The following is a 72,089-nucleotide window of genomic DNA, read 5'->3' as shown; positions in this document are numbered from 1 at the left end:
TAATTCTAATTTTTCTAAGATTTCATTCACTTCTTTTACCTCTTTCTTATTTATTTTTTGATTTGATTTATCTAAATTTGATAATGGTTGGTTTAAGTCTCCCACTAATATGGTCTTACTGTCTATTTCTTCCTTCAATTCTCCTAGTTTCTCCATTAGAAAGTTGGGTGCTATATTATTAGGTGCATACATGTTGATTAATGATATTTCCTCATTGTCTAAAGTCCCTTTTAACAAAATATAATTACCTTCCCTATCCCTTTTGATCAGGTCTATTTTTGCTTTGGCTTTATCAGATATCATGATTACCACTCCTGCCTTCTTTCTGTCAGTTGAGGCCCAGAAGGTCTTATTCCATCCTTTAATTCTGACCTTGTGGGTGTCAACCCGCCTCATGTGTGTTTCTTGAAGACAACATATGATAGGGTTTTGGATTCTAATCCATTCTGCTATTCGTCTATGTTTTATGGGTTAGTTCATCCCATTCACGTTCAAAGTTATAATTGTCATTTGTGGACTCCCTGGCATTTTGATATCCTTCCCTAATTCTAACCTTTTCTTCTTCGGCTCTACCTTTTATTCCAGTGATTTACTTTGAATCAGTGCCCCTTGTCCCCTCCCTTGATGTTTCCCTTTTTAGTCCCTCCCTTTTTATTCCCTCCCCCTCCCTCCTCTCTTTCCCTCCCTTTTTGTTTTCCATCTCTCCCTCCCCCCCATTGGTTTTCCCTTCTCCCTACCCTTGTTGGGTAAGATAGAATTCAAGATCCCAATGGATCTGGAAGTTTTTCTCTCTCAGAGTTGATTTCCCTGAGATTAAGGTTTAAGTAAAAAACCCTCTCTTCCTCTCCTTCTTATAGGAGTTTTCTTCCCCTCCCCTTCCCATGTGAATCTTTGTGTGAGAAAGATTATTCTATTTGGTCTTTCTTTACCTCCTATTTATACATTACATTTTCCCCACATGTTAGTATACATAGATTGATATAAATGTAGTCCTTATAGAAGAGAGTTTGAATAAAAGAAGAAGATAACATTTTTCTCCTTTCCCCTTTCCTTAATATTTACCTTTTCAGGTATTCCATGCTCTTTGATTTTCGGTATCAAACTTTCCACAGAGCTCTGGTCTTTTCTTTGCAAAAAGTTGGAAATCTTCTATTTTGTTGAATGTCCATACTTTCCCTTGGAAGTATATAGTCAGTTTTGCTGGGTAGCTGATTCTTGGTTGAAGACCCAGCTCTCTTGCCTTTCTGAAGATCATGCTCCATGCCTTACAATCATTCAGAGTAGACCTTGCAAGGTCTTGTGTGACCCTGATTGGCATTCCTTTGTATCTAAATTGTCTTTTTCTGGCTTCCTGTAGGAATTTTCTTTTGATTGAGAGCTTTGGAATTTGGTAATTGAATTCCTGGGAGTTGTCTTTTGGGGGTTTAGTGTAGAAGGTATTCTGTAAGCTCTGTCAGTGGCTGTATTACCCCCTTGTTCTAGAATCTCTGGGCAATTTTCTTTGATTATATCTTGTGACAAGGAAATCACTTTAAAAGACTGATATATATTAATTTAAGGTCACCAAGGAATTCAGCTATGTAATTCCTAAATGAAAACTCAAGTCAGCCGTCAACCTTTTATAGAGTTTAATTACAAACAGGAAGAAGAAAGGAATTAGAGATAGAGAGAGAGAGGGGGAGAGAGAAAGGGGAGAGAAGGGAATAGGGCTTAAATACCCCTTCTGTTTAGGCTGGGCCAAAAGCCCCAAGCCCTTAGGTAGCTGGGGAAAAGAAAGGAGATCAATACCTATTACTCACGTGACCCAAATGGAGAAACAGTCTCAGGGGCCTCCACCTTCAGCTTCCTTCAGAGCAAGCTTCTCAGAGCACCTCTCCAACCACTCAGAGCCAAAACTCTCCCACCAACCCCCTCAGTCCTCAGACCCCTCTATCTTTAAGGAAACCATCGAAGTTCCCTCCCCTCAGTTCTCACATCTACCAATCACTGTCTATGTCTTCTCTGTGCCAATGGTGGCTCTAGCTTAACCCAGGACCGCCCAGAGGTCTGTGGCTTTGCACATGTCTGTTGAAGGTCATATTCTCAAATAATTAAATCTTTGATCCTTTGCTACAGCCCTTCATAAATTCTGTTACCCTGAATAGGATAGAGATTGGAATAATTAAATTTTGATCTTTGCTGCAGCCCTTCCTAAATCCTGTTAGGACTGAGTGGGGTCAAAATTGTATTTTCCAAGACCTGGTTCTGTCATTCCAAGTATCTGTATTGTATCATTTCTAAAATCAATCATGACTCAAAGAAATTCCTGTTCTGTGCTTAAGCATAGGTCAAAGCCCATTCCATTGTTCAGCAAAAGGTTTCTGTCCTAAAGTAATCTTAAGAAGGGAGGAGGGGGAAACTCTCATGCCAATGGGGTTCACATTCCAATAGCCAAGACCCACTATCAATAGGAAATTTTTCAAGTATGAAATTTCCCAATGGTGAAATTTCCAACATTTATAAGTCTAAGAAATTTTAAGGTTTATAATCTCCCTGATGATCATTGGGAGACTAGTCTCCCCATTGATCATTTAACATAATCATTTTGTAGTTCTAAATTCACTTCTAACTAAAGATATACACAATATTCAATTTTCTAAGAGAAATTAGAATAGTGAGAGAGGAAATAGAAAAGAAAAGAAAGCAAAACCAATGTTTTGCTAGGTTCATTGACAGAAAGCCAAATTAGGGGCAATCCCTTTTGGCATAAATGTGTACAGTTACAATAAATGTTCAATCAAAAGTTCAGTCCAATCAATCACATCCAAAGTTCATTCTTGATCTTCTTGATGAAGTGTAGGTTTTCAGCATCTTTCTGCAACAGTTTATTCTCTGGATATAAAAATGTCAAGCTTTTTTTCTTGAAGATCTTTTCTCGAACAGAATCAAAATCTTTGATTTTTATAACAGTAAAATCTTAAACAAAATTCAAAATTCTTGGGTTTTTATAAAAATACAATCTCAAACAAACAAAAAAATTCAAAAATAAAAAAAAAATTCCTAGATTTTAAATTAAAATACAATCCCCCCTGAAGTAAGTATTTAAAAAATATCAAGTTTAGCTCAGAATGCAATGTTCAGTTATGGGTGTGTGTGTGTCAATTATCAAAAGAATAGAAAAATAATCAAAAACATAAGAAAAATTCAAAATAGGCCTTGTATAGGTCCAGTTTAAAGTAATTTCGATCCCACAAGTATGTAGGACAGAATGCAGTAATATATCACTTAGCCATTTGTAGCCAAGACTACAAGAAGTTGCCATAATATAAGAAGAAAAGGATTAGAATTCTATTTTGATGGGGAAATGTCATTCTGTAGTCTGATTTTTTTTTTCCTCAGGGATATAGGGAGCCAGCATGATAGTCAAGCTTTGTACTTGTTTGATTACTTTGAAAAGAGTGAAGATACAAGGAAGTCCTACGACTTAAACATAAGTTAAGCGTCTCAACCTCGAGTCTCACTTTAATATTTCTTGTGTGCTCTATTGACACTATTCAGGTTTAGTCTGTGCTCCTTATTTTTATCCTTTTTCCTGGAATCAGACACAAACATTAATCACAGTCCTATAATATTTTATCAATAAATGGCAGATTCCCATAGTTTAAAGCTTTTAGGCATATATTGAAATTATAGCAAGAGTATATATATTAACTTGTATTACTGTAGGGAAAAATAATATTAATATTAATTATGTGTACCTTCAGTACAAAAAATGAGAAAAAAATCAAATATTCTGATCAAAAAATAAAAGAAAAGAAATAAGAAAAATAAGGGAAAAAATCAGTAATTCAATATATTCTTGAAAAAACAGCATCCATTTGTCTATGGATTATTATCTCCAATTCATATGATAAGATAGAGTCACAATTCATATGATAGGATAGAGTCAATCAGTCTCAGCAGAAGATGCTTTCTTCACATGTGAACAGTGAATCCAGGAGTCTTTTTCTTCAATCTTTATAGATGTTGGAGTAGTTAATAATATTTGGAATGGTCCTTCCCATGAATGTTGAGTTGCTCCAGTTTGCTTGAAATTCTTGATATAAACTTTATCTCCTGGGTTCAGGTCATGCAGAGAAAAATCTAATGGTCCAACTTGTACTGCAGCTCCGGATTCATGAAGTTCACGAAGTTTGTGCTGTAACTCCTGTATATAGGAAGCAATAGTAATATCTCCCCCTAATAGCGATGTATAAGCTGGGGAGAAAGGCTTAGCCTGTATAGGTGGATGTCCAAAAAGCATCTCAAATGGTGAGATGTGTAAATCTCCTCTAGGCCTGCTTCTAAGATAAAATAGGGCCAGAGGGAGAATTTCAGGCCATTTTAAATGGGTCTCAGTGCATAATTTGCCAATCATAGTCTTAAGTTCTTTATTCATCCTCTCCACTTGGCCTGAGCTCTGGGGGTGATATGGAACATGGAATTTTGGAGTTATCCCCAAGCAAGAATATATTTGGTTTAAGACAGAATCAGTAAAATGACTCCCTCTATCGGAGTCAATACGTGCTGTTTACAATCTTGTATCACGATGTCGAATTTGATGTTTATATCTGGCTTTTCTGGAAGTCCAATTATTCTTAAATTATCTCTTCTCCCTCTATTTTCCAGATCTGTCACCTTGTAGGTGAGACATTTTATGTTCTCTTCTAATTTCTTGGTATTTTGGCTTTGCTTTATTAATTCTTTCTCTTTTACACGATCGTTGTCTTCCAGTTGCCTGATTCTGACTTTTAAAGCCTGGTTTTCCTTTTCAGTTTGGTCACACTGGTTTTGTAGATTCGTGAATTTCTTTTGCATTATTTCCCACTTTTCCTCCCAGAAGGCTTCCATCTTTTTGGTCATTTCTGATTCAAATTCTTCATGGATTTGTGGAGAGTTTCCATTTCCTTTGGAAGGTTTCGAGCATTTTCTTGTGTATCGTCTTCTATCTCCTCTGTATTTTGTATTTTTGCTCCATAGAATGTGTCCAAAGTCGCCCCTTTCTTCTTATTTTTCTTGATATTTTGGGGCTTCTGTGCTTCTGTGGAGTTTGCCATCTCTGAATGGGGAGGATTAGCTTTTCTTATCTCTGTCTGGTGTTTAGAGGTTTTAGTCCTGGGCAGATTGTCCATTCTATGAGCTTTCCCTGGGTTGAACTGAGTATGCCCTAAGGCAGTGACTTTCACTGGAACTGGAATGGAAGGATCCAGCCAGGGGGTTACACTCTCCCCCGGCTCTCTCTGTTTCCCTTCTGTTTGGGTGCCCCCTCAACTGGGTCGGGTTGCTTTCTGGAAGTTACCTTCAGAATAGCTGGCTGTGAGGCTGTCTTGTTGGCCCTGAGGGTTACTGTTGTTTCAGACGACCCTGCTCTCTAAGGGGGGAGGGGCCGCGTCTTCCCGGAGCTCTGAGGGCAGTGACTTTCACTGGAACTCGGATGGAAGGATCCGGCCAGGGAGTTACAATCTCGGGTCTAAGTTTCCCTCTGTAGCCTTGGACTCGGCGCTCCTATCCCTTAGGTCTGAGTGATCTCGGGTTCTGGCTTTTGAGGGGGGCCGTACCTTTTGATCCAGGTCCAGGAGGAGGATTCCCATGGTCTATGCTGTTGATAGTTTTGAATTTAGGTGCCCTAGGAGCATATAGTTTGAGATCAGTAGGGAAGGGTTTTCCAGAGATCTGAACTTTAGCTTTCTCTAAACTGCCATCTTGACCAGAAGTCCCTCATAATATGTTTTTGTAATGTCAAAGTTGTTCTTTAATGGATATCTCCTGTACTCAATTATTTTTATATTAAGTTGAAGCACTTCCACTTTCAGTGAATAAGTACTTATGAATATCTGTTTTAATGTGATACTGAAAAACTGAGAAGTGACCTAAGTTAGCACATGCCAAAGAGGAAATGTTAGATCTAAAAGATTGATCTTGTCATCACCTTCTTGGAGAATCTCATGAAAATTACCTAACTCTTTGGGGCAGGGGTATACTAACAAATATGTAACAACAAGCTCCACTCCAATTAAAACGGCCACTTTCTACAATAGTGGACATGTAAACTACAATGAAAATGCCGATTTTTTTCTGTTCTCAACGAGCATCATTTTCAGTTTGTTGGTGATCAAATTCACAATAGAAAAGAAAATTTCTTTTTAAGAAAAAGGAGTACCTAGGTAACATGGCTGATTACACAAGATCTGGAAACAGGAGGACTGGGATTCAAATCTGCTCTCAGACACTTCCTAGCTGTGTGACCTGAGGTAAATCATCTAAACCCAATTGCATAACTCTTACCACTTTTCTGCCTTATAACAGATACTTATAATTAATTCTAAGACAGAAGGCAAGGATTTTTTTAGAAAAAGAAAAGAAAAAGATGAGTTACAAAAATGTGCTTACCAAATAGGGAGTAGTATGGTTCTAGCATTTACCACTTGGTTGTTGTAGACAGAACTTTGTGCTTGTAGTATGAAAATCTAGTAGATGGAATATGGAGTTTGTGATGAATAGTTAGCTATCTAATATAACTGAAATATTAGAGTGAGGAAGGGAAGAATTTGAAAGAATGTTGGATATGAATCCCACCTCTGAAGTTAGTGTTTGGATGCCCAGAGGTACATTCTTTAGCCTTTCTGGTTCTCAATTTCCTTATTTGAAAAAAAACTGGAAGTGACAAGATACAGCAGGAAATAAAATATATTGTAAGTCAGTCTGGACAGAGTTAGAATTTTTAATACACCAAGCATTATTCATGTAACCTGGAGCAAACACTTCATGTATTTGGATATTAGTTTCCCGTCTACAAAATTATAGGTCAGACTAGAAAATGTCTAAATTCTATAAACCTAGTAGCACAGCCAACCTCACTAGTTTCTAGTGAGGAAAGGACATTCAATACCATAGAAGTGGGAACTTTTATGACTTTTTTGAAAGGGTATATAAGTGCCAACTAATATCTTTTTTGAAACAATTAGGGAAAGGATGTGTGACCAGAGAGACCAAGGTCTCTAAGGAAGAAAATATGAATCAGTGGACCAAGTAAATTTCAGAAGTGACAGGCTAGTGTGTTGTGGTGAAAATCACCTTTAAAGGTTGTTAAAATAGTAATTTATGGTCGCCAGGGAAATCAGTTATGTAATTCCCTAAATGAAACACTCAAATCAGAATGGAGTTTATGGTAGTTTAATCACAACGGGAGTAAGAAAAGGGAGATGGAGAGAAGCAGAGAGGGGGAAAGGGAAAGAAGTTAACTCAACCTTCTGATATAGTCAGAGGGAGTTTTTAGGTTTGGAAGGCCAAGGTAAAGAAGGGAATCAGTCCTTGACTCACTTGACCGATCTGAAAGAAGCTGTCTGTGAGCCTCCTCTCTGCTCAAGCTCCTCATAGGAACTGCCCTCTCACCCTGTCCACAGGAAGTAAGCGAATTCCAGAGGCTCTTCCCTACCTCACTTCCTGTGCCTCACAAGTGCCAATGGTGGCTCTAGCTTGACCTAGGACTGCCCAGTGTAAGAATTAAAAGAGTAGGAGCCATAAACTGTAATAATTAAAATGGTTGAAGATATAAATTGTAGTAGATAAAAGAGTAGATGAGTAAATTGTGACCACAGAAAATATGTTTACAAGACAGTGTCTTGTTTTTAAATCAATATATAAGGTGGTTGCCAGGGAAATATTCCCAATTATGAAATATACCCAAGTCAACTGGGTTTTATAGAGATTTCAATTAATTAATACAATGAGGAATTTAAGAAAGAGAGAAAGGGAGAAAAAGAGGGAATAATGAGAAAGGGATAAACCGGCCCTGGCCAGTCCTGGCCAACCCAGGCCTAGGCCCTAAGAGAAAAGATCAGTCATTCCTTAATCACTCACCACAAGATCTGTCCAAGCAAGGATTCTAGTGACACCAGGCCAACTCCATCTCAGCTGCCTTCACCAGCTCAATCCTCCCTCTGAAATGTCCCCGAGAGAGTAGAAAGAGACCCTTCAAGGCAGCCCTTCCCAGCTGACTGTTCTAGAGAGCGCTTTTCATCTCCTTTTAAAGGGCATTTTCTCCTATGTCACCTCCCCTAAGTTCTTCCATCTACCAATCACAGTAGACGTTTTCCAAAGGACAGCCCATTCTGAATTCACACCTGAGTAGACTAAACTGTTGAGTAATCCACACCTGAGTAGACTAAAATCTCTGAGTGAGTCAGTTATCACCTCTTTGTTCCTTGTAAGTTCACAAGTTGCCTGACCTTTATAGGTACTTAGCACCTCTTTGTATTAGTCCTAAAAATAGGCATGGCTTAAGTATGGGTTTAAGTATTTTTCATTGTTCAGAAAAGAGTTTACAGCTTTATCTTCCCCTAGGGCAGACTTAAGTAGGTGAGTTCTCACAGAGTTCACTGCCCAAATGGGGAATGGTCTTAATCCAATCTTATGAAGTAGGGTCTGGGAATATTTAAGGTTCACAATCCCCCCGAATGATCATTGGGGGACTAGTCTCCACATTATACGGGTGGAGTAGAGGTCTTCACATTTCTGATCTAAGTAGAGGTCTCACATTTCTGATCTACTCTTTTATCTAATACAATTTATATATTCAACCATTTTAATTATTACAGTTTATGGCTCCTACTCTTTTAATTCTTACACCAGGAGTCTGTCCTTTTTTGCACATATCTGTTGAGGGCCATATTCTCAAATAATTACATCTTGAGCTTTTTGCTGCAGCTCGTCCTAATCTCTACCTGAGTAGGGTGGAGATTGCAGTTTCCAAGACCTGACTCTGTTACTCCAAGTATCTCCATTGTCATTGATCAGGAAATAGCTAAATCCCATCCTCCAAAGAATGGTCTGAACAGGGTGGAGTAGTTTTGAAATTCACAATCCCCCCTGATGATGATTAGGGTACTAGTCTCCCAAGTTGATCACTAAACATAAGTGTACTGTACCCCGAAAAATTCTAACTGCAAGCATATACAAAATTTTGCCCTCTAAGGGGAAAACTACAATAGTTGTAGATTAGGGGAAAAAGGAGAGAGAGAGACAGCAAACCAATGTTTTGCTGGGTGCATTGACAAAAGCCAATAAGGGGTCAGTCCCCTTTGGCATAAGAGTGTACATTCAAAATAAATGTTCAATCAACCACACCCCAAGGTTCATTCTGTATCTTCCTGTAGTGGAAAGGTTTAGATATCTTTCTGCAAACAGTTCATTCTCTGGATTCAGTTAGTTAGCAAGCTTCTTCTCTGAAGATCTATCTCGAACAAAAATTTAAATCTTGGATTTTATAAAAATACAATCCTGCCTGAAGAAAGTGTTGAAAAAAACACCGGGTCCAACTGAGGATGCAAGGTTTAGTTGGGGGGTGGGGGCTGAGTTGATTCCAAAGGAAAAACAAAAACAAAAATGAAAACAAAAGCAAAAAGGGAAAAATTTAAGGGAAAAATATAAACTCTTTATATATACATATATTTATATTAAAGAAGAATTCAAAATTATTATCAAAATATCAAAAAATCTATGTATACAAAATTTTCAGAAAGCAAGAATAAATTTTCTCACAGGCCCCTGTATTAGGGTCCAGTTAAATAATTTCTAATTCCACAAGTCTGTAGGAAAGAATGCAGCAAATTTTACTTACCCATTTGCAGCCAAGGCTACAGGAAGTTGCCATACTATAGGAGAGAAAAAAGGACCAGATTCTTATTTTTATAGGAAAGTGTCATTCCCTCATCTGATCTTACCTTCATTCTCAGGGATGGGCGGAGCCAGGATAGTAGGCAACCTTTGGTACTTGTCTGTAGGTATTTTCACGAAGAGTGGGGATACAAGGAAGGCCTACATCTTAACGTATGTCAAGTGTCACAACCCCGAGTCTCACACTAGGTTCAAGTCCTTAGTATTGGCTTAGAAGTGCACCAATCCTACCTGGATTGGTCTTTGATTTTTAGACCTTTGAGCTCTTTTGGCATTATCCAGGTTATCTCTGTGCTCCTTTTTTGATCCCATTCCTAGAATCAGACGCAACCATTAATCATAGTTCCACAACAAGTATCAATAAATGGCAGGTTCCCATAGCCTAAAGCTGTTTGGATACATATTAATAATAATGGCAAGTATATATTTAAACTAATATTATTGTAGAATAAAAAATTAATATTGATTGTATATACATTAAGTACATAGAAATGGGAAAAAGGGAAAAATAAAATATTTTAATAAAAGGATAATAATAATAAAAGTAAAAGAGAAAAAAGAGAAAAGAAAAAAATAAATTCAGCAATTCAATGTGTCAAAAGTAAAATAAAACAGTTCCACTTGTAGTTATCTCCAATGAATATATAGGATACAGTCAATCAGTCTCAATAGATGATGCTCTCTTTACATGTGAGCAGTGAATCCAAGAGTCCTTTTCTCCAACCTTTATAGATGTTGAAGTAGTCAACAATATTTGGAATGGTCCTTCCCAGGAAGGCTGGGTTGCTCCTGTACACTGGAAGTTCTTTATATATATGTTGTCTCCTGGGTTCAGGTCATGAAGTGAGAAGTCTAGTGGTCCAGCTTATACTGCAGCTCTGGATTCATGTAGTTCACGTAGTTTGTGCTGTAATTCCTGTATATAGGAAGCAATAGTAGTATCTCCCCCTAACAATGATGTATAAGCTGGGGAGAAAGGCTTAGCCTGTATTGGTGGATTTCCAAAAAGCATCTCAAATGGTGAGATGTGTAAGTCTCCTCTAGGACTGCTTCTAAGATAAAACAGGGCCAAAGGGAGAATTTCAGACCATTTTAAATGGGTCTCAGTGCATAATTTCCCAATTATAGTTTTAAGTTCTTTGTTCATCCTCTCAACTTGGCCTGAACTCTGGGGATGATATGGAACATGGAATTTTGGAGTTATCCCCAAGCAAGAATATATCTGATTTAGAACAGAATCAGTAAAATGACTCCCCCTATTAGAATCAATATGTGCTGACAGGTCAAAGCGAGGAATAATTTCTTCTAAAAGCACCTTATCAACAAAAGCCGCTATGGCTCGGGTCACAGGAAATGATTCTGGCCATCTGGTCAGTTGGTCTCCTATGACCAGACAAAATTTATATTGTCCAGCCTTTGGCATTGTTATAAAATGTATCTGCAGGTGCGCAAAAGGTGTATAAGCCAGAGTGCACCCACCAAAGGCTTTGCCACAAAAGGCATGTTGGTTATATGCCTGGCAGATAGAGCAGGCTGAACACAATTTAGGGGCTGTCCATACTCTCTTAACAGAGTCCACGATGACGTGGGTACCAAAGTGGCCATTATTATGAATAGATTGGCAAATTTGGTGATAGAAACTTCTAGGGAGCAGGGGTTTCCCTTCAGATGACACCCATACTCCATTAATCTGTTTTGCTTTAAATTTTTGCTTCCATTTTCCACTTCCTTTTCATTATAGGAAAGTGATATATGTAAATCATCAGTGGTTGTTAATGTTAAAATTAATTCAGGTCCTTCTATGGCTGCTAGCTTTGCAGCGGCATCTTCTTGGTCATTTCCCCTAGAGATAGGGTCAGAGCCACCTGTATGGGCAGAGCAATGAACTACAGCTAGGACTTCAGGCAGTTTGAGAGCAGAAAGAACTTCATTAATAATTCTAAATTAGTTATGGATTTTCCAGCTGAAGTTAAAAATCCTCTCTGGAGCCATAGCATCCCAACTGAGTGACAAATGCCAAAAGCATATCTAGAATCCGTATAAATTGTTGCCTTTTTACTCTTGGCAAGTATATAGGTGTGTTTGAGAGCTATGAGTTCTGCTCCTTGAGCGCTAATATTAGAGGGCAGCGAAGCTGACCCCTCAGTGGCAAATTCTGAGATTATGGCAGCTCTAGTGTAGCGTATGCCATCTCTCATAAAAGAAGAACCATCAGTAAATAAGACCAGGTCTGAGTTTTTTAAGGGAGTGTCCAAGAGATCATCTCGAGGCTTTTCTGCCATGGACACTAGTGTTTCACAACTATGTAATGGTTCTCCTGAAGTTGGTAAATGTGGCAGAGTTAAGGGTTGAACAGTGTTTCAGAGTAATATTTTCATTGTTTAGCAAGGTTATTTCATACCTTGTGATTCGCTGATCAGAAAATGCCTGTGTTCTGTGTCTTAGCAACAATGCTTCTACCTCATGTGGGAACATAATTGTTTTAATGGGCATCCCAATACTAGATCAACAGTTTTTGTCACTAGTAAGGCTGTAGCAGCTACTCCTCTGAGACATGGTGGTGATCCTGATGCTACTGGGTCCAGTTGAGCAGAATAATAAGCAATTGGGCATTGAGAAGGTCCCAAAGTCTATGTTAAAACACCTGAAGCTACCCCTCTTCGCTCATGTACATACAAAGTAAAAGGCTTGTTGTAATCTGGGATGCCTACAGCGGGGACAGACAGGATAGCCTTTTTTAGATCTGATAGAGCTGACAGGTGTTCTGGTTCTAATTTGAGGGGTTCATGGACCGAATCCCTTGTTAGTGTGATAAGGGGTTTTGTAATTTCCCCATAGCAAGGAATCCATTGTCTGCAAAACCCTGTTGCTCCCAAAATTGCTCTCAACTATTTCTTAGTGGTAGGAGCACTTAAATTTTGAATATTCTCAATTCATTTGGGAGAAATCAAGAGGGCACCTGCAGTCAAGATGAACCCCAAATATTCTACTTTAGGGAGGTACCACTGAACCTTATCCTTTGAGATCGTATGCCCTCTTTTGTGCAATTCCAAAAGAAGGTGTTTGCTATTTTCCTGACATATTTCCACATCCATTGAAGCCAAGAGTAGATCATCTATGTACTTGATTAATTTGCTGTTTTTAAATTTTATATTATCTGTATCTTGGCTCAAAATTTGTCCAAATATGGTTGGGCTTTCTATATAACCCTGGGTGAAATGACTCCATGAATATTTGGTGCCATTCCAGGTGAAAGCAAAAATATGCCTCGAGTTCTCATGTATGGGTATGGAAAAAAAGGTTGAGCACAAGTCTACTACTGTAAAGTATGTAGCTGTGCTAGGAATAGAAGAAATAATAGTATTGATATTGGGAACTACAGAGTGTCTTTTTATAATGTGATTGTCCACAGCCCTCAAATCCTGTACAAATCTGTAGAGGTGTTTGCCATCGGGCCCCCTTTGTGGTTCTTTAACGGGGAGGATGGATGTGTTGTATTCATATTTACAAGGGAAAATTATTCCTTGGTCAATTAATGAGTTTATTACTGGGGTAATTCCCTCTATTGCCTCTTTTGAGAGGGGATACTGAGGAATGGAAGGAGGTGGGCTAGAGTTAGTTTTTATCTGCACAGGAACAGCCGACTTAAGTAAGCCTACATTGGAAGAACATGTGGCCCAAAGAGACTCCAGTATATCTTCAGGTATTGCAAAGGTGGGATGCTCCTTTTTCTCCTGACTCTCTAAGAGAATTACAGGGAGTAAATTTAAAGATTCCTCCGGTACTTCGAATGATAAGGAACTATCTGGGGAACAAGTTATTGTGGCTCTGAGTTTGCATAGAAGGTCCCTCCCCAGCAAATTTAAAGGGGAATCAGGCATCAAAAGGAAGGGATGTTGCACCTCTAGGGGTCCTACAGACACCATTCTAGGGGGAAGTCTTTTAACTCTTTGGAGTATTTCTTATACTCCCATTACATTCTCTGAGCCAACAGAATAACATTGTAAATCAGGTGTTCTCTTTATTACAGACCAGGAAGCTCCAGTGTCTAAGAGACAATCATAATAAGTGTTACCCACTTTTAAGGTAACATGGAGTTCATTAGTATGGGGGGGCAGTGGATATGAACAATGGGTAGTAGGACATCAGGGTATGGAAAATAAAAGGTTGCATCCTCTGGTTCCTGTGCTCCAGCCCCCCCTGTACACCTTCATTGTGTTTGGAAAGTTCCTTGGGCACCCCTCTGAAAAGTGCCCCCCGAAAGACATTAGCATTAGCACCTCGTGTATTTTTTGGATGAGCACCATTTTTTATATATTGTTGTGGAGTCATTTATTAGTTATCATTTCTAAAGTTGTGGTTTTCATTGTCATAATTATATGTATTTCTATAATTATAATTTCTCTAGTTGTTATTAAACTGTGTATTCCTTCCTATAATCTTGAGAAAAGTTCTATATTGTACCATATTGTGGCCCTTTTTCCCACAGAAGTGGCAGGTAATGGATTGGTAATTAGATTTCTGGAGAGGGGCAAGTGTCGTTGGTTCATTATCATGCCCACTTTCTAATTTAGCTATCCTATCTATTACACATCTCATTTTTTTCATTTCCTCTATGTCATCATTATTTTCTTCCCCCTTTTCTTTGTTTCCCTTTAAAACATATATAGCTGTTTTTGCAATTCTTCAAGGTCCATCTCTGACCATCTTGGACATTGTATTCTAAAATAATTCTTAATCACTTTGCAAGAGTTATTTACAAAGATCCTTCTAACTTGTCTTAAGCTATTCTCTTTAGTTAGGTCCCAATCCAGGTATCTGTCCCCAAACTCGATTACTCTATCAGTGAATCTGGAGGGTGTTTCTTCCTTCTTTTGCTTAATTTTTTCAAGTTCCATCCACTTATCTGTACTGTCTGCACATTCCCTCATTGCCATAAGGATGGCCTCTCTACAATGCTATAGTTGTAGATAATCCTCAGGGTGGTTATAGTCTCATTCTGGATCCTGAGATGGCCAATGTGCTGCATTTAGCCCCTGGGTTTTGTTGACATGAGCAATTATTTTATTTTTCTCACATTTAGTTAAAAAAGCCTGTAGCAAGTTCTCAATGTCCTTGTAGGACAGATTATACTGAAAAAATGTCTCCTATCTTTTTTGTTACTAAAAAGGGATCTTGTTCACATGTGGGGATATTTCGTGTAAATTCATTTATTTCTTGGTGAGTAAACAGTATCCTGTGTCTTAAAGTCACCACATCCCCATTCCGTCCTATTTCAGGTACTTCTCTTACAGGAAACAGGCCAGTAGCTGAATTTTGTACCTGTGGGTCAATTTGACTAGGACAAGTTTCTCTAGGAGGGCAAGATTTCCTTTGGGCTGGAATTTGGTTTTCTATAGGAGAGGGAACATGAGAAACTGGAGTTGCAGGGGAAGGGTTTTAGGGATTAAATTCAGTTAAAATTTTCACTACACGAGAGAAGCAGTCTGTTAACTGAGCTATAGGGAAGGTGTTTTCCATCTCTATTTCAGGGAAGGAAATTTCCTCATTTAAAGGTTCTGAAACAGGTCTGTTTCTGGTATGGTGGATGTTTGCCAATTGATCCTGTAAGAAACATTTTAGATCTTCTAATTTGGCTTGCATTTTATCCTCAGTTTTTTGAGTATTTTTCTGAACTGCAGCTTCAATTAATTTTTGTATGTTAGCATCTCTAAATACAGTGCTGAGGAGTACAAAAATGACATTACCTATTAATATAAAAATTGGAGGTATCCTGTATTCCTCAATGCCCCTAATTCTTCAACCACCGTATAAATGTCAAAGAATGTAGTATTCAACGGGAGTAAGAAAAGGGAGATGGAGAGAAGGAGAGAGGAGGAAAGGAAAAGAGGTTAACTCAACCTTCTGATAGAGTCAGAGGGAGTTTTTAGGCCTGGAAGGCCAAGGTAAAGAAGGGAATCAGTCCTTGACTCACGTGACCAATCTGAAAGAAGCTGTCTATGGGCCTCCTCTCTGCTCAAGCTCCTCATAGGAACTGCCCTCTCACCCTGTCCACAGGAAGTAAGCAAATTCCAGAGGCTCTTCCCTACCTCACTTCCTGTGCCTCACAAGTGCCAATGGTGGCTCTAGCTTGACCTAGGACTGCCCAGGGGTCTGTCCTTTTTTGCACATGTCTGTTGAGGGCAATATTCTCAAATAATTAAATCTTGAGCTTTTTGCTGCAGCTCTTCCTAATCTCTACCTGAGTAGGATGGAGATTACCATTTCCAAGACCTGACTCTGTTACTCCAAGTATCTCCATTGTCATTGATCAGTAAATAGCTAAATCCCATCCTCCAAAGAATGGTCTGAACAGGGTGGAGTAGTTTTGAAATTCACAAGTGTAAAACAGGCTACACAGGTACCACACAGACACAAGTCTCAAAGGATGGTGTTTTAATTGCACAAATAGAATTGGAAAGAGCAGAACATTAACCAGTAATTTAAGAACTCCAGAAGAATATCCTCAAGAATATCCAGGAAGATCTTTGTTGCTCATTCATCTACAGGCTTACAGCACCTATATCCTATGTAATTCCTCTGACAACGGCCTTCCCGATATTGCTTTGGGCAGGTTTTTTTGCAAGGACAGTGTTTGTCGTTTACCTTTCCAGTCCCTGTGCAGAGAGAAAAATTGGAAGGTTTGTCTTTGTTACCTTGAAATATAGTTCAGCCATTCTAAATTAGCTCCATAAAACTGTGCTTGCTGACACAGGTAACTTATTCTAGAGCAGTGATGGCGAACCTATGAATGAGTGCCAAAGATGGCACACAGAGGGCTCTCTTCAGGCATGTAGCTGCCCTCTCTTCCTACCCCTCCCCTGTTGGTTACTAGAAAGGCAGAGGAACTCAGGTAGAGGTGCTCCCCTCCCCCTCTCCACTGTGTCTGATGACAGTTTTTCACATTCCCCACCCCTCTGCACAGAAGCCCAATGGGAGCACATAGCAGGTAAGATGGGCAACTCATCCTGTGACAGAGCTGGAGGGGAATAGAGCACTGCGGACACTCCCTTCCCCCCTCCATGCGCCTGCGGACATTCCTCACTTCACCACCCTTCTGCCCAGTAGCCCAATGGGAGTACTTTCTCCCTCCCCTGTGTGGGGTAAGGAGGAAAGTGGGGTGTGCCCAGAACTTGGGGGAGGGGCATGGCATGTGGTCTGGGGGGACAGGAATGACATTGGGTGTGGGGATGGAGTGGGGCCTGGTACGCCATCTCTAAAAGGTGGCCATCACTGTTCTAGAGCATGGCACACAGGAGCACTGGAGGATTTAAATGCACCTAAGATGTTAAATAGCTGCGTGATTTTGTTTCGAATCACTTAACCTTGGGGAACTTCAAGCTCCTCATCATCAAAATAAGTGGTTTGACCTAGATGACACTTAACACCCAGTCTGCATCAAAATCTGTCATCTATGATGAATAAATGTTTGTGGACTGATAATCCCAATAGCCTAGTCGCAATGTTACTGAAAGGCCCAGAGAGGAGCACTGACGACTCACACCTCAAACTTAATATTTTACAGGGCCCTTATCTCCCAGCATCCCTTCAATGAGCCCAGAAAAAATCCTGCCTCCCCAACCTGACCCCCATTCACTCTTATTCTTCCATAATTCTCTCTGGGAAATACAGAAAATGTCAGGCAGGCTTCTCTGAAGGACAACTTCAGAGTTAGAATATCAAAGTCTTATCAAATTCTTTGTTCTTCAGAGCATTAGGACAAGTTCCCCTGTTGCAATAGGATCCTTGTGGCAGACTCCTAGCTATAGGACTTAGAAGGCTCTCAGGAAGGAGTAGTCCCTCACTGCCCAAATTCTCCTAGCTTGCCTTGGCATGATGCCCTCTTACCTGAACTGAGATCTGTTTCTTCCACTGTACTCTCATCTGTGTCCTGGGCAGCCAAGAAGAGAAGGACAAAGAGAAGACAGAGGGACCTCATAGTGGCAACTTGGCTGATACCTCAGTGTCACTGAGCCAACAACAGGTATCCAAGTTCAAACTGGTGATGGAGAGTCGACATCTGTATTTATACAGGTCTGTTTAGGGCAGGGCAGCAGTTCAGGTGTTTATGTGTGGCGATGGCTGAGGCCTCTTCCCTTGATGTTCCTTTGATCTTTTGGTCCCCTTTGACCCTCTTACTCTAGCTGGACTCAATTCAGAATGAACTTGTAAAAAATCACTCATTCCCCATCTGCCTGACTCCTTATCTCCATAGAGAGTCACACTTATTTGACAAAAATTTATTAGCCGAGACACACACACACACAAAACCAACAAAAAGTCTTCAAGCCAAAAAGAAAATAGTTTTTTTTTTAAAGTGAAATAACTGATTTATTATCATTTACCCTTTACACTTTTCAAAATTTGAAAATTTTCTTCATTGAACAGGCATATAGCAAGCCTTCGCAAGTGTCAAAGGTAAAAGACAAATATTAGAATGGAAAATAAATGCTAAAAGATTTAGAGATATTCTGGTTATTTGTTGAAGGTGATTCATTATGAACTTAAGAATAGAATTCTCCACATTTTAATGACTAAAAGGACAATATTATTAAGTCTAAAAAGTGAGAACAATTAAAATACAGTAACAAAATTTTCACAAGGAAGTCTGAATTAAATAAATTTTTATAGGGAATAATTATTAGACTGTTCTAAAGTGCTTGGAGATCTTTTAAAAGGTGGTATTACAAATAAAAACATACTCAGGCAACTTATGGAAGAGATATTCAAGTGAAATGTGCTTTTAAATGGTAGTCAGGCTTCATTTGTAATCTTTAAACTTTTAGTTCAGTATATAATATCAGGAAAGTGGCTAATGAGATGGTGCCTTCCATTCGGCATCAAGAGCTAAGGTAGGGTCTCAACACTTCCATTGTAAAATTACCTTACTTTTATTCCCATTTTCCTATACAATTTTACTTTGTATTAAATGCATTCCTACTTGTACACTTTTGTCTCTAGAAAATTTATTACAAGATATGTTGATAACTTTGTGTTACTGATGTCAAAATATTTTACAATTCTCTTTGCATCTTTGTAGGCAAAAATAAAATACAATTTCCTACAGCAATATGGGCTGTTACTGTTGAAATATACAATGAGTGTGGTCACCCTGAATTTTTCATTTCCTGATATGGATGCTAAAAATTCAGCAAGGTACATTTTTGGAAGCATTGGTCTATGTGCCATTGCTTAGACAGCAAAATACCTTAAATAATCATTTTCTCTTGTAAGTTTTCAAAGTATTTTTAATATTACTTTAATATTTATTCCTCACAGTATGCCTGGAAGGCAAGGAAAAAGTTTTATCCACATATTAGAGGACAGTGAGGCATAGGTGACTTATTTGAAGTCACCCCCAAAAAATCAAATTAAATCAGTGGTAGGGCTAGAATTCAGGCATTTGATGCTCTGCAGCCAGGTCATAGTGCTTCTATACATACATGCATATTTGTCAGCCTATTGACTAACTGGCTTCTCCCTGAAGTACAGAACATTTGCATAAAATATACTGTTTTAGAAATGTTACATGCAGAAATTTTATTTAGGTAAGACTATAGCAGAAGATATTATATGTATATATTATAGTAATTGCTTATAATGAAAAAAAGTCTATTTGCAAGTTATTTGATCTAACAAGATAATTATTGTTATTTTTTAAATCCTTACCTTTCAATACTGTGTGTTGGTTCCAAGGCAGAAGTGGTAAGGGGTAGGCAATGGGGGTTAAGTGACTTGCCCAGGGTCACACAGTTAGGAAGTATCTAAGGCCACATTTGAACCCAAGACTTCATTTCATTAAACTGGCTCTAAATCCACTGAGCCATGTCACTGTTCCCCAAACATTACGAAGTTTTTGTTTTTTTAGTTAACCTTTTTGATATTTTTTAGGATTTACTACAAAGATCAATGAAAAGGAGAATTTAGACAAGTGGTATTTTTTTTTACAGACAGATTGCTTCATGGACAGGATCAAATATAAATGAAAGATAGTCTTTTAATATATTTTATCAAGACATAAATATAAATTATGTAAAAACATCAATTTCCATGTAGTCAGTCATATATTTGTGCTTAATGAAAGACCTGATTTTTAGAAGCAACAGACTTTTCACTGATAATGCTTTCTCATTTCCCTCCCTTTACTTCATTCTGTACCTCCTCCCTCCTAATTCAACTAGAGCATATTATATCCATATTTAAAAAACAAAACTCCTTCAAAAAGTAGAGCGAGCAAGACCCAAATCTCTACTTATGTGTGCTGTAAAAAGCATAGTTAGAGATATATGTTGATTTAATAACAAAAGTACTGCTGCGGTTAGGGGGATTATATTTACTGATCAGGGTTCTTAAAATGTATCTGTACAGGCAATTTTGATTCACCTTATATATAAAAAAAGGATAAAAAAAAAAGGAACTGAAGCAAAGGAATAAATCTTTTAAAGCTTCTGGAAATAGAACCAAATCTATACATGACTTCTTTAAATTGGTATTTTTTAAAAGCTTCCATTGAAATGTTATTTAAATGCCATCCATTATTCAATATAATTATTTTAATCACTCTGTAATACTTTAAAGTATAAATTAACTAATCTGTGCAAATTATTACAAGGTAATATGCAAAGCAGGAGAGATCTATTTCTAAATTTAAAAGAAAATTATCTTTTATGAATTTCTTAATTTTATATTTTATTTTGCTATTTTAAATCCAGCATGAGGTCTTTTTCAAAAGTCCTCCGATATGTAGATATATTTATTCCCATACCTTATCATCCATATTTATTCAAGGTTTTCCTCATCAGTCTTTATGTCTTTTGATTCTCCATGCTTCAAGATGAAAAAATCTTCATTGTTGATTCCATACCTCTCTAGAGATTCTTTTAATTTCATAGGAGGATCCAAGGAATACTCATTTGCTAAGGCAGGTCCCCAGTGAATAGCTACAGACTTCTTGGCTTGAGCATTAGTGTGAATCCTTACAGCCTCTTCAGAGTCTACATTTCAAAAACCACCTTGGTTCATAAACACCAATGGGAATAGCCGCAAGATCAAAAGATCCAAATGATTTTCCTATCTCTTCAAAAGTGGTACAATAATCAGTGTCTCCTGCAAAAAAAGATCTACCCTTTGATCCAGCCATAGCACTGCTGGGTCTGTACCCCAAAGAGATAATGGACAAAAAGACTTGTACAAGAATATTCATAGCTGCGCTCTTTGTGGTGGCCAAAAACTGGAAAACGAGGGGATGCCCTTCAATTGGGGAATGGCTGAACAAATTGTGGTATATGTTGGTGATGGAATACTATTGTGCTAAAAGGAATAATAAAGTGGAGGAATTCCATGGAGACTGGAACAACCTCCAGGAAGTGATGCAGAGCGAGAGGAGCAGAACCAGGAGAACATTGTACACAGAGACTAATACACTGTGGTGTAATCGAATGTAATGGACTTCTCCATTAGTGGCAGTGTAATGTCCCTGAACAATCTGCAGGGATCTAGGAGGAAAAAAAAAACTATGCATAAGCAAAGGATAAACTATGGGAGTGGAAACACCGAGGAAAAGCAACTGCCTGACTACAGCGGTTGAGGGGACATGACAGAGGAGAGACTCTAAACGAAACTCTAATGCAAATATGGACAACATAGAAATGGGTTCGAATCAAGAACACATGTGACATCCAGTGGAATCACGCGTCGGCTATGGGGGGAGGGGGGAGGAAAAGAAAATGATCTTTGTCTTTAATGAATAATGCTTGGAAATGATCAAATAAAATATTATTAAAAAAAAAAAAGATCTATTCCAAGGCCCTAAGACAGACCAGCTGCCCCACAAAAATTTATTGTCATCTATCAGAGTCCTTTTACACCAGTGTTGGGAAGGTGTAAAGACAAAGGTAACATCATCATGTCAAGGAATACAGTTCTCTTCCCACCAGTCCAGCTCAATCACATTCTCACAGCCACAATTCTGCATCCACTCTAAGAGACCCATAGATACCATCTCAGTTCACAGTCAAAGTGCTCGTTTAAACTAAGTACAATATTATAGTCCAAGTGGTCATAGTGGGTATAACTGATTAGAACTGCATCTATTTTGGGAAGCTGATTTACTTTATATGGTGGATGGCAAAAGCATTTTAGACCAATGAACTGTGTCAATGAAGCCCACATACTGAAAATAAGGTCAGTGAGAAATATGACTTCATCCATTTCCACCAAAACTGATGCATGTCCAAGTCATGTGACTCATAAACCACCTTTCTTCATTCCAACTTGTTCAGGTTTGTCAACAAAATAGGGCCTAAGCACTTGAAGTTCTTTGTCCAGTTCCTCTTTACAATGTGGAATTTTGCTGTTATCTTTTTCCATTATTATCTATTTCAGAACACTTGGAAGAGATGGATGTTTCCATGTTGGCCAAGGGTTGATCTATCTTCCATCCTTTCCTTTCTGTGACTTAGTTACAGTTTCCTCTAACCTATAATCTAGTCTGAAGCTTTTTCTGAATGATTTCTCAGCATCATTTCTGCTACATCTAGTTGATTCCTTACATGTTCCCACTTCTTCAGAGAGGCAGCTATTTACTTGTCTAAAATTCTGGCTTTATTTTGCTTTTCTTCTATATCGTTTGTTGAAGATCCTGGAGTCTTGGGGAATCAAGAACCACCCTGGGAAAGAGGGGAAACCCGAGGCATGGAGCAGAGAGCTCCCCTTCCCTCTCAGGCTCAGGATGCAGAGTGAAAGGAGTAGAACCAGGAGAACAATGTACACAGAGACTGATACTCTGTGATGCAATAGAATGTAATGGGCTTCTCCATTAGTGGCAATGCAGTGATCCTGAACAACCTGAAGGGATGTATGAGAAAGAACACTATCCACATTCAGAGGAAAAACTGTGGGAATAAAAACACCAAAGAAAAAAACAACTACTTGATTGCATGGGTCCAGGGGGATATGATTGGGGATGTAGACTCTGAATGAACATCCTAGTGCAAATACCAACAATATGGAAATGGATTCTAATCAAAGACACATGTAATACCCAGTGGAATTGTTCATTGGCTACAGGAGGGGAGGGGAGGAGAGGGAAGAGAGGAATAGAAAATGATTTCTATAACCAGGGAATAATGTTTGAAATTGACCAATTTTTTTTTAAATGAAGTTAGTTTATTGTGAGGAAAATCTGAGACCAAATCTAATAAATTTCTTTGTCTTTCCTTTTCTAGTGAATAAAGACACTTTCCAAGGGTTGTGGAATGAGAGCATCAGAAAAATTAAGAGTTGTTTTTGGACAGCTAGTTGGCTCAGTGGATTGAGAACCAGGTCTATAGATTAGAGGTCCTGGATTCATCTATGGCCTCAGATAGTTCCTTGCTGTGTGACTCTAGACAAGTCACTTTACCCCCATTTCCTAGCCTGAACACTCATCTTTTTTGGAACCAATACACAGTATCAAATCTCAAGATGGTTTAAAAAAATCGAGAGTTGGAAGGAACTTCCCTCTGTAGTCATTTGATTCAATCTACACACGAAAAGATCCCCATGAATAGAATACAGGACAAATAGCATCCATTCTCTTTTTTGAAGACCTCCTGTGAGGAGGAAGAATCCACTGACTCTTAAGAAAGTCTATGCTGTATTTCAGTATACATCCAGGAGCTATGTGAAAAAGTAGACAGAGCCCTTTGTTTGGAGTCAGAAAGACTCATCTTCTTGAATTAAAATACTGACTCGAACACTTAAAAGCTACGTGACCCTGGGAAGTTATTCAATTCATTGTGCCTCATTTTTCTCATCTGTGAAATGAGGTGGAGAATGAAATGGCAAACCATTCCAGTATCTTTACCAAAAAACCTCATATAGGGTCAAAAGCGTCAGATAAGACTGAACAACGACATTCCATATTTGGTCAATTCTAATTGTTAGGAATTTTTTTGTTTTCCAGATAAAAAGTCTAAATTTCATGGATCAGAAAAACTGCTTTTTGTTCCTGGTCCTGCCCACTATGGCCAAACAGATAATGTCTAATTCCTCCTTCATGTGATAACCTTTCCAATATGGAAGACAAGTAACAGCTTCTCCATGTGTCATTTCAAACCAAAATATCCATTTACCTGATTGAATTCTCTTTTAAAATAGATCCAAATGCTATTCCTTTGGCCATGAAATACTTTGGATTTTGTCATTCCCAACTTCCTTATATGGAGCAGGGAAATGGTCAACCACTAATAGGATACAACTGAAATGCCTGAATAACAACAAAAACCTCCTTATTTATACATATATAAAAGCAGGGAAAAGCTTTTGATCTATGAGTAGAGCTACTAAAAATGTGGAAACCCCACCCCAAATCCTTTAAAGTGAACAGACATTTATTAAGTAACCACTATGTGAACTTTGTGCTCCTCTTTTGAGATTACAAAGATTAAACAAAGACCTTGCTTTTAAGAAGCTTACAGTACACAAAGAAATAAGCCATGGAAATATGATAGGAATAATTTCTGTCTCTTCTTTGCACTTATCTCGAGGTGCTAACAGACATGTGAAAAGGATAACATCATCTATTCCTGGTATGACAAGGAAAATCAAGAAAGGCTTAAGGGAAGAAGTGACTTATTTAAATTTGAAGGAAGGGAGAGACTTCAACAGACCTACCTAGATATTTTACATATTTGCATAATTATATTATATATATATATATATACATTCATGTGTAAATGTGTACATAAATACATATGGATCAATGAGCTCTCTACATTCTTCATCTGTCTGCATAGCATATTCAGAATAACAGACATTCTTTATCCACTTATTTTATCCTGTGCTGTCTCCCCTATAAAGATTTGATTTCCTTTATTGTGGAGTCTTGATTTACTATTTGCATTTCCAATATTTTGCACAGTGTTTTGTGCATCATAAGTGCTGTTTTTATTGTTTCATTCATTTTTATGAGGATGTTAGTTCAACTTTTTATTTTGACTTTGGATCTCATACAGAAGAATATGTAATTTCATGAAGCTTGAGACAATCAACACAAAGGCATGCATAAGCACAAATAGCTAGAGGACTTCACCATCTTGATGGAAAAACTCTATTGGAATTTAGTGTTTTGGTTTTTCACAGTGGTTATTAACATGATTAGGAAAAACATTTCTCTCTTCTTTTTGCCTCATTTGATAGTATTCATCAGAAAGTCATTTAATAAATAAAACAATAATCATTTAAAAACTTATTATATTCTAGACACTGCTTTGTACTACAGATTTAAAGACAAAATTAAAACAATCTCTGCCCTCCAGGACCTTACATCCTATTTTTTAGTTGTTATTTTCCTGAAACATTTTGCTTTATTTTTAATTCCAAATTAAAAAAATAAAACAATCAATTCAATTTGCAAAGAAAAGAAGCTTGTAAATAAACAAAATCATGAATCTCTTATATGTTTAGCTAACTTTTCTTCATATGTACATAATTAATCCTATATGAAACTTTCAACTGTTTCCTACTTTTCTGTGACTCCTGGATAGCTTGTTCTCTTCAATCACTCTGTCTAGCTATCTAATTTATCTGCAAATGCCCCAGGACTTTCCCTCCCTCCTTGCATCACAGAAGATATTGTCCCAGAGACCAGCAGGTGCATATAAATTAAATATTCCATTTTTTTCTTTTTCAGTTCACTTTCTGGAGGTAGTATTCACAATTATTCTTCTACATAAGCTACAATATTCTTCTCGACACCCCTTTGGGGTTGGGAAAAGGACATCACAAAGAGCAAAATTTGAAGTACAGGGATTAAATCAAGACTTTTTCCTTGGAATCCTGAGTGAGTAGGTGGGAGGTTGGGCCCCAGATAAAAGAAGGGGAGGTGGCCAGCCATACTTAGTTGGTGTTTTCTCTCTCTTTATAGGCCATTTATATCATTTAATAAATAATTATGAATTAAGATATGATCTTCAGAGAATTTTAATTATTATAATAGCTAAATGTTCTCACAACTGTACAACTGCCAGTAGACACCTGCTTTGGATAAGTTGATGTACTCTATTCTTCTTTCATGTGTTTCTTCTGACCAGTAACACTTTGAGAAACAATATAAGCATATTGAGGACTGGAATATGAGAAGCAAAGGATCAGAGATCCATTACCCTTAGTGTTGATATGAATTACATATATACTATATATACATATATATCATATATATATATAAGAAAGATATATCTATATCTTTGTTTCTTCAATCTTTACTTTTCAATGTCTTCCATTTTTATTATTTTTCATGCATAGTATATTTCCTCGATTTGTTACACCTATTTATTTAATTTATGTTTAAACCTTTACATTCTGTCTTAGAATCAATTGATTCTAAAGCAGAAGAGCAGTAAGGGCTAGACCATAGGGAATAAGTGATTTACCCAGGCTCACATAGCAAGGAAGTATCTGAGACCAAATTTGAACATAGGACCTCTCTATAGGCCTGTCTCCAAAACCAATGAGCAACTTAGCACCCCACCTCCAGTTTTGTTTCTCATTCACTTTTTGAAAAACTGACTTTATCCACTGATGTATTTCATGAAAGGAAACTGCTTAAAATATTGTATCATACCTTATAAATTTTAATAAGTATAATGTTTTAACAAAATTTGCCTGTGGCTTCTATTGGAAACGCCAAAACTATAAGGATAATTTTAGTGTTTTGACTTAAATTCTAAATAAGTGGTCGCCATGGGAAATTCCCAAATATGAAAATACCAAAGTCAGCTGAGGATTTATGGAGATTTTAATTAATAAAGAGAGAAGGAATTTAAGGGAAGGAGAGAGAGAGATAGAAAGAGAGAGAGAATTAATTTAAAGTGCTCTGGCTCAGGCTGAGCCAAGCAGTAGAAAAAGGCTGAGCCTAAGGAAGAGTGAGTCAGTCTTTATCACTCACCACAAGACCATCTCCAAGCTGGGTTCTTCCGCTCCAAACTGAAATTACTCTCCAAACTGAATTTAATTGTCCCTGAACTGTTCCTTTGCCTCCTTTTAAAGAGATTTTTCTCTTATGTCACCTACCCTAAATTTTCACATCTACCAATCACAGTAGATCCTTTTTTTCCAGGACTGCCCATTCTTAGTTTTCACCTTCTTTGGTTTTCACCTTCTCTGGTTAGATTAAATCTTCTGAGTACTTCACACCTCTTTGTTAAGCTTGCCTTTTGTAAGTTACTTGACCTTTTTAGGTACTAATTTAAGCTTTACAGGTACTTAACACCTTTTTGTATTAGATCTAAAAATAGACCTATCTTAAGGTTCTAGCTTTACTATAAGGTATGAGTTAGGGACTTTCATTGTTCAATCAGGAGTTTACAACTTTATCTTTCCCTAAGACACTGTCTGAGTATGGTGGAGTAATTTTAAAAGTTCCCAATACATTGCTGATCAAGTATCTCCATTGTTACAATAGGGGAATAGCTAGATCAGATCTTCTAAAACACAGTCTGAGTAATTTTAAGATTCACACTATGCCTCCCTACACGGCATGTGGTTTTCAGGGAAGACTAGGAGCTCTGGTTTTAGGGCTTCCTGAGTCCTTTTAAGAATGATTTTTCTTGTTTGTGTCGATCTCTACCCAGTTCTAATTTGTAGCTGCAAGAATCTATAACATTTGTAGTGATTGTACTCTAGTAAAACATCTCAACAAGCAGGTTAAACTAGGTTGAGGTTAGCTCACAGACCTCAAAACTGTTGGCAACTTAGGAAGATGTCTATCTGAGGTACACAAAGATTTCTCTTAGCAAAAGGGGAAAATGATAACAATTTGTTGAAATGGTCACAAAGGTAGCTCTGTGGAATACTAAGAACTTGATTCTGCATCAAAGAAGCCAAGGTCATCCACTACATTCAAAGCCATCACCAGTCATCTCGACTTTTTTTCTTGCTGCAATAATTTGATGTCTCTGAAAGAGAGAGGCTGTGAACCTTGTTTAACTCTGTCTCATTGCAATCTAATTTAGGTGTGAGTCAAAAGATATTCCCAGTGATATCATTTTGGTCCCCTTCGAGTATGAAAGACAAAAACCAAACAACCAAAATTACAAGGAAGTCCAGTATTTGTAGACTCAGTATTATTTAGGTTGCTTAAATTAGAGATCACTTGATTTCTTTGCTCTGATAATTGACATATACTGATTAAACTGAGTGAATTATTGTAACCAGTATCATACAGCTTTCTTTCATCTCTATCCCATTTTTTCCTTAAATTATCAGGTAGTAGAAAATTTTATTTTTTAATTGAACATCTTAAGTTCTCATTTTAAACTTTTTCCCCTTTTTGTCTGGAACCTAAAAATATTCTCATAATTCTAAATTACCATAGATTGATGGCAAGGACAACAAATACAATGAAAAATATGAAACTTGCCTATACTTATGTAACCTATTCTACTGAAGATGGCATAAGCTTTATAGTTATCTTCCTCATATCCCATCATTCAAGTACCTTCTGCCACTGTCTCCTCCTTCACCTCTATTCCATTTAATCAAATAGTCTTACTCTTTACCATGTTAACCCCTCTACCTATTGTAAAGATTGGATTTAGCTATCTCCTGATTGTAACAATGAAGGTTCTTAGCTCTTCCTTTATTTGGAAGATTGAATTGTAATCTATGATCTATTTTTAGATTTTAATCCCCAAAAGGTGATAACTCAGTAATTTAAGTAGATCTATCATTTTTCTTTCTATTTTTGATTTTTGCAATAAGCTAAGATATCCATTTGGTTAGCATAAAAATGCATACCCAAAAAGCTTTAGACTATGGAAACCTGCCATCTATTGATAAATATTATGGGACTATGACTTATGATTTTGTGTGATTTTAGGGATCAAAAAAGGAGTACAGATTTAATCTGAAAAATGCCAAAAGAGAACACAGGTCAAAAGGAAATCAATCCAGGTGATGGATTTCTATGCCAATATGAAATGACTTGAACCTAGTATGAGACTCGAGGTTGCATAGCTTGACATATAGTAAGATTCAGGACACCTTAAACAACACTCATTGTAAAGTACTTTCCATGAAAGTACCTAAAAATTGGCTAGTTTGGCTCCCCTATCCCTGAGATATGTCAAAAGATCAGCCTAAGGAATGACACTTTCCTTTTTACACAAAAATCTGGTCTTGTATTTTCTCTCTTATATTATGGCAACTTCCTATTGACCTGACATAATGAGTAAATACAGCATTACTGCAATTTTTTCCTCTAAATATTTGTAGGATAGAAATTTACTTTAATTGGACCCCAATAACAAGGACCTGTTATGAATTTATTCTTTTTTTTTAATTCAGACATTTTATATGCATTGTTTTTGATATTTTGATTCTGATTTTGACTTTTTATTCTCTCAAAAGCTTAATTTTTTCCTCTATTTTTCTTTTATGTTTTTGGTATTTTTCTCTTAATAATTGACTCATACACCAATAACTCAACCACTTTGAGTTGATCTGGGTGTTGATAAACACCCTCTTTGGGGGATTGTAATGCATTTTTATTTAAAAATCTAATATTTAAAATTTTGTTTAAGAAGAATTTCAGGAAAAGAAGTTTGCTAACTCCTTGAATCCAGAGAATGAACTCTTCAAAGAAAAATGCTTGCAGAACCCTACACTGCATCTAGAAGATTGAGAATGCACTTTGGGGTGCAATCAATTGAACAAAAGGGGACTGAACATTTATTGTAAATGTATACTTTTATGCCAAAGAGGATTGCCCCATAATTTGGCTTTTTGTCAACGTGCCTAGCAAAACATTAGTTTTGCTTTCTCTCTTTTCTATTTCTCTCTAACTTGTAATTTCCTCTTAGAAACTGAAATATTGTATATATCTGTAGTTAGAAGTCTTTTAGGACTACAAGATGATTATGTTAATCAATGGGGAGACTAGTCTCCCAATGATCATCAGGGGTGATGGTGAAGATTGGATTTAGCTATCGCTGGATTGTAACAATGAAGGTACTTAGCTCTTCCTTTATTGGGAAGATTGAATTGTAATCTATGTTCTATTTTTAGATTTTAACCTCCAGAAGGTGATAACTCAGTATTTTAAGTAGATCTACACATTTTAACTACAAAAAGGTGTTAAGTTACTACAAAAAGTGAACTAACCAAAAAAAAAGTGTTAAGTAACCCAACAAGATATAGTCTAACTAAAAAAGGTGTGAACCAAATAGTGGGCAGTCCTGGAGAAAAGTGTCTGCTGTGATTGGTAGACATGAAATTTAGGGGAAGTGACACAAGAGAAAAAGATCTTTAAGAAGAGTACCAGAGACCAGAAGAAGATATTTGATTTGAGGAGATCGAAGAGCTCTCTCACTCTGAAGAGTAACTGAAAGACAGACACTTGAGGAGTGACTGGAAGACAGACCCTAGACTTCTTTCCATTTATATGGTCGCCGTTGATGAGTGAAAGACTGACTTAGTAACCCTGCCTTTCTTGGAGGTGTAAAAAGGCCCACTTTCTTGAGACTCTTTTCCCTGATTAGGGCCTTAGTATTTCTACCTGGCTCAGAGGAAGTCAGAATTTCCTCTCTCTCTCTCTCTCATTCTTTAATATCTTCCCTCTATTGTAAATAAACTACCATAAATTCCATTTACTTTAGTAATTCATTTTGGGATTTAGAAATTAAATCCCTGGTGACCACCTATATCAATATTCAGAGTCCAACCACAATTAAATTTAACAATTTTCACCTGATTATATTCCACACTATTTCCTCCAATAGACTGTTCCCTTTGTTATCTCACTGCTATCACTTATTTTCAGTCTTTCCCTATCAAAGTGGAGAACTGTTTTGTTCCCTGCTGCCTATAAACTTGAATATATCGTCCCTTTCCTGAAAAAGTCCTTCACTTAGTCCTTTGTTCCTAACCAATAACCCTGTTCTTTGCAGCTAAATTAATCCAAAAAATCCATCTACATGAGGATCCTTTACTTTCTCTTCTTCCATTCCCTTAAAAGTTATCTTCTAATTTTCCCCAAAAATTTCTTGCTCCAAATATACAACTGATCTATTAGTTTTCAAATACAGTCGTCTTTTCTCAATCCTCATTCTCTTTGACATCTCATCAGCCTTTGACACTGTTAATAATTCTCTCTTCTTTGATATTCTCTATCTAAAGGTTTTAGATACCATTTTACTACTGATAAATTAGGTTTTTTAGATACCATTTACTATGAAATACTCCTTGTATTTTACCTCTCTGACTTTCTCCTTTGTTGTATTCTCTTCTAGATCACACTCTCTAACCATGTCCCCTGTGGTCAGCACTTAGACCCTCCGTTTTCTTTAATGTTGATTCTGATAACATTAAGTTGCTATTCTCAGTAGCTCATTTAATGAAAAATCTCATCCTCACCCTCCCACTGGAACATAGTGTTGCTTGTCATACTAGACAAGTCATACAGTAATTTTTTAATTGAAAATTTTTATTTTATTAATTTAGAATATTTTTTCATGGTTATATTATTCATGTTCTTTCCCTCCCCTTCCACCCCCCACCTTAGATGTGTCATTGAACAAGACCTATTTCCATATTATTGATAATTGCACTAGGGTGATCTTTTAGAGTCTACATTCCCAATCATATTCCTATTGACTCTTGTGATCAAGCAGTTGTTTTTCTTCTGTGTTTCTAATCCTACAGTTGTCCCTCTGAATGTGGATAGTGTTTTTCTCATAAATCCCTCAGAATTATCCTGGATCATTGCATTGATGCTAATAGAGAAGTCCATTACATTCGATTGTACAACAGTGTAACAATCTATGTGTATAATGTTCTCCTGGTTCTACTCCTCACTCTGCATGAATTCCTGAAGGTCATTCCATTTTACAAGGGATTCCTCCATTTCATTATTTCTTTGAGCACAGTATTATTCCATCACTAACAGATACCACAATATTTTTAGCAATTCCCCAATTGAAGGGCATCCCTTCATTTTCCAATTTTTTGCCACTACAAAGATTGTGCATTAATTTCTTTGGATATGAGACTCACATGTTGCTACCCTATATATATATATATATATATATATATATATATATATATATATATATATATATGCCACAATTTCCCATCTACTTTTCTTAGAGTAAGAGGAGTCTAATGGAAGTACATTATCAATTGACATTCCCAAATTTATTATAATATAATTGCCAATATGTGGAGAAATGAAGGGAAAGTATATTTCCTGCCATCTTATTTCAGCAGGTTTTCCTGATGATTTCTAAGTTACTTTCTTATCTTTACAATGACACAGAATCCAATCCAGACCAGCCTTGCTCACAGGATCCTTCTAGCCAACTTCTGAGCTTAGGTGGAAAGTCTTATGAAAGGGAAGTGAGGAGAGGATGAATGTCAAAATCTCTCACCTGGAACAGGAGTGATGATGCCTTACAAAAGTTACAGCCTCATAAAGTCATTCTGAGAAATCATCTATTGCCTTTACAAAAGTCTCTCCTTTCATGCTTTGAGCTTTATTGCTATGTTTGTGCAGAAAATCTTTGTTCCCAGTATTGTCTAGGATGACAACAGTTATAATCAGTGGGGAGTACAACTGGAAAAAGAATTGACTAAGAAATTTGTATTTATCTTGGACTCCAAGGAATCTATAATTTCTTGTTATGCCTCTATTAATGGGCTGATTAGTTTTTATCAAGAATAAGTCACAAGGAAAATGCTGTGTCCCTGTGACCCAGTCTATTGTTTTGTGTCCAGATTTGTCTTTTAGTGATTACTTGGTTCCTTCTTACCCTATCAGCCCCACTTGTCATTCCTTAAGGCAAGGATGTACTTTGTGAATTGTCAGAATAACAAGTCTAGTGTTATAAACTAAAGCCAGTTTAGTCTGATGGGATTTTTATTTTTTTAGTCTTCTGTGTCACATATAAGGTCATGATCTCTCCTGTGCCCTGATAGAGCTAATCATGTAGAAAAATTAAGATGGCAGATGAGGAAAAATGTGTGTGTGTATTCATGTGTGTTCATATACAAATATTTCTTCACTCATTTTCTGAATCCTGGTGACACCATTTGAGTTGTCTTGAAAAAGATAGTAAAGTAATTCACTATTTTATTTACACCTCATTTTATAGATATGGAAAATGAGGCAAGCAAGGTTAATTGGTTTGTCTACAGTCAAACAGCTATTAATTATTTGAGAACTCAGGAAGATAAGACTTTTTCATTTTAAGCCCAACGTTCTAACTACTAAGCTGCCCATATACAAACATACATATTTACATACATATATACTCTATGGAGAGAGGGGGGGGAGGGAGATAGGGAGACAGAGAGGGAGAGAGGGAGAGGGAGAGTGAGAGAGAGAGAGAGAGAGAGAGAGAGAGAGAGAGAGAGAGAGAGAGAGAGAAAGGAAGAGGGAGAGTGAGAGGGACAGATTATTGAAGAACTAATAATTTAAAAGCTAAAACTTTTAATTGATATTCAGTAATGTGAAAGGAACTCCCTGAGTCATGTTTCCAAAGCTTGGCTTCTGTTCAGCCAAAAATCAATACCATTATAAATGCATTCATCAAAAGTAAATAAACCCATTTATATAAAACAGAAATAAATAACACGTACAAATGAAATTTTATACTATATAATACCCAGAGTGAATGATCCTTCTCTTCAGGAGTGCTGTAATTCAGTTTAGACATGAGAAAGTTTCAGATGTCAACCAAGGGGAAATTTCCTAGCATTTCTAATATATATGCTAGGAGTCAGGACATCAGCAAAGGTTTATGAGCCATTACTTTACTTATCAAATTATTTCACCTTTCAAGAACCTGAAGAGAATTAGGAATCTCAAGACTCCTCTCTTGTTTCTGGAAACCAAATTCTGTCATTTATATTACTCTTTCCAGCTCTCATCAAGACCATTCATGACTCATAGAGTAGAGGAGCATTGAATAACAAATTTCTAAAAGTAAGTAAGGAATCCCATATAATTTGCACTTTGATCCAAGGTTACTCTGTAGTTTCACTATTTGGAATGATGACAGGGCCTCTCTTCTAACTAAAACAAGTATCATTTGTGCAACATCCTTTACTTCTAATTATACTGTAATACTTTCAATAATTATGTAGCTTTGGAAATTTTTTTATTCTTTCTATAATTCAGTTTCCATACCTGTGAAATTGCAAACTTTTATTAAGTAATCTCTAATGCCTTTCCTGGATAATATACTTTAGTCAGCAGATAAAACAATGTGGAATTTTTTCCTGAAGTAACATATTATTCTTGTGGGGGTGGTAATGAAGTAATACTGATAAGATGTCTTTTGAAGGGAAGGCTCTAGAAGAGATAATGGTGAAAGAGAAGTCAATTCCTTTCCTCTAGATAATTTTCCAGGGTGCCCCACAAACACTGCAGACAGAAGTCCCAAAAGGACCTGTTTCTCTGTCTCTTTGCCCAGCTCTTGTCTACCCTATTAAAATAGTAAACAAACAACCCAATATCTGGGAAGTTAGTTGTGGGGGCTTTACCCTTCCCAACTAAACAGAAGAAATGAGGTGCCATAGTACATGATGACCAAATATCAGCACATCTAAGAGACCAAAATACATCCAGAACACATGTCCTATCTTGCCAACTCCTATCTTTGACTCTGATCAGTCTCTTTAATAAAAATCTTAGTACTCAATCATTACATCTGGGGTCAAACTTACTTAGGTTTCATGTCTCAGAATGACAGTTTTCAGAACTTCTATAACTTTTATGCCCACAGATTTCTTTGCCAAGACTCCACCTTCTGAAAATATAAGCCTTGTTCTGTGTGTGTCTTTCTGGGAAGGTTAGTGCTGTCCAATGATAGAGGACTAGGCATTCTGCTTACCATAGCTCCTCTGATCTGGTTGACAGAATTTTCTGGATTTCTGGTAAGGAATAGGTATCATTATTGGTTATTAATTGTAATTAATATTATTATTTATTGCAATCACAAATACTATGTCTTCTATGATTTCTCTTTTGGCCTTCATAATTAGTCTGAAATATAGTTTCAGCTGCAATATGATGGCCAGAGAGGAAACTCTGGGTTCTAGTGCTTCTTCTGACTGAAACTTTTGGGTGACATTAGTCAAGTCAATTATCTCTTAGTGCCTCATGCACTTCTATAAGATCTTTAGTTGTAAAATAGAAATCTTTTATGTTTTTGCATGAGGCCCATAATAATTACTATAGCCAGAAGATTTTCCATTATGACTGATCTCATTTTCTTCATTTTTTTAGAATTTTAATCATTTTTAAAAGAAATGTGGGAAAATAATAATAATAATAATATCAAGTCTTGGTGAGCTCTAAAATTATAAAATATTTATCAATTAAAATCATCAATATGAATAATCAATGTAAAAACTTTATGTAAATATATATTTTTTATTTTTCTAACTTTTATATTTATTCCATTATATATTACATGTAGCTATTTAGTAGGATATTGAAAGACTGGCATGACTACTAATTGTATGTCTGATGCATGAAGAATAACTTAGCTAAGTTCAGAGATTCTCTTCATGAGTCTACTCATAATGGAAAGTTTGACCCCAGATGTAATGATTGAGTACTAAGATTTTTATTAAAGAGACTGATCAGAGTCAAAGATAGGAGTTGGCAAGATAGGACATGTGTTCTGGTCATAATGGAAAGGCCATAGAAATTGTTATACACATTACACAAAATCATAAATGATTTCTACTCTTATTGGCAGAGGGAATTTCTTATCAATGAAAGTGATGACTTTGACATACAAAAATATCAATATTTGACTACAAGAGGCACCCTGAATAATGATGGATGAAATAGGTGCATCAAAATATTTATTGAGTGAATTTGAATTGAAGGCCTCCATTACCTGATACATACTTTTAATACGTCAATTCATTAGATTTCAACCTATCAACTAAAACATTGATGCAAAACAAATATGGTCACTTTTTACTTCATTTATTACAGTGAATCTTAATGATGGATATAGTAAATTATATTGTCTGGATTTGGTATTTTACTTTGTCTTCCTTTATTCCTGCTTATCTAAACTATAATATATTTGCTTATTTTAGCTTCAGTTGCTCTTTTTTTGTGTGGTTATGTCTCTATATCCAATTATTTTAAATTTTGGTGCCTTTTATGAAGTAACTCCAAATAACTCCCTTGACTTCTCTCATATCCACATACTCCAGACATCTTCCTCTGGTGTTCTCCCTGGCCTAGCATCCTACAATTCCCAAGCTTGTTTTAGTGGCATTACCAGACAGAAAGAAGTCTGTGTTGCTCACATAGACAAATATCTAAGGAACAATATTGATGAAGAATTCTTCCTAATGTAATTTTTTCACTGAATATATATATATACATATATAATATTTATTTGTATATATAATGGCAGATAGCATTGTACAAAATAGTATATAAATATTATATAGTAAGTCAAGGAAAGGTAAATGCATCTGAATTGGATGATGGGTTTTAATTCTGGCTCTTCTATTAACTATGTGGCTTTCAGGCAAATCACTTAGTAGCTCTGATTCTCAGTTTCCTTATGAATGAAATGAAGGCCTCTTTTGGTTCTAAGTATATCACATATACACACATTATGTTCTGAACTTTGTTTGAATTTTGTTTTCCTTCTTTTATGCATTTAACTGACATATGGTGAATTTTTGCATAGGTACCAAGAATCAATGAGAAAATGGTATTTTTTCTTATTCTGATTCAGTTATCTATGGATATCTCTCATACATAGCTTATCTAACATTCTATTAATTTCCTTAACTTTATTATGCTTTTCATTTCCACCTGTATGCAGTCAAAGAGATTAATATAATCTTAGATAATTCATCATATGTTACGTGTTAGTTTAGTTAAATGCATAAAAGCAGAAATACTTAATTCATCAAATTCAAATCATAATACAATAAATCATGTTTAATAAGGGACCATAGAAACACAAATTAACAATTGAAGAATAAGTAATCTAATCTTAAAGAATGAGTCAGTTAAAGAACAAGACCATTTAAACTATATGGAATTTTATTAAAGGGAATGATTAAGACAAAACATATGCAAAAATATGGAATTCTAAAAATCAGTAATTAGAGGAAGATTTATATCTCTAAATACTTCCTTACAGTCACCATACAAAAAGACCAGGTCAATGAATTTAGTATTCAATAAACAAATTAGGAAAAATAAAAGAAAAATCTCCAAAAAATACCAAATATATGTCATCTTAAAAATACATGGGAAATTAATAAAATTTATGTCAAAATATTGAATTAATAAACAAAAATAGGATTTAATTTAATGAAACATCCACAAAATAGATCAACTATAAAGGGGCATATACAATTAATGAATATAAAATGAAAGCAGTTATTAAGAACTATTTTGCCTAAGCACATGTCAACAAATTTAACATTGCAGGTAAAATGGAAGACTAAATACAAAAATATAAGCTCACTAGAGCAAGAATTTAATATTAATATAAACCCATCTTAGAAAAATTGAACTGATCATAAATAAACTTTTTAAACAAAAACCCACCAGGACCAGATGGATTTACAAGTGAATTATAAGAAACATTTAAATTAACTAATTCCAATATTATATAAATTAGTGGAAAATGGGTAAAGAAGGAGTCCAAGAAAACTCCAGTATTGACACATAAACCAAAAAGAGCAAAAACAGAGAAAAAATTATAATTAATATGATTAATGAGCATGGATATAAAACTTTAAAATTCCCTGGGTCACCTTTATAATAAAATGTACTAGCAGAGCCAAAATTGAAGAGAGATTGATAACTAAACCAGGTAGGAAAAAGCAGAGAGGATAAAGTATAAAGTTTGTCAACATCAATGCAAGATTTTTCAACATATGTAGATATGTAAAATTTATTCTCTATCTCCAAGATGTATTTACTAAATTTTAGTTCAACATTATGAAAGTAATTCATGTGATTTTAGTATTTTTAATTTATTTTTATTTATTTAGAATATTTTTCCATTGTTACATGATTTATGATTTTTCCAACTCCTCCCTCTTCCCAGAGCTGACAAGCAATTCCACCAGGTTATACATGTATTATTGTTCAAAACCCATTTACATATTATTCCTTTTTGCAAGATAGTGATCTTTTAATGCCAATTCCCCAATCGTATATATACCCATATAAACAAGTGATAGATCATATGTTTTTCTTCTGCATTTCTGCCCCCACAGTTCTTTCCCTGAATGTGTATAGCATTGTTTCTCATAAGTCCCTCATAATTGTCCTGGATCATTGCATTGCTGCTAGTAGAAAAGTCTGTTCCTTCTAATTGTACCACAATGTATCAGTCTCTGTGTACAATGTTCTCCTGGTTCTGCTCCTTTCACTCTGCATCTTGAAGTTCATTTCAGTTCACATAGAAATCCTCCAGTTCATTCCTGAGAAAAGATCTACTATTTTCCTTTTCACCAGACTTTCAAAATATTTCTTTCTGAACAGATGAGATTTTTGATGGACTGTCTAGGAACCATGGTTTAGAAATTATAAATGAACTGCCTCTGAAAGAAGCTGGGTTAGCTAAAATATTCAACTTGGTCCTCTGTAAACCATTCCATTTGTCACCAGAGATGGAGGGAATTGAGTCCAATTAATTTTGACTCTACTCAGATTAAAAAAATTATGGGATATTTAATGTGGGTTACTATAGAATTTCACAGTTTATTGCAACAATTGCATATTAAATTTTAATTTCCAGTAATGTTCAATAATTTCCAAGGCCAATAAATTTTGGAAAACTCCAAGTTCCTGGGAATGTTCCTTTAGCCAGTTTCAGCAATTTAAGAGGTAATATTAAAAGAACCAAGATAAACTGGCCATTATCTAGCCTGTTCTGGTCTTTTTTGTATTTTGTCCTATCTTCTGTTAAGTTACCCTCCCTTCATGTCTCCTAAGGTTCTACGTAATCACTCACCATGAGGACTCTCTACTTGATGTATATGGTGCTTTTTTTGGTATTTCCCTACACTGTCAAAGGTAAGATTCTGAATGATTAACAAAAAGGTTTAGGATATTAGCCCCCTGCTAAGTTGTTTGTACCTACAGGAAACTGAACTTATTACTGGAACCAGCCAAAAGAATACCAAGGGAAAATCCACTTTCACTTATTCTAAGGTGTTTATTAGAATAGTATTCATTTAGGTGCATAAAAGGGGCATTTTTCGTCAGAAGGAAGACAAACTAGAAGGATAAGAGACTCTGTGACAATGGGAGGTCACTCTTTATTTATTTTTATTTTTTATTTTTTTCTTTTTTCCTCAGAGGGTGAAATTTCTTTCTGAGGAAGGTCACTCATAGTTGTCACAATATAAAGCAGGAAATTTCTCCTCCCCTAATCCTGAGAATATAGAACTGGCAAAAGAAAACAAACAAACAAACAAACCACACCTGGTAAAGTTTAGCTCCAGCATCAAAATAAAAACAAAGCATTTACTATAATTCCTTTGGTTAGGGTTCTTCCCTTTAGGGTCAGTGCTAAAATGTTCTCTTTCAATTCACAATAACAATATGATAAAGCCAGAAAAAAATAATCCCTGCTGAAATTGAGGAGGCTGTTTCATTTCTTTGTTATCTTTTGTGCAGGTGGTCCTGGAGATCCCATTACTGGTAAGGATTTTTCTTCCCATGTTTTTAATTTAAGATAAAAAATAAGTTCTGATTTTCTCAAAAATCTTGGTAAGTTAATTGCTTGGATGTTTCTTTGGTGTTGGTAAAGTATTTAAGGTTTCTTTTTTTGGTGTTGTTTTAGCACGCCTGTAATGGGAAAGGTGCCTCTCAGAGCCAGACCTCACTCAGCACTGCTGGGCTGAGCAGTTGGAGCAGGGTTTTCAGTTGGTGCTTCAGCCAGCTCTTTGGCATCTAGGAAAGAGCATTTGGAGGGAGAGGTCCGTGCTGGCAGTTGTATGGGCACCGGTAACCCTGGCGAGCTAATGGCTGCTGTGGGCCACCAGCCCACTGCTGCTTCTCCTTGTCTTCTGCCTCTCTGACAGAAAGGCCAGGACTTGGTCGAGGAGGGCCCCTTCTATATCCTGGGTGATAGTCAGATATTTCCGTGGGTTATTTTCTTGATGGCCATTTGATGTACAAAAACATCTTTAGTATCATTTCAGTTGATAAAACCATGTCCATTTCTGAAGTTGAACTATATGTCAGTTCCAAGGACTTTCGTAGCCTGAACTTTCTTTTTCTGGTCTTCCCTCTATCAACTAGAAAAAGCGCAGAACTATTAAATAGTCAAAATCACTCTTTAATCAAGGAAAAAGGGGTTAGCGCTACTAAGTTGCGACAACAGAGCTGCTCCCCAAGACTACACAGAGTCCGGATTGAACTCTGGTCACTGACCCCTGGGAGTGGCACTGACTCAGGATGGACTCCGAGGAACAAAAGAATTTGGGGAACCTATATACCATTTGGGGAGTCCAGGGACAGGGAAAGATGATTGACATCCCTATAGCTACAAGGAAATGGGAGTGTTCAAACTACACTGACAAGCTACAATCAAGTTTGGGAAAGGAATCATAGCTAGAGGCTAGGGTGTAAGAGAAGGAGCTACAAAGGATACTAAAGGACCCTTAGTAGCATTTGCTCAGTCTCTCCCAACTAGGATTGTCATTCCCCTGAGGGTTCCCCACTCAGTCTAGTTTACTAGCCTGGGATTCCCTTCAGGGTAGATTCCATGGGAACAGGGAACAAGTACAAGCTTCGGGGTCTCCAATCTACAAGCTAGTCCTGAAAATTGGGGTTCATCACTTCTCACTAGGTAACACGTTTGGGATTCCTAAATTCCATGTTGACACCTCCTTGCAAATGCTGCGGGTGGCAGGGGGGGGGGAAGGGACTGCCTCATGGACACTGGGGTTGTTCCCCTGGACCACGACAGAAGCTTTGGTGGGGATTAGGGTTGGGGGGTAGGCTGACCTGCTCACTGGGCTCTTGGGCACGGAGTCCTGGGCCACCGCTGCCAGTCCTGGGGTTGGGGAGTGGTTTCTGCCACTTTTCTCACGCCACATCCGAGCTCGTTCAGTGCTCTCTCCAAGGCCACCCTCAGCAGCTGGTTGGTGGTTAGTGGTGGTGGCCAGGCCAGCACTGTGGTTGTTGCTGTAGGAGCCAGTAGAGGCAGCCTGGGGCTTGTGGTGGGGACCAGTATCACATCAGGGGTGGATGCCGGGATGTTTCCACAGGCGCTTTTTAGCTGTCTAGAAGGTGCACATACTCAATCTTACACCATTCCTTATTTAAAAGAACTCTTAAAGAACATGAGAAATCAGGTCAGGGATGAGCAGGACATTTCTAATATGCTGTAAGCATCACACAAAGAATGGAAGCATCAGCTCCTAACTGGAAGGAAGCTAAGAGAACTTCTGGTAAAACAATCCTTTATTTCATAGATGGAAAAAATAAATGAGACCAGAAAGTTTATGTGCCTCTCCTGAGTTCATACTGGTAGTATCAGGTATGAGATTTGGATACAAGTTAGAAAGAATACATGCAAGAATACCTTCCTATTGTGTTTTATTTTGATAGAGAGACAGAGAGGGAGTTATCTAACTCTCTACCTACCCAAAGATAGCCTGATGGAGTAATTGAACCTCTTACTTTGGAACAAGAGGATCTGGGTTCAAATCTCGACTTGCCACATTATAGCTCTCTAATTACTTTATAATGAATCTCAGGATGATCTTAAATAAGTTAATGAAACTCTCTGGCCTCCAATGTCTTACTGCACTGTGCAATTCCCAAGTCTGTTATGAAGATGATGTATTTAGGCCAGAGCTAGAGAAATGTTAGATATGTTTCATGTACAAGCATTATAATAGGTTCAGTTGGGGTTCCAGTAAGTGTTGTGCTTCACTTATGTCAGGTAAGGACACAATAATCTCCACTGTATAATCTTAGTCCTCCTCTATATCTGTGGATTCCAGTACTCTTAGAAGACACTTGGTCTGTACCATTTGCTCTTGAAATACAATATTCTGGATCTGAGTATTTTGCATGCTGTCATGGCCAAGCATTTGGAAGAAGGAAAGGAGAATGATAGAATCCCAGTAGTCAACTCTTAATGGTTATACTGATCTCTATTTCACTTGTGATTAGCATATGCTTCCATGCAGTTTTCACCTCTCAGTTCATGATCCTCAAATATACCTATTATGTCCTAAATTCTCTGATGATCTCATTTTTCCTTCACTAATTTCCTATTAATGACATCTTGAATTGAGTGTTCAATAGATAAGGTGAATTCAATTTTTCCCAAACTGTATTCCTCTTTCTCTCCAAAGCCTTTTCTCTTTCAAATATTCTTCCTAATCTCAAGGCTACTTTCTTTGAATTCATGTAGTATCAATATTTATTCTAACTACTACCATATTCTCTGCCTCTGAGGATAACTAACAGGGGTAACTTTCAAGTACTGATGTGCTCTCATCTCCCAAACTCAATCAGTTGCCAACATCTCTTGAGTTCATCTTTGAAACATTTCTTCAGTGAATACCTGAAGATAGTGGAGAAGGTCAAGGGACCTCTATGATTTCTACCAAATTACCTTCCCAAAAGCCTCAAAACAAATTCTGGAGCTGCATAACCCACAAAAATACAAGGTGAAGTGTGTTTTCAGCTCAAAACAATTCAGAAGGGCAATACAAGGGATTTAGAGTAACCAGGTGGAAATGGAGCCCAGAGCACTAGGATAGGTCCTACCATGGCAACAGACTGTGAGTGAAACCAGTGAAGCAATGAAGGCTTCTGGAGCTTTCATCCACAGATGGTAAAGGGGTTCAGATAACTTCTCAGAAGAAGATGACAAGGGTCATTTTGCTGGTCTGGGTGCAAGATTCTTATCACATTGTCCATATGTAAAACCAGGTCACATTCCTGGGGTACAGTTGCACCCCAGCAGAGTATGAACATATACCAATCCTTGCAACCACAGGGATTAGTGTTCCTTGGTCACAGTTCTAGAGCAGAAAAGGGTGATTGGGGTAATTCTCAGAAACCAACACAGGGCAAGATAATATTAAACACACCTCTCCTTACATCATACCCCCTTGAAAGAACTGAAAGCAGAAAGATCCCCACAACTAGCTCTGCACAAAGAATCTGAAACTTGGAACAGTGCTTCTTTCACCACAGTTACAGAGCCCAACTTTAATCATTTTTATAAAGAAAAGAACAAGGCCAGAAAATATGCAAACAACAACAAAAAAGAAACTCAACATGGAAAATTATTTTGGTGACAGGGTAGACTCAAACTCAGAAGACAACAAGTTCATCTTGCTGGACCCAATGCCTCCAAGAAAAATACTAACTTCTTTCAAACCCCATAAGATTTAGTGGAGGAGCTCAGAAACAATCTTAAAAATCAAATAAGAAAGGTAGAAGAAAAATTGGGAAATGAAATGAGAGTTATACAGGAAAAATCACAAAACAAAAGAGTCAACAACTTGGTAAAAGAGGTGTAAGAAAATACTTTAGTAATTAATAGTTTAAAAAATGGAATAAGCCAATTGGTAAAAGGGTTAAACAATCCAAAGAAGGGAAGGACTTCTCAAAAAGCAGAATTTGCCACATATAACAATATAAATTCAAAACTGGTATTTAATCTAGAAATAAAGGATGGTATTATAAGTGAATTAGATTGACACAGAAGAATTTACCTATATGATTTATGGATAAAGGAATAGAATTTATGACCAAACAGGAAATGGAGAACACTACAAAAAATGAAATAAACAATTCTGATTACATTAAATTAAAAGAAGTATAGGAAATACAGTGCAACAAAGATTAGAAGGGAAATGACAAATTGGGTGTAGGGAAATTATATCAAATATCTCTGACAAAAGTCCCATTTCTCAAAAACATAGAAAAATAACTGAAATTTATATGGATACAAGTATTCTCTGACATATACTCAAAGGCTATGAATAAGCACTTCTCACATGAAGAAGTTAAAGCTTTCTATGGTCATATGGAGAAATGTTTCAAATCAATATAGATTAAAAAAAAGGCAAATTAACCATGAGATATCACATCTCACCTCTCATACTGGTTAACATAACCAAAAAGGAAACTAATAAATGTTGGAGGGGATATAGAAAAAACTAGATTACTGATACATTATTGGTGGAAGTGTGAGGTGATACAAGCATTGTAAAGAGCAATATGGAACCAGGCTCAAAGGACCATAAAACTATGTGTAGTCTTTAAACCAGTTATATGTATATATATAATCTGTGGGTCTATATGCTAAAGAGATCAGATATCAGGGAAAAAAGACCAAAATGATGGACAGAATAAGTTCAGAAAAAGCTGGAAACTATTTTATGTATCAATACAAAATGAAGTGAGAAGGAATAGTAGAACATTGTATATGATAACAGAAATAACTGTATGGTTATCAACTTCAAAGTACTGAAGTATCAGGAAAGCACAGATCTATGATTATATCAAGGGATTCATGATGAAGAATGCTATCTATAACCAATGAAAGAAATGTTGCCATCTGAATGTGGATCAAATATGGCATTTTTCATTTAATTCTGTTAATTGGTTTTTTAATTGTACCAGTGAAATGTGTCTTCTTTCATGGCCACGGGCAAGGCCCAGCCTTGCTTATGACTCTAGGGTATCCCGACAGGTGGCGAACAATCAGTTAAAATAACAAATGGAAGACAGCTTAATCATTACAGCCATGGGACTGCTTTGCATCTGATAGCTGCTCCACCATATACATGCCTGGTTTTTATTTTTATGCCCATTTTCTTGGCACACAGATATATTACCTAACACACATGTTCAAAGAGAGATAATTGGAATACATGGAAATGGATACATTAACTTTTAATAAATCACTTGATTAACATTCTATATTCTTGTATTGTGATTACAGACAGCATACAAGATAAATGATTTTGTCACAGGTGGCTTAAATTTCTCATTTCCCTGTGAGAAGTTTTGAGCTTACAAACAATCAAGGAAAATTACTTATTACTTTTAATAAAATGGAATAATTAATCAACAGTTCTTAAAAGACAATTCAGGGGGCAACTGGGTAGCTCAGTGGATTGAGAGCCAGGCCTAGAGATGGGAGGTCCTAGGTTCAAATCTGGCCTCAGCCACTTCCCAGCTGTGTGACCCTGGACAAGTCACTCGACCCCCATTGCCTAGCCCTTACCACTCTTCTGCCTTGGAGCCAATACATAGTATTGACTCCAAGATGGAAGGTAAGGGTTTAAAAAAAAAAAGACAATTCAACAATCATACCATTGAGGTTAAGGGATACTGGGAACACAATTTAAATTTAGACTGGTCATTTCTCAGGGTTCTTTACTAGGGAGTTTCTGAGTTACTGATTTCTGTAATCGAGTCACTGAGGCATATTGAAGCTTGATGTACTTGTATTTATTGTATGGGCCTCTGATTTGTGTGTTGGCTTCATGAGAATAGGTTTCTGTGAGTGGGAACGTTTTGGACTTGGCCTGCAGCTGTGATTTCCCTGAGTATTATGTACCTAAGTAAAAGCTAACCCATGATAGTCTTTTGGGATAGGGTTTGAGGGTCTGATATTTTGGTGATGTTTTAGAGAATTGGGGTACAGGGATTTTGCTCTTGTATTATTCCTTTTGAGACTAGGGGGAGTAATAATCATGTCAATTCATAGGTAAGGGGCATTAATGAGAGAAGTCATGCAAGAGGGACTGAGTGGGCAATCACATCTTGCCAAGGGCCACTATGCAGCCTCCTTAGCTACCATGCATGACTCTGTCAAGGCACAATGACCTGATGGCTCCCAGCATTTCATGGCATGAGGAATATAGAAATATATATTGCATGACTAATGGTTTAATTTATATCAGACAATTTATTGCCTTTGGGAGTGGGGGAGTTCAGGAGAGAGAGAATCTGAATAGCAAGATGTCAGATAACCATTGTCAAAAACTTTCTACATGTAACTGAAAAATGTCTTTAGAGTTAAAAAAATCAAATTAATGAATTTAAGGTTTAGGGCTTAGTTCTCTCAATTCTGCTTTATAGTACAGTATAAATTCTCTGTGGCTATAAACAAAGGTTCTGAAACATTCATGTTTTTTCCACAGGGATAGAGGAACCTCAAGATTATTATATATGTCGGTTGAAGAGTGGCCGTTGTTGGTATGATTGTCCAAGAGATCACACTGAAAGTGGTTCCTGTTACCCAACATACAAAATATGCTGTATACCTAGGATGTCAGCAACATGAAAGAAGAGTGCATTCAGACTCTTTGGTATAGAAGAGTGAGAGTATAAAATAGGGGAGAAGTTGAAATATATGGAAGATGTTACACTTGTTTAAATAAAGGAAGATCCATTTGGACTTGGTTTTCTTTTCTTTTTTTAAACACTTACCTTCCATCTTAGAATCAATACTGGATATTGGTTCTAAGGCAGAAGAGTGGTAAGGGCTAGACAATGAGCATTAAGTAATTTGCCCAGGGTCACACATTTAGGATGTGTCTAAGGCCAGATTTGAACCTAAGACCTCCTGTCTCTGAGCCTGACTCTCAATTCATTGAGCAACCCAGCTGCCCCCAGGAAACTTGATTTTCTAAGGCAGAAATGTGTGATTTTTTTTATTTTGAAAAGATGAAATGTCTTATGATAAAACATATTCAGGAGTTTTGATAATTTTATATGGAGTATAGGCAGTGTTGAATGGTGGATTGAGGGGCCATACTGAAGCCATGGAAGATCTGAGTTCTATTTCCACCTCTGAAAGAAGGGAGGGAAACCCTAGGTTGATGATACAGATGAGTGATCATGTATTTTGAGCAACCTGACCTGTCAGGTTACCCCTTGCCCCAGACAGAGAAAAAAATGGCTACTCTTTGCCACAGGCCAGAGCACTGTAAAAATTAAAATTAATGCATAATAATAAAAATATTATATTTAAGAGATTTATTAATGATCATTAGAAATAAAGGAATAAAAAGGCAACAAAATAAAAAATCATGTGCCTATGGCTAATCAGCCTGTTCAAAATCCCCACTTACCATCATCATGCTCACAATAGGAAGCAAAGAAATCCAAAGAGCTCAAAGAGGCTGGGACCAGCCACCCCCTGCCTAATATCCCCTGTCTACAGGAAGTATGTAAAGACAGGAAGTCAGTGGGCTGCTGGGAAATGTAGTTTTTAGGGTAAACAGATTTCCAATTATATAAAACTTTGGTGGGCAAGCTATTGCAGTCTCTGCCAAGATAGAGAATACCTCATGAGAAGGGAATGATTGATTGGCTAGGAAGATTTCTGAACCTAGCTGTTCCCATGATATCCCTTTCTGAACAGACAGATATCAAGGGGACAGTGGCAGATTTTAATGGCCCATAGACAGTCTTGAGGGAACTGAAAAATTGTTTATAGTTTTTTGTGTCAGCAAAGCACTGGATTTCTTCTCCCTTTTTTTCCCACCATCGGTCTTTCATTTTCCTGATCTCACACTGTGCCGTGGCTTAGAGAGACTTGAATCTGTCCTTTTTAGGTGCAGAGTTTGGGTTATTTTGCCACTCCATAAAGGCTTTGTTCTTTTTGTTCAACAGGTCTTCAATAGCAGTGTTGTTCTTGTCGAACCAGTCCTAGTGGTTGTGTTGTTTAGGGCCTAGGACTGCCTTTGATGTTTCCATCACCACAACTCTGAACTTGTTCCATTTCTCGGTTGGGCTTCTAATGAGTGGTCCCTTGGCAGACAGTTTGTCATCCAGACAGTACTGGAATGTTTGCAGATAAAATGGATCTCTGAGACGACTCATGTTGCAAGATGTGCGAACTGTCTGGGCGCATTTTGGATGGAGAGGCGCAATGTGCATTTGAAGAGTAGCCCAAAGCCATTGGTGGTCTGTCCAGCATTCAGCTCCTCTCATGGCTCTGGTGATCTGTACATCCTGGATGTCTTGCTGGTGTACATTGATGTAATCAATGAGATGCCACTGCTTTGATCATGGATGAATCCACATTGTTTTATATTTGTTCGCCATTCTGAACACAGTGTTCGTGATGGTGAGTTCAAACTCTGAGCATTTGCTGAGTAGCAGTAGGCCGTTGATGTTCATTTTGCCCACGCTGTGTTTGCCGAGCACTCCTTTCCATCTTTCATGGTCTTGGCCAATGCGGACTTTGAAGTCTCCCAGTAGTATCAGCTTGTCATTGGTGGGCACTGAGTGCAGGACGGCACTCAGGTCAGAGTAGAACTGCTCGATGGTCTCCTCTGTGCTGGTCAGTGTAGGGGCATATGCGCTGATGATTGTGGCATACCGGTCTTTGCTGAGAGGCAAACGGATCTTCATGAGCCTCTTGCTGATGTCCACAGGCAAGTCTGGCAGCTGTTTGAGCAAACTGGTCTGGATAGCCAGGCCAACACCATGGATTCTGTCTTCATTTGAGGCTCTGCCTTTCCAGAAGAAGGTGTATCCAGTGGTGGGTTCGCTGAGTGATCCCTCTTCTGGTAAGCGTGTTTCTCTTAGGGCTGCGATGTCGATGTTATATCGCGCCAGTTCTTTACCGATTAGAGCTGCTCTTCTCTCAGGTCTTGGGGTATTCTCTCTATCAAGTAATGACCTGATGTTCCATGCTCCTAGTAGGAGTTTCTTTGTGTTTTGTTTTCTTTGGTTTCCACCACTTAAAGGGATGACCCGCCAGCTGCGATGTGCTGACTGAGTGTTTGTAGGGCAGGCAATGTTTGGGACACCTTTTCTAGTCCCCTCCCTTAGTTAGGGTGAGCAGTGCTGTCCTAGAGAGGGCTGCTCAGTCGCCCAGGATGCTGCCGAATGTCCCTGCTGCCCACAGGGCTGAGCGACCACTGGTCCGTGGGCCGCCTACGTGCAGGATCGTGACTACAACTGCCAGTGGTCACCTCCACCAGTTGCATCGTCACTCCCCCATCGCCGCAGGTCTTGAAGAGGGTAGAAGGGGTTAGGATAGATGAGTGTGCACAAAGATACTTGTGTGTGAAAGAGATTTAAGTGGAAAAGTCGATGCACAGAGCCAGTCCCACTCTCTCGGCGTTGGAAGCCTGGGTCCAGTGGCACAAAAAATCGTTACACCTGGAGACTTCCTCAGCTGCATTGGATGGCCTTGTTGTCTTTTGTGCTCCAACATGCCCTAAACACTCCACAGTGCTTTGCTGTGTAGCCATCTCAGCCACTGAACCTTCTTATTGGTTTCTTCCGTCTGTTCCGCCGAAGCAGTCTTCACATGCTGGGTGAGCAAAGCCCTGGTTCACCAGGGGTCGATGACCCGATGGCTACCCTCACAAGGTTTAGCCGGCCTGTCGAAGCCATTGCCTGGGGTGTGGCCGCTGCCGCATGCTAGCAGCTACTGGGAGCCACAAGTGAGAGCTGGATGTCAGGTGGGGGTCAGAGGCTGGAGAGCTGCCCTAGGAGGGCACGACAGGCCCTCCATACCAGAGATACTACCCCTCCCTGAACACCCCATACACCCCAATTCTTTAGTAGTGATCCTCTTATCCCTAAGCATGACTGATTCATAAGAGTATAAGCAAAATTCATTATAGGGACTCTACAGAAATTCTCATTGTCTTGGTAGGATTTTCCAGACTTCACTCATAAAACCTACAAATATGTAGGGTTGCCACTGTACAAAATTGAGGCATTATCACAGATATCTAATATCTAATCTAGGTTCTTTTTTGTCCTTTGTTTTCTCTGAAGATCAATAGCATCAAGAGATGGTATGAAACTTGTAGGATTTAGATTTAAATGATGTCAATTTACATAAAATCTTCAGCCTCACTGTCTCTTTATGAATTAGAGTCCAGAGGCAAGACAAATGTCAAAAAGATTGATCAGATGGCCTAGGATGTTTTTGCTGTCTCTATTCTATGCTTTCTACACTGGCTTCTACAGTTCATTTCATATGGCCTTTAGAAAAACAATATTCTTTTCTGCCCATTCTTCCAGGGAAAGTATTATTATATTTTGGGGAGACATCCTTCAGAATCACGGAAGGATTTGAGGCCTGTGAGTTACGATCACTGGATTTCGACCCATCTCCTGAGATAATTTTACCAGAATGTAGCTGATATACTTGCCACAGGGACAGTTGGGTGAAAGGTGGGTGTTGAAAGTGTATGAGCATCCTGAAAAAACACTTGAGAAGTCCTTCCCATAAGTGCCAGTCTTGTGTGAATATTCTGTACACTTATATAACCAGGTAGGAAAAAAAAGAAAACTATAAAACAAAAAATCAATTATGAATATCTACACAAATATTTTAATAAAAACTTGGTAAGTAGAATATTAAAAATGTTTTTCAAATAGACTTTAATTGCCATGGCCAACTAGGTAGGACTAACTCAATTTAGAAGAAGAGTTTAACATTATGAAAGCAATGATCATATTTTGAATATTTATTAATATAACAATATTAATTAATATCTATAATTGATAATATCAATAATGATAAAACAATTCAAAACACCTCACTATATGAATATATATTAAAAAGTCTTTGAAAAAATTGGAATTGATAAATTCTTAAAAGAATAAGCATAGGAAGACATTTTTGTAATACAAAATAAGTATATGCCTATAAATAAAAGCTGGTATTATCTGAATTAACAAAATACATTAAACATTTCCTCTAAGTACAGAGTTAAAATATGAATGTCCTCTTCCTTCTACATGCAGTATGGGTCAGAACTCTAGGAGAGCTAGCTGAAGCAATAAAAGAACAAAGATAAATAAAATATTTAAAACATTGGCAGAGATTTCAGAATTATCATCATATGCAGATTATGTGGTGATTAACTCAGAAAACTTCTTTTAAGTAGTAAAGGAACTAGTTAACGCAATGATGACAACAACAATAAAAATAATAGCATTTTTCCAAGTACCTGCTATATACTATGGACTGTGTTACATATCTTATTAATCATCTCAGCATTTATTCAAGTGGTTTTATGACTGTTGTACTTTTGAGGAAACAGAGAGAGTGTCTATAAGATTTCAATTATCACACAATTAGCAAGTATTTAAGGCCAGATGTGAATATAGATTTTCTTGATGACAGCCATAGCACTCTACCCACAGGGTCACGCAACTGCCTCCATTTCACAATTTAAAAAAATTAATATATTTTTTCAGAATTACATGATTCATTTTCTCTCCTTCACTTCCTTTCTCCATCCAAGAGCTGACAAGCAATTCCACTGAGTTATAATATATATGTTATCACTTGATACCTATTTCCATAGTATTCATTTTTGTAACAAGGTAATTTTTAAAAACCAAAATCCCAATTCATATACTCATACAAAGAAGTGATAAATTATATGTTTTTACTTCTGTGTTTCTACTACTACAATTTTTTCTCTTGATGTGGACAACATTTTTTCTCATATGTCACTCAGGATTGTTCTGGATTGTCACATTGCTACTAATACCAAAATCGATTACATTTGATTGCTCTGCAATGTTTACCTTCCTGTATACAATGTTTTCTTGTTTCTGCTCATTTCACTCTGTGTCCAGTCCATGAAGGTCTTTCTATTTCATATAGAATTCAAGCAGTTCGTCATTCCTTATAGCACCCTCATATACCACAGATTTTAAAGCCCTTTGTGCATAATCCCACATTGTCTTGAAAATGGTTGGGTCAATTCACAACTCCATCAGCAATGCATTAGTGTCCTAATTTTGCCACATTGCCTCCAACATTTTTTACTTTCCTTTGCTTCCATATTGGCCAGTCTGCTAGGTATAAGATGGTACCACAGTGTTGTTTTGATTTGGATTCCTCAAATCAGGAAGAATTTAGTACGCTTTTTCATGTGATTTTGATAGTTTTGATTTCTTCCTCTGAGAATATTCTACTCATGTCCTTTGGCCATTTTTCAATTGGGGACTGGATTTTTTTGTATATTTGACTTATTTTCTAATAAATTTGAGAAACTAGACCTTTGTGAGAGATTTTTTTTAATTTAGAATATTTTTCCATGGTTATATAATTTATTATTTTCCCACCCTTTTTTGATTCCTGTTCCTGAAGCTGACAAGCAATTCCATTGGGTTATACATGTATAATTGTCCAGAACCTATTTCCATGTTATTCATATTTGCAATATAGTTATCTTTTAACATCAAAACCCTAATCCTATCTTGTTTCTACTCCCACAGATCTTTCTCTAGATGTGGAGAGCATTCTTTCTGATAAGTTTCTCAGGATTGTTCTGAATCATTGGATTGCTGCTAGTAGAAAAGTCTATTACATTTGATTGTAACAAAATGTATCAGTCTTTGTGTCCAATGTTCTCCTGGTTCTGCTCCTTTTGGTCTGCATTAATTCCTAGAGTTTTTTCCAGTTCACATAGAAGTCTTCATTCCTTTAAGCACAGTTGTATTCCATCACCATCAGATACCACAATTTCTTTAACCATTCCCTAATCAATGGACATACTCTCATTTTCCAATTTTTTGCCAGCACAAAGAGTGAGGCTATAAATATTTTTGTACTAATATTTTCCCAGTTATTACTTTGGGGTACAAACTGAGTAGTGTTATGGCTGAATCAAAGGGTAGGCATTCTTTTAAAATCTTTGTGCATAGTTCTAAATTGTCCTCGAGAATAATTGGACCAATTCACAACTCCACCAGCAGTGTATTGATGCCAGAATTTTGTTACATCCCATCCAACATTTGTCACTTTCCTTTGCTGCCATATTGGCCAGTCTGCTAAGTATAAGATGGTATCTCAGAGTTGTTTTTATTTGCATTTCGCTAATTGAGAGGGTTTTAGAACACTTTATCATATGTTTATTGATAATTTTGATTTCTTCATGTGAAAACTACTTATTCATGCACCTGGAATATTCTTCTATTGGGAGATGGCTTGATATTTTTTTCTAAATTTGACTTAGTTTCTTATATTTGAGAAATTAAACCTTTGTCAGAGAGTTTTGTTATAAAATTTTTGTTTCCAGTTTGTTGCTTCCCTTCTAATTTTGGTTGCATTAGTTTTGTTTGTACAAAATCTTTTAAATTTAATGAGAACAAAAAGATTCCTTCTACATTTTGCAATGTTCTCTATCTTTTGCTTGGTCTTAAATTTTTTCCTTTCCAATAGATCTAACAGGTGTACTATTCAATGTTCATCCAATTATTTATAATTTCCCTCTTTATATTTAAGTCTTTTATCCATTTTGAATTTATCTTGATAAAGGTTGTGAGAGATTGGTCTAAATTAATTTTTCACATACTGTTTTCCAATTTTCCCAGCAATTTTTGTCAAATAGTGGGTTATTGTCCCCCAAACTTGGATTTGGGGGTTTATCAAACACCAGCTTGTTAAGGTAATTTACCCAAAGTCTATTTCATTGATCCACTTTCTATCTTTTAGGTACTACCATATTTTTTTGATGATCTCAGCTTTGTAATACAGTTTAAGTTTTGGTACTTCTAGACCTCCATACTACATTTTTTCTATTCATTCCCTTAATATTCTTGATATTTCTCATCCCAAATAAACTTTGTTATTTTTTCTAATTCTATAAAAATGTTTTTGGCAATTTGATATGTATAGCATTGAATAAGTGAATTAATTTAGGAAGAATTGTAATTTATATTATATTAGCTCATCCTACCAATGAGAAATTAATGTTATTCCAGTTATTTAGATCTACTTTTATTTGTGTAAAAAGTTTTTTGTAGCTTTGTTCATATAATTTCTGAGTTTGTTTTGGTAAATAGATTACTGGATACTTCATATTGTATAGAGTGATTTTATTAAATTTTTTAAAATGAATTTATTTAGTGAATTTAGAACATTATTCCTTGGTAACAAGAATCACATTATTTCCCTCCCTCCCCTCCCCATGCTTTCCACATCCAATGTGCAATTTCACTGGGTATTACATGTGTCTGTGATCAGAACCTATTTCCATGTTGTTGGTGTTTGCATTAGGATGTTCATTTAGTCTACATCCCCAACCATATCCCATTGACCCATGCATTCAAGCAGTTGTTTTTCTTCTATGTTTCTACTCCCACAGTTTTTCCTTGTAATATGGATAATGATTTTTCTCCTGGATCCCTCCAAGTTGTTCAGGATCACTGCATTGCCACTAATGGTGAAGTCTGTTATATTCGATTGTATCACAATGTATTGGTCTCTGTGTACAATGCTCTCCTGGTTCTGCTCTGTAAGATTTAAAATGGTTGAGGTTGTAAACTGTGGCAGTTAAAAGAGTTGGGGTCATAAACTGTAGAGAGTAAATTAGTGGAAGATATAAATTATGCTAGATATAAGAGTGGGTGAGTAGATTTGACCGCAGAAAATATGTTTCACTACAGTGTCTTGGTTTTTAAATCAAATATAAGGTAGTCGCCAGGGAAATATTCCCAATTATTCAAATACCCAAGTCAACTGGGTTTTATAGAGAATTTAATTAATACAAATGTGGAATTAAAGAAAAGCGAGAAAGAGAGAAAAAGGAAATAAGTATGAAGGGACTTAAGCCAACATGGCCTAGACCTGAGTCTTAAGAGAGAGAGTTTAGTCAGTCAGTCTTTTACCACTCACCACAAGGTCTGTCTAATCAAGGACTCTAGTGACACCAGGCCAGCTCCATCTCAGCTGACTTCACCAGAGAGAGTTCCAGCCAGAGTCCTCCTCAAAGAGAGATCCAGCCAGAGACTGTTTCAAAGGGCCTCTCTCCAGAGCCTCCAGAGGGACAGAGTCCCCTCAGAGGAGCTCCAGAGAGACCTCCTTAGAGATTGTCCTCCAAGAGCTTCCCTTCTCCAGAGCCTCTCTCAAGAGATTCTTCCCAAGAGATCCTCATAAGAGCTTTCTGCAAAAGGATTGTCCCCTCAAGAGATTCTGCTTTTTCTTAAATAGGGGTTTTTCTCCTATGTCACCTCCCCTAAGTCCTTACATCTACCAATCACTGTAGATGTTTTCCAAAGGACAACCCATTCTAAAAACACTGCTGGGTCGACTTAATCCCTTTAGTAAGTTTGAATCAGAAAAAACACTGCTGGGTCGATGAATCCCCTCAGTAAGTCTGAACCAGAGAAAACACAGCTGAGTCGACTAATCCCCTCAAGAGAAAACCTCTAAGTAAATTTTCACCTCTTTGTTCCTGGCAAGTTTACAAGTTGCCCGACCTTTATAGGCACCTAGCATCCCATTGTATCAATTCTAAAAACAGGCATGGCTCAAAGAACTCCCTGCCTCATCATAAGCAGGGGTCCAAGTACTTTCATTGTTTAGCAAGGAGTTTTTGCCCCTAAAGCAGTCTTAAGTATGGGTGGAGTAGAGGTCCTCCCATTTCTGATCCTGGCAAGTTCTCACAGTCAAAATGGGGAATGTTCCCAGTAGGGAATTGTTCCAATTGAGAATTCCCCATTGGGGAAAATTTTTAACATTCACAAGTCTGAGAAATTTCAAGATTTATAGCTCCTTTCACAATGCATAAATTCCTGGAGGTCATTCCAGTTCACATAGAATTCTTCAACATTATTATTTCTTTGAGCAGAGTAGTTTTCCATCAACAACATATACCACAATTTGTTCAGCCATTCCCCAATTGAAGGGCATCTCCTCATTTTCCAATTTTTGGCCACCACAAAGAGCACAGTTATGAATATTTTTGCACAGGTCTATCTCCTTATTATCTCTTTGGGGTACAAACCCAGCAGTGGTATGGCTGGATAAAAGGGCAGACAGTCTTTTAGCACCCTTTGAGCATAGTTTCAAATTGCCCTTCAGAATGGTTGGATCAATTTGCAACTCCATCAACAGTGCATTAATATCCCAATTTTGCCACATCCCCTCCAGCATTCATTACTTTCCTTTGCTGTCATGTTAGCTAATCTGCTAGGTATGAGGTCATACCTCAGAGTTGTTTTGACTTGCATCTCTCTGATTATCAGAGATTTAGAGCACTTTTTCATGTGCTTATTAATAGTTTTGATTTCTTTAACTGAAAATTGCCTATTCATGTCTCTTGCCCATTTATCAATTGGAGAATGGCTTAATTTTTGTACAATTGGTTTAGCTCTTTATAAATTGTAGTAATTAGACCTTTGTCAGAGGATTTTGTTATGAAGATTGTTTCCCAATGTGTTTCTTCCCTTCTAATTTTGGTTGCATTAGTTTTGTTTGTACAAAAACTTTTTTAATTTGATGTAATCAAAATTATTGATTTCATATTTTGTGATTTTATCTAGCTCTTCCTTGGTTTTAAAGTTTTTCCTTTCCCAAAGATCTGACATGAATGCTATTCTGTGTTCACCTAATTTATTTTGTAGTTTCCTTCTGTATATTCAAATCATTCACCCATTCTGAGTTTATCTTGGTGTAGGGTGAGAGATGTTAATCCAAACCTAATCTCTCCCATACTGTCTTCCAATTTTCCCAGCAGTTTTTATCAAATAGTGGGATTTTGGTCCCAAAAGCTGGGATCTTTGGGCTTAAAATAGACTGTCTTGCTGTGGTCACTTACCCCAAGTCTGTTCCACTGATTCTATTTTCTATCTCTTAGCCAGTACTGTATTGTTTTGATGACCATTACTTTATAGAATAGTTTGAGATCTGGAACTGCAAGTCCTCCTTCCTTTGCATTTCTTTTTTTCATAATTTCCCTGGATATCCTTGATCTTTTGTTCTTCCAAATGAACTTTGTTGTATTTTTTTCTAATTCAGTAAAAAAATATTTTTGGTAGTTCAATGGGTATTGCACCCAAAAACAAAAATAATTTCGTTAGGATTGTCATTTTTATTATGTTAGCTCATCCTACCCATGAGTAGTCGATTTTTTCCAATTGTTTAGATCTAGTTTTAATTGTGTGGAGAGTATTTTGTATTTGTGTTTATATAGTTCCTGTGTTTGTCTCAACAGATAGATTCCTAAATATTTTATATTGTCTAAGTATTTTATATTGTCTAAGGTTATTTTAAATGGAATTTCTCCTTCTAATTCTAGCTGTTACGATGTGTTGGAGATATATAGAAATACTGATGACATATGTCGGCTTTTTTTATATCCTGCAACTTTGCTAAAGTTGTTGATTATTTAAACTAGCTTTTTGGTTGATTTTCTGGGGTCATTTAAGTAGACCATCATAGCATCAGCAAAGAGGATATAAAATATTCCCTAACTACTACTTTGGCTGTAGCCCACAAATTTTATTATGATGTCTTCTCATTGACATTCTCTTCAAAGAAGTCAGTAATTGTTCTAATAAGTTGTTCTTTAACTTACCAGTTTTGGAGAATTAGATTATTTAACATCCAAAGAATTTTTAATTTGTCTCTCCATGCTTCTTTGCTAATTTTAATTTCATTGAATTTTGATCTGAAATGGGTACATTTGTTATTTCTACATTTCTGCATTTCTTTGCCATGTTTTTAAGACCAAGATTAGTCAATCATTTTTATACTTACCATGTGATGCTGAAAAGAAGGTATATACCTTTTTATCCCTATTCACTTTTCTTCAGATATCTATTAACTCCAATTTTTCTAAAATTTCATTCATTTCACTTACTTCCTCCTTATTTATTTTTTTGGTTGCATTTATCTAGATCTGTTAAGGGAAGTTTGAGGTTCCCCACTAGGATTGTTTTACTATCTATTTCTTCCTTAAGCTCTATTAGTTTCTCTTTTTAAAATCTTGATGGTATACCATTTGGTGCATATATATTTAGTACTGATATTTCTTCACTGTTTATAATGCCTTTTATCAGGATGTAAATATATTCCTTATCTCTTTTAATCAGATCTCTTTTCACTTTAGCTTTCTCAGAAATCATGATTGCTACTTCTGCCTTCTTTTTCTCAGTTGAGGTCCAATAAATTCCTCTCCAGCCTCTTACCTTTACCTTATATGTGTCTTCCTGCCTCATATGTGTTTATTGTAAACAACATATGATTGGACTTTGGTTTGTAATCCAGTCTGCTATCTGCTTCTATTTATGGGTGAGTTCATCACATTCACATCATTCACATTCACAGTGATGATTAGCATCTGTGTATTCCTCATCATTTTGATTTCCTCTTTTAAACTTGACTTTTTCCCTTTACTCTTTCTTTCCATACAAGTGTTTTACTTCTAATCAGTCACCTTTTCCCCTTCCCTTATTTTACTCCTCTTCCCAACATATCCCTTCTCATTCCCCTCCTAATTGTATTAAGGGTCTTTTAATTTCCCTCCCTTTTATTACTCCCCTCCCCATACCCCTTTTACTAATATCCCTTCTACATCTCTATACATTGAGAGTATTTTATACTCCTATAAATCTGGCTGTTGTTCCATCTCCAAACAGATTCCAATAAGAGTGACTTTTAAGTATTTCCTGTCAACCCCTTCATCCTCCCCTTCTTTTAATAGTATTCAACCCACCCCCAGCCCCTCTTTATGTGATATAATTTATTTCATTTTACCTCTTCCTTTGTATTTTTCTTGGTACAATCCTCTCCTTCCTCCTATTTTTTACATAACATTTTAAACAGCTTAATGCCATACTCCCTGCCCATGTATATTTCTTCTATCTACTCTGATAATGAAAATACCTTTTTTTTATTTGGCTTTTAAACATTATTTTTATTGGTCAATTTCAAACATTATTCATTGCATACATGAATCATTTTCTTTTCCTCCCTCCCCTCCTGCCACCCCTTCCATATAAATATGCACGATTCCACTGGGTATCACATGTGTCCTTGATCCAAACCTATTTGCACTAGGATATATATTTAGAGTCTACATCCCGAATCATATCCCCTCGGCCCCTGTAGTCAAGTAGTTGCCTTTACTCAGTGTTTTTACTTCAACAGTTTGTCCTCTACTTGTGAATACTGTTTTTTCTCATAAATCCCTGCAGGCTGTTAAGGGACATTGCATTGGCACTAATGGAGAAGTCTATTATGTTCTATTGTACCACAGTGTGTCAGTCTCTGTATACAATGTTCTCCTGGTTCTGTTCCTTTCACTCTGCTTCACTTCCTGGAAGTTGTTCCAGTCCCCATGTAATTCCTCCACTTTATTATTCCTTTGAGCAAAATAGTATTCCATCACTAACATATACCACAATTTGTTCAGCCATTCCCCAATTGAAGGGCATCCCCTCATTTTGCAATTTTTGGCCACCACAAAGAGCTCAGCTTTGAATATTATTGTACAAGTCTTTTTCCTTATTATCCCTGTTGGGGTACAAACCCAGCAGTGCTATGGCTGGATCAAAGGGCAGACAGTCTTTTATTGCCCTTTGTTTCAAATTGCCCTCCAGAATGGTTGGATCAATTCACAACTCCACCAGCAATGAATTAATGTCCCAACTTTGCCACATCCTCTCCAGCATTCATTACTTTCCTTTGCTGTCATGTTAACCAATCTGCTATGTGTGAGGTGATACCTCAGAGTTGTTTTGATTTACATTTCTCTGATTATCAGAGATTTAGAACACTCTTTCATGTGCTTATTAATAGTTTTGATTTCTTTCACTGAAAATTGCCTATTCATGTCCTTTACCCATTTAACAATTGGAGAATGAATTAATCAATTTATCAATTGGTGTGAATGGCTTGATTTTTTTATACAATTGATTTAGCTCTTTGTAAATTTGAGTAATTAAACCTTTGTCAGAGGTTTTTGTTATGAAGATTATTTCCCAATTTGTTGTTTCCCTTCTGATTTTAGTTATAATGGTTTTGTTTGTACAAATTTTTTTAATTTGATGTTGTCAAAATTATTTATTTTACATTTTGTGACTCTTTCTAAGTCTTGCGTAGTTTTAAAATCTTTCCCTTCCCAAAGGTCTGATATGTATACTATTCTATGATCACATAATTTACTTATTGTTTCCTTCTTTACATCCCTGTCATTCATCCATTCTGAGTTTATCTTTATGTAGGGTGTGAGGAATTGATCCAAACCTAATTTCTCCTTCTAATTATCCCAGTAGTTTTTATCAAATAGTGGATTTTTGTTCCAAAAGTTTTGGTCTTTGGGTTTATCATAGACTGTCTTGCTGAGGTCATTTACCCCAAGTCTATTCCACTGATCCTCCTTTCTGTCTCTTAGCCAGTACCAAATTGTTTTGATGACCACTGTTTTATAGTATAGTTTTGAGACCTGGGACTGCAAGGTCAGCTTCCTTTGTATTTTTTTTTTCATTACTTCTCTGGATATCCTTGATCTTTTGTTATTCCAAATGAATTTTGATATAGCTTTTTCTAATTCACTAAAATAAGTTTTTTGGTATATCAATGGGTATGGCACTAAATAGATAGATAAGTTGGGGTAGGATAGTCATTTTTATTACATTAGCTCATCCTATGCATGAGCAGTTAATATTTCTTCACTTGCTCAAATCTAGTTTTAGTTGTATGGAAAGTGTTTTGTAGTTGTAGTTGTGTTCATATAGTTCCTTTGATTGTCTCAGCAGATAGATTCCTAAGTATTTTATATTGTCTAAGGTGATTTTGAATGGAATTTTTCTTTCTAATTCCTGCTGCTGAGATGTGTTAGAGATATGTAGAAATGCTGATGAGTTATGTGGGTTTATTTTGTATACTGCAAATTTGCTAAAGTTGTTGATTTTTTCAACTAGCGTTTTGGTTGATTCTCTAGGATATTTTAAGTAGACAATCATGTCATCCTCAAAGAGTGATAGCTTGGTCACCTCATTGCCCATAGAGTTTGAAAGGATGTCTCATCATTATCATTTTCTTCAATGAAATTATTTGTTTCTTTAATTTATTCTCTGACTACTAGGTTTTGGAGAATCATATTATTTAATTTCCAATTAATTTTTGATTTGGCTCTCCATGTACCCTTACTGATAATTATTTTTATTGCTTTATGATCTGAAAAGGTTACATTTATTATTTCTGCTTTTTTGCAGTTGTATGCCATATTTTTGTGACCTATAATATGGTCAATCTTTGTGAATGTGACATGTGCTGCTGAAAGAAGGTGTATTCCTTTTTGTCCCTATTTATTTTTCTCCATATATCTACTAACTATTTTTTTCTAAGATTTCATTCATCACTTTTACTTCTTTCTTATTCATTTTTATTTGATTTATCTAAATTTGATTGTGGTAGGTTCAGGTCACCCACTAGTATAGGTTTACTATCTATTTTCTCCATCAATTCTACTAGTTTCTCCATTAGAAATTTGGGTGCTATACCATTTGGTGCATACATGTTGATTAGCATTATTTCCTCATTATCTATACTCCCTTTTATGAGGATGTATTTATCTTTCCTATCCCTTATAATCAGGTCTATTTTTATTTTGGCTTTGTCAGATATCATGATTGCAACTCCTGCCTTCTTTCTGTCAGTTGAAGCCCAATAGGTCTTGCTCTACCCTTTAATTCTGACCTTGTGTGTATCTACTCACCTCATATGTGTTTCTTGTAGACAACATATGCTAGGGGTTTGAATTCTAATCCACTCTGCTATTTGTCTACATTTTATGGGTGAGTTCATCCCATTCACATTCAAAGTTATGTTTGTCACTTTTGATTTCCCTAGCATTTTGATATCCTCTCCAAGTTCTGTCCTTTCTTCTTTTGCTATATCCTTTTAAACCAGTGGTTTATTTTTAGTCAATCCCCCTCTTCCCCTCCTGTGATATGCTTCCCTTTCTGGCCCTTCCCTTTTTGTTCCCTTCTTGTTTTTGTAGGGTCTGTTAATTTCCCTCCCCCATCTCCTTCCCTCCCCTTTTTTTGGACTCCCTCCCTCTTAGCCCCCTTAGTTTTCCCTTCTTCTTTACCCTGTAGGATAAGATAGACTTTAAGATCCCAATGGATCTAGATGCTCTTCCCTCTCAGAATTGATTTCACTGAGAGTAATATTCGAGTATTACCTATTAGCACTTTCTTCCTCTCCCTCTTATAAGAGTATTTTCCCCTCCCCTTCCCATGTGTATCTTTGTGTGACAAAGATTATTCTATTTTTTTTCTTCAAGTATCTCTTAGTACCATCATCAATTCCCCCACCCCTTTTTTGCATATCATTTTATAGCCATTGATGCCCCAGTCTTTTCCTATGAATGATTCTTCTATTTACTATAATAATGAAAACATTTTTGAGAGTTACAAATTAAATTTCCCCCATATGTTAATATATATAATTTGATCGAATTGTAGCCCTTAAAGAAGAGATTTTGAATTAAAAAGAAACATTTTTCTCCTTTTCCCTCTCTTTCACATTTATTTTTTCATGTTTCTCTTGATCTTTGTGTTTGGATATTAAACTTTCTATTTAATTCTGGTCTTTTCCTACAAATACTTGGAAATCTTCTATTTTGTTGAATGCCTATACTTTCCCTTAGAAGTATATAGTCAGTTTTGATTGAGAGGTGATTCTTGGTTGAAGACCCAGTTCTTTTGCCTTTCTGAATATCGTGTTCCAGGCCTTGGGGTCCTTTAATGTGGAAGCTGCCAGGTCTTGTGTGATCATGATTGGTGCTCCTTTGTATCTGAAGTGCTTCTTTTTGACTTCTTGTAGGATTTTCTCCTTAGCTTGAAAGCTCTGGAATTTGGCAATTACATTTCTGGGAGTTGTTTTTTGGGGGTTTAGTGTAGAGGGTGTTCTATGACCTCTTTCAATGTCTATTTTGCCCCCTTCTTCAAGAACTTCAGGGCAGTTTTCTTGGATGATCTCTTGTAGTATGGTGTCAAGATTTCTGTTTATTTCTGGCTTTTCAGGTAGACCAATGATAATCAAATTGTCTCTCCTTCCTCTATTTTCTTAATCAGTCACCTTGTCAGTGAGATATTTTATGTTTTCTTCTATTTTCTGAGAATTTTGACTTTGCTTTATTAATTCTTGTTGTTTTGCAAGATGTAGGTGGAGTTGGGGGAGGGTGGATTGGCTTGCATTTGGTTGGAAGCACTTGCTCCCTCTTATAGACTGGAAAAGCCCCAATCCTGTATACCTTCCCAGGAGTTGGTTTCCAGTTGCTCAATTCTTGTCCTTAAGGCCTGGTTTTCTGTTATAATCTTTTGGTTTGCTGCTTTAACCTTTTGGTATTCAGCTATGATTTCTTCATTTTTTAAAACCATTTCCCACTTCTTTTTCTAGAAGACTTCCTTCCATCTTTTTTATAAGCTCCAATTGAGATTGTTCCAGGGCTTGTGGACAATTTCTGTTTTTTTTTTTTTAGGTTTTGCCTTCTTTTGAATTTAGTCCAGTATATCCTCTGTAGCCTGGGTTTTTCCTCCATAAAAATTCTCGAGAGTCACAGCATTGGTTTTGGGGTTTTTGGAAGGATTCTGAGGTTCCTGTGCACAATTAGCCATTTTCCTGAATGTTTTCCCTTCCCTCTTTAGTCAGAAATCTGAGTCAGCTGGGTAGGTTCTCTGTGTATGGAGTTAAGGAGCAAGGATTTTGCTTGAGGCAAGCTCTCAAATCTCCATAGTCCTTTGCAGCTCTTTTCAGTGCTACTTTCCCAGGAGTACTCAAGGTCTGTAATCCCCTTCCCACCTGGTTTTCTGGTCTAGCTGCTTTCAGGGGTGGTTCTCCAGCTGTCCTATTCAGCTCCCAAGGACCTAGAAGAGCCCCTTGCTCACTCCAGGGGTGCCCTTGCTCTCTCGTTTTGGCATGCACTGGCTCTGGCTCAGGCTCTGGCTCTGTAGGTGGAGTTGGGGGAGGGTGGATTGGCTTGCATTTGGTTGGAAGCACTTGCTCCCTCTTATAGACTGGAAAAGCCCCAATCCTGTATACCTTCAATGCTGTGCCCTACTGTACAGGTCCTCCGCTCCTCTGAATATGATTCTTAAGGTCTTTGGGGGTTAGTTCTTGTCCATGTTGGGAAGAGGTAGTGATCCGCATTTAGACTGCCTACATGATTACCTGGAAGTCTCATGAAAATACATTTTAAGAGTAACAGATATCATTTTTCTATATAGGATTATAATCAATTTGACCTTATGGACACCGTTAATTTTTTTCTCTTTCTTGTTTACCTTTTTACTGTTTCTCTTGAATTTTATATTTGGGCATCAAATTTTCTGTTTAATTCTGGACTTTTCTTCCTGAATGCTTGGAAATCTTTTATTTTATTAAATGCCCATACTCATTACTGGAAGTAGATAGTTAGTTTTGATGGGTAGGTGATTCTTGTTTGTAGACCTAGTTCTCTTGCCTTCTGAAAAATCATATTCCAAGCCTTGGGGTCCTTCAATGTGGAGGCTACCAGAACCTGTGTACTCCTGACTGGGGTTCTGGGGTATCTGAATTGTTTCCTTCTGGCTACTTGCAGTATGTTCTCCTTGGTCTGGAAGCTCTTTTACTTGGATAGAACATTCCTGGGAGTTGTCATTTGTGGATATAATGTAGGGGGTGATCTGTGGATTTTTTTCAACATTTATTTTGCCCACTTGTTCAAAAATATCAGGGCAGTTTTCTTAGTTAATGCCTTGTAATATGATTTCTATGCTTTTTTGTCATGACTCTCAGGTAGTACAATAATTCTCAAACTGTCTCTTTTCCATCTATTTCCTTGGTTAGTTTTTATCATCTATATTTCATTCTTTTGATTCTGTTTTATTATTTCCTGATGTCTCATTAAATCATGAGCTTCTACTTCCTCAATTCTAGTCTTTAAATACCAAATTTCATCCCTGACATTTTTATTCTCCTTTTCAATTTCATCTGTTCTTCTTTTTATGGCACTCTTTTCATCATTTGGACTTCTTTGTCTGTTCATCCATCAGGTCAAGTCTGGTTTTTAGTCTGCTTATTACATCATTTTATTTCTGTGTCTCTCTTTCCCTTCAGCTAATTTTGCTTTTTAAACTGTTTTTCTTTTTGTATTACATTTATTTCTTTTTCCCACTTTAATTCTCAAATTTCCTCTATATTTCTTCCTTGGTTCTTGAACTCCTTTATGAGTTCTTTCAGAGCTTGTGACCAGTTTCTTTTTTATGAGATTTTGCTCCTCTTTGTTCCTTTCTCACCCTCTCCTTTTGCTTCAGTTTTTTGGTCTTATTCTCCATTGACATTTTCCAGCACTGAGAACTTTTTTTGCTGTTGTTTACTGATTTTCTCTTTGAGAACTGGAAGTCCTGTGTGTTTCTTATCATTTCTTGCTTAGCTTCTGTCTCTCAGGGCTTTGCCTTGGGGTTGTTTTTACCTTCTCTGTCAGAGGCTTGATCAAGCCCAGTACTACTGTGCTCTGACCCTCCCCTCTAGAGCCTGGGATTTCTAGGTGTAGGTCTTGTGTGTGTGTGTGTGTGTGTGTGTGTGTGTGTGTGTGTGTGTGTGTGTGTGTGTACACACTCTCCTTAGCAGTATATTGCCATGAGGCTATCTTCCCTGACCCTGATGCTCTTGCTACTGTCATTGCTACTCCTGAGACTGCCACTGCTGATGCTTCAGAAAGAGGTCAGTGCTCTAGAGATCTGGACATCACCTCCAGAGCCTGGGATTTCCAGAGTAGATTTTAGGTGTTTGTTGTTGTTGTTGTTTGTTTGTTGATATAGCAGGCTTTGCAGTGTTTTGCTCTGAGGCTATCTTTCCTGCCCATGCTATTGCTACTGAGTTAGGCCAGGGCTCTGGAGGTCTGAACCTCTCCCCCAGAGCCTGGAATTTCTAGGGGTAAATCTGTGATGTCTTTTGTTGTTGTTGTTGTTGTTTTGGTATAGCAAGCTTTGCAATCTTTTGCTCTGAGGCTATATTCTTTTGCTGCCACCTTTTAGCTGCCCCTCCACTTCTACTGCCCTATAAATCCAGTGCTATTAAGCTTCAAGATTCACTGTCAGGGCCTGGAGCCTCCAGGGGTTAGGTCTGCAGTGTATTTTTTTGGAGTAAGTTTTTCTTTAGTTTATCCAACCTAATAGAATTCAAAGGTTTCCCAGGTCCTTGAGCTATGTCTGGTGTGGAAGGTGGGGTGTGAATAGGTGTGTGTGGTCAGTCTGAATCTTTTCTTGTGCAGTGTAATGCCATTATAATGTGGAAATCCCTTTTCTCTGTCTACTTTTCACATTCTATTTAGTGGAAGACCCCCTTTGCTCATCTTGCTTTAACTTCTGTACTTTATAGAAGCTATTTAATGACAAAAAAGAGGATGAAACTAAGAGAAACTCTAAGGAAGAAGTAAAATGGGATAGATAATACCACATAAAGAGGTACATTGGAGGGGGAAATAATACTATTATAAGAAGGGGAAGAAGAGAGTGGTAATAGGTGATACTTAATCCTTACTTGCAGTGGAATCAGTCCTGAGAGGGAAGAATACCCAGATCTATTAGGATATACAATTCTATCTTGCCCTACAGAGAAGTTGAGAATGAATAAAGAAAAGGGAGGAGGTTGGGGAGGAGAGTAATAAAATGGAGGGAAAGGTTTAGGCAGAATTAATAGACCTTAAAGAGAAATAGTAGGGGAATACAAAGGGAGGGGTTGTGAGGGAAAGTAAAACAAGGGTGGGGAATAGGGGAACAGGTTAAAAGCAAAGCACCAGTGTAGAAAAAATAATGAAAGAAAAAAGGTCAGGACTAAAAGGGGAAATCAAAATGATGGAGAATACACAGGTTGTTATCATCACTCTGAATGTGAATGGGATGAACTCATCCATAAAATGGAAGCAGATAGTAGAGTGGATTAAAAAACAAAATCCTACCATATGCTGCCTACAAGAAACACACATGAAACATGTAGACATATATAGGATAAAGGTCAGAGTTTGGATCAGAATTTATTTGGCATTAACTGAGAAAAAGAATTCAGGAGTCTCCATCATGATATCTGATAAACCCAAAGTGAAAATAGATCTGTTTAAAAGAGGTAAGAAAGGTAATTACATTCTGATGAAAAGCAGAATAGACAATGAAGAAATATCAGTCCTCGACATGTATGCTCCAAATGGTATAGCAACCAGATTTTTAAAGGAGAAACTATTGGAGTTTAAGGAGGAAATAGATAGCAAAATTATACTATTGGGGGTCCTCAAACTTTCTCTAACAGGTCTAGATAAATCAAATAAAAATATAAATAAGAAAGAAGTAAGAGTTCTGAATGAAATCTTAGAATAATTAGAATTAGAAGACATCTGGAGAAAAGTAAAAAGGAATATACCTTCTTTTTAGCAGTATATGGCACTTTCACAAAGATTGACCATGAAGTAGTTCATAAAAACACTGCAAAGCAATGCAGAAAACCTGAAAAATACATACAACTTTTTTTTACATCCTAATGTAATAAAAATTATATTTAGTAAGGGTACATGGTGAGACAAATTAAAAATTAATTGAAAATTATAAAATCTGGTTCTCCAAAATTGAGAGGTTAAAGAACAAATCTTTGAAACAATTATTGATTTCATTGAAGAGGATGGCAATGAGGAGATTGCATATCAAATTTCTTAGGACATAATAAAATAGTACAAAGGGGAAAATGTATATCCCTGAGTAGCCATATTAACAAAAAAGGGAAAGAGGAAATTAAAAAATTGGACATGCAACTAAATGAGCTTGAAAGAGGATAAATTAATAACCTTCAGGTAAAGACTAAATTGGAAACTATAAAACCTGTAAACCTTAAAATTTCTTAGACTTATAAATGTTGGAAATTTCACCATTGGGAAATTTCATACTTGAAAAATTTCCTATTGATAGTGGGTCTTGGCTATTGGAATGTGAACCCCATTGGCATGAGAGTTTTCCCCTCCTCAACTTCTTAAGATTACTTTAGGACAGAAACGTTTTGCTGAACAATGGAAAGGACTTTGACCTATGCTTAAGCATAGAACAGGAATTTCTTTGAGTCATGATTGATTTTAGAATTGATACAATGGAGATACTTGGAATTAATCTCCACCCTACTCAGTCCTAACAGGATTGAGGAAGGGCTGCAGCATAGATCAAAATTTAATTATTCCAATCTCTACCCTACTCAGATTAACAGGATTTAGGAAGGGCTGTAGCAAAGGATCAAAGATTTAATTATTTGAAAATATGACCTTCAACAGACATGTGCAAAGCCAGAGACCTCTGGGCGGTCCTGGGTTAAGCTAGAGCCTCCATTGGCACAGGGAAATTGATGGACAGTGATTGGTAGATGTGAGAACTGAGGGGAGGCAACTTGGATGGTTTCCTTAAAGAGAGAGGGGTCTGAAGACTCAGGGGCGTGGTTGAGGAGTTTGTCTGAGTGGTTGGAGTGTGCTCTGAGAAGCTTGCTCTGAAGGAAGCTGAAGGTGGGGGCCTCTGAGACTGTTTCTCCATTTTGGTCACGTGAGTAATAGGGACTGATCTCTTTTCTTTGCCCCAGCTATCTAAGGGCTTGGGCCTTTTGGCCCAGCCTAAACAGAAGGGATATTTAAGCCCTATTCCCTTCTCTCCCCTTTCTCTCTCTCTATCTCTAATTCCTTTCTTCCTCCTGTTGTAATTAAACTCCATAAAAGATTGACTGCTGACTTGAGTTTTCATTTAGGAATTACATAGCTGAATTCCTTGGCAACCTTAAATTAATATATATCGGTCTTTTTAAAGTGATTTCCTTGTCACAAACCCAAAGGAGTAATTGATAAAATAGTAAAAAGAATAAGTAAATAAAGTAATAAAATAGTAAATAGTAAAAGAATTACTGAACTAATAAATAAGACTAGCACCTGTATTTTGAAAAAAGACAAATAAATTAGATAAAGGATTAGTTAATCTAATTAATAAAAAGAAAATAGTGAAACAAGTTGACAGTATAATGAAAAGAGTGATCTCACCTCTAATGAAGAGGAAATCAAGGTGATTATTAAGAACTATTTTACCCATTTATATGGAAATTAAAATGGCAATTTAGAGGAAATGGATGAATATTTACAAAAATATAAATTGTCTACATTAACAGAATAGGAAATAGAATACTTAAATAATTCCACATGAGAAAAAGAAATTAAACATCAAAAAACTCGGAAAGAAAAAATTGAGGGCCAGTTAGATTCACAAATGAATTCTATCAAATATTTGAAAATTAATTAATCCCAATACTTTAAAAATTATTTGACAAAATAGGCAAAGAAGGAGCCCAACCAAATTCTTTTTATGATACAAATATGGTATTGATTCCCAAGCCAGGAAGACAAAAACCGAGAAGAAACACTACAGATCAATATCCTTAATGAACATAGAGGCAAAATTTAAATAAAATATAAGCAAAACAATCCAGGACAAATTATCACAAGGATTATTGACTATGACCAGGAATTTATACCAGGAATGTTAGGATGGCTTAATATTAGGAAAACCGTCTGCATAATTGACCATATCAACAACCAAACTTATATAAATTACAAGATTATCCTAATAGATGCAGAAAAAAGTAAATGAATAAAGTGAACATGTCCTGTCTCTTCTCTAGTAAGTGAGCTAGCTAGAACAGAAAGAGAATAAAGATAATTAAGATGTATTAACAATGGGAGAAGATACAAAATTATCCTTATACATAGATGACACAGAATTTAATTTGGAAAACTGCAGATAAGAGATAAAGGAACTAAGTATGTTAACCGCAACAACAATAACAACATCAATAGTAATAATAATAATAGCTAGCATTTCTCCAGTGCCCAATATGTCCCAGGTATTGAGCTAAGAAAGCTCTTGGGAAATAACTAGGTTGAAGCATAACATACATCTTCAGTTAAATGTTTGTAAGCAGCAGGAAAAGGTGGTCCAGGCTCAATGCAAGTAAGTGCTGGGTTCAAATGATAAAATATGGTTTTCTCTGGAATTTAAAAAATTGATTAAAGTTTTCTCACAAGACAGAAATTGGACTAGACCCACTATTGAATAGAAAGAGAACTAGCTCTAGAAATAAGTCACAAGATGGAGTCAGTGAGGTTCACTTTCCTACTCTCTAGCTCTTTTCATTCTTTCACTGTAAAGTACATAAAATGTCTTAGTATAATGTATTTAAACACACTAAAGACTTATAAACTCAACTCTTTACAGAATTAAAGTCAGTAATAATTCTAAAATAATTATAGGAAAATTCCTCATTTATGATTGATGTTGTACAGTATGTTTGAGTCTGTCTCAAAGTTAATGGAGTTTTCTTAGCAAAGATAACTACAGAGAAGGAACTAAGGTAAATAAGGGTCAAGTGACTTACCTAATAAATGTCTGAAACTCAGACATGAACTCAACCTGACTTCAGGGATGGTGCTTTGTATCATTCAGCTGTCTCATTTACTGTTATGATAGGTATATGATGAAAAATATAATGAAATCTTTATTAATTTAGACAAGAGAAAACAGCTGCATGAGTGGGAGAGCTAAAGCTGAGTGGGCAAAACACACAGCACAATGATTGTAGCCAGGTCTTCTCTTTATTATGTCTAAGAAATATTTTTATAGAATGAAGAGTATGAAACTTTACCTCATCTAAGAGGCATAAGTTTCCCACAGAATATTGTTTATGAAAAGACTACCTAAAATATTTCTAAGGCACTTCTATAAACCCAAGCAATTTAGGAATATTGATAATAACTTTGAGGTTTACAGGGGAAATGAGAGTCTGGGTAATTTGGTTATGACATCACAAAAGCTTTTTGGTCATCAAAATAATAAGGCTGATTGTGAAGGAAGTTTTCAGAAGATGTCTGTATTTGGGTAACAGCTAGACAATACTTTGGAGCTGCTATTTTGAGATATGGTTTTTCCATGAAGTCCCAAGCAAACTTATGAGTATGTCTTTTATATCTGCTTTTCTTCTGTGGTTCTAAATTGTCTTCAGTTCCTTCACACTCTGTGTTTGACTTTTGAAAACCATCTTAATTTCTTACTATCTTTTCCACTCTCTTATACTTTGCTACTCTTCACATCCTTAGCTACTATTTAGGGCTACTCCCTAGTCTTCTTGCTGTTCCCTTCATTCCTCCTATCACCAAGCCTTCTGTTTGGTCTCTTGTGACTGGAATATTCTCCAATCTCACCTCTACCTTCTGGTTTCTTTGACTTCTTTCAGGATTCGGTTCAAATCTTATCTTCTATAAAGGAATTTTCACATTCTCTCCCTTTTAGTCCCTTACATCTCAATGTCCTCTTTGGGGTTCCCCTTCCAAATAATCTCAAAATCTCCAATATATATAACTTCATTAACATGACATAGATTATGATCTGTATGAGCCTGTCACCTAATTCTCATCCATACCTTCTCTAGACAATCACGATGAAAGAGTTTTTCACATCATTTGCTTAATAAATACTTTTGCTGTGGCCAGCACCAGGCTAAACTCTGGAGACAATTTTTGGCTGAGTTCAGGGGGACCAGTAGATTGGATGAAAACTTCTCAAATTTTTTAGCCTAGATAAGGAATTTTTTTAAGCCACGTATCTCCAAGATGCCTTTTAGAAAACTATCTTGATCAGCTCCTGCCTGCGGCCCTCTCCGGCTCCTGCTTCTGCTCCTGGCCTCTCACCTGATGCCAGAGATCCTGGCCCTGTTTGTCTGCGCTCCGGCTCCTGCCCCTGCCCATTTACCCAGTTTGATTCCAGGACAAGATATACACACAAGAGCCATTGCACTGAGCCAAAGAAAAGCCAATCCAGGATGGATTGATGCACTTCCAGGCCAATACAAAGGTCTTGAACCTAGTGTGAAGACTCGAGCTTACTGTGTTTAACATTGTTAGACATAGGCTTTCCTTGTGTCCACACTCACTCTGAAAATACTCACAGATGAGTATCCCCAAAACTTGGCTCCTACTTGGCTTCTATAATCTGGTCCCTTCCTTTTCTGCCTCTCATAGTGTGGTACCTTTCTGTAGTCCTGGCTACGGACTGGGTAAATGCATCATTGCTTAGATCATTGGGCTCTGATTGAAGGACCTGTTATAGATTTATTTTTCTTTTACTTAGAATTTTTTTCACCTAAGACTTTGATAGTCTATATTTTCATCCAGAAATTTTTTTCTTTTCTTTTGGATTTTTCTGATGTTTTTGTTAATTTCTCTTACCAATTGATTCATATACCTCAGCCATGCATCCCTAAGCGATCCTGTTTTTTTAATCACCCTCTTAATGGGGGGAATGTAGAAAAATATTATTATTTTAAATTGCAAAGTTTAAATTCCTTTTGAGAAGAATTTTAGGTAAAGAAGATGCTACCTCTCTGAATCCAAAACCAAATTGTTGGAGAAGCCACCATGAAGAAGCCTCCAGACCACAAGTTGCACAAAATTGAACTTTGGGTATGGTTGATTGAACATTTATTTGTATGTATACTTTCATGCCAAAGGGGACTGACCCCTAATTGGCTTTCTGTCAATGAGTCCAGTAA

General features: G+C 36.8%; 1 pseudogene; it reads right to left on the bottom strand.

Moving 5' to 3' along the window:
• Window positions 1-16,044: 16,044 nt before the first annotated feature.
• On the bottom strand, window positions 16,045-41,808 carry LOC107650842 (N-acyl-phosphatidylethanolamine-hydrolyzing phospholipase D-like; annotated as a pseudogene).
• Window positions 41,809-72,089: the final 30,281 nt, after the last annotated feature.

The sequence above is a fragment of the Monodelphis domestica genome, chromosome 1, assembly GCF_027887165.1.
Source record: "Monodelphis domestica isolate mMonDom1 chromosome 1, mMonDom1.pri, whole genome shotgun sequence".
In the NCBI taxonomy this organism is placed as follows: Eukaryota; Metazoa; Chordata; class Mammalia; order Didelphimorphia; family Didelphidae; genus Monodelphis; species Monodelphis domestica.
This window is presented reverse-complemented; position numbering and strand designations above follow the sequence as displayed.